General features: G+C 45.9%; 2 protein-coding genes across 2 annotated transcripts; both read right to left on the reverse strand.

Annotated features, from left to right (window-relative positions):
• Positions 1–3,531: 3,531 nt before the first annotated feature.
• LOC127000980 (protocadherin Fat 1-like) lies at positions 3,532–13,897 on the reverse strand. Its single transcript, XM_050865153.1, has 10 exons — positions 13,429–13,897; positions 12,007–12,698; positions 11,559–11,708; positions 11,169–11,380; positions 10,886–11,067; positions 6,022–6,107; positions 5,900–5,965; positions 5,461–5,674; positions 4,672–4,866; positions 3,532–3,801 (listed from the first exon to the last, which is right to left on the reverse strand). Exons 1-10 carry the CDS (start codon positions 13,895–13,897, stop codon positions 3,659–3,661), a joined length of 2,409 nt encoding a protein of 802 aa, XP_050721110.1. The 3' UTR covers positions 3,532–3,658.
• A 315-nt stretch (positions 13,898–14,212) lies between these two features.
• LOC127000742 (fat-like cadherin-related tumor suppressor homolog) lies at positions 14,213–48,078 on the reverse strand. The gene is made up of 7 exons (XM_050864776.1): positions 47,751–48,078; positions 36,349–36,559; positions 32,608–32,747; positions 25,845–26,098; positions 25,582–25,726; positions 22,008–22,107; positions 14,213–14,540 (listed from the first exon to the last, which is right to left on the reverse strand). Exons 1-7 carry the CDS (start codon positions 47,877–47,879, stop codon positions 14,227–14,229), a joined length of 1,293 nt encoding a protein of 430 aa, XP_050720733.1. The 5' UTR covers positions 47,880–48,078; the 3' UTR covers positions 14,213–14,226.
• Positions 48,079–72,089: the final 24,011 nt, after the last annotated feature.

Below are 72,089 nucleotides of genomic sequence, written 5' to 3' on the forward strand. Positions count from 1 at the left end.
TATTCACATTGTATGAAGCGTCTTAACTCCCTGAAGATAGCGGTGAAATCCAAATTGCGGTACGTTGTGTAATAGTCACGCTGGAGCACTTGCTGGGCTAGAGTGCAGCACAGATAATGAAATTACACCATCACTCTCTAGGTCACTCTCACTACTGCATGCTTTCACTATTTTTATTTATTTACATCTTATAGTGCAATTAAGTACAAGTATGTCGATGAGCGGGCAACGGCCTGCCTGTCACTACTCACAATGTTTTCGTCACTGTTATCCTTGTACTCAGAATGATCTTCACTCTCTATCCTGTCCTGTGTTTCCCAGTGTTTTCTTATCTTACGGTTCCAGGGCTGCTCAGTGAGGGCTAATGATCTTATTTCAAATATACGAGGGTCGATAATTATGCTGGCAGACACCTCGGCAAGTCACAGAACCCGCCAAATTTGATCTAAACATTCAAATTAGTGGCGCGAAAGAGTCTGATTAAATGAATGATGGCCGTCTGTGCGGACCGAGCCGGGTTTGATTAAGTAAACGATGGCCATTGTTGAAGGTTTAAGTCTAGTCATCTATACGCGTACATGAACCTTACCAGTCAGCTGATCCATTTTGAAGATGGCGTCTCGGTCTCCCGAGTGAATGGCATAACTGAGCGGCGTGACCTGACCAGCGTCTGGGTCAGTGGCAGAACACCGAGTGACCACATGGCCGGGCTGGGCCTCGGCCGACACGCGGCAGGAGAAGGTCCTGGCGCCACGCTGGAGGGTTGTCGTTGAAGTCCACAACTGTAGGCAAAGAAACATCTGGGCAGAGCTTAACAAAACACGACTATAGGATCGGTGTGGTCTGAGGCTTCCACCCTTCACATCAACTATTTCCAAAGGCCAAAATGGAGCTAAGTCGGTTTCCTAGGAGTGTTTTTCAGGTTCGAGGCACAGAAAAAGGGTCGACTATTATCAGGTCAATAAAACTACCCATGGAAATAACCACAACTCCTATGCAAGCCTAGTCAAACATGAGCGCTTGGGTGCTGCAATGTTTAAGAATATGACCCTAGATATACTGTAGTTACTTTTGTCCACTTGTTCTGCCCCCTCCTACATGCGTGTCCTGCCCAGAGTTGGCAGGATGTTAATCAAATATTTATAATCGAAAAAAGTGGTTTTATATATTCATATTTTTTCTATTACTTAATTTACTGTCTGGATGCATACCAAGGTTGAGAACCCACTCTAAAAACCAGCTGGTGTGGGAATATACCTTCTGTGTCAGCCATAACGTTCAGTACCTCAAGCATATGGAAACTTCATGCATACAACTTGCCTTTGGCCCAACTAGTCTGGCTATATAAGTGTTTACTGTCTACATGTAATTTACCGTCAATAACCACTGTGGCGGTGGAGGAGAGCTGGGGTATGCCTGAGTCCGTGGCCAGCACAGTCAGCACGTGTTGAGCCTCAGTCTCTGAGGAGAAGAGTTTTCCTCCAGGTAAGCTTCGTAGAGTGCGATTAAATCTGAGGAGTATAAACAGACAGTGAGGTTGTATGGCACTGCTTGGTAGGATGTGTGGTAGGTAGTGCAATGTAGTGTGTTCCAATGGTTGATGAGAAGGTTGAGGAGAAGAGTTTTCCTCCAGGTAAGCCTCGTAGAGTGCGATTAAATCTGAGGAGTATAAACAGACAGTGAGGTTGTATGGCACTGCTTGGTAGGATGTGTGGTAGCTAGTGCAATGTAGCGTGTTCCAATGGTTGATGAGAAGGTTGAGAAGAGTTTTCCGCCATGTAAGCTTTGTAGAGAGTGCAATTAAACCTGAGGAGGATAAAAATACAGTGAGGTTGTATGGCACTGTTTGGTAAGATATATGATAGGCATTGCGATGTTGTAATATGTTACAAGGATAGTGCTCATTTCCTGCTATAATGCCTAGGTAAGGTCTGGGTGTTTGTGGCTGACTGGGCTGCTTGAGGACTTTGCTGGTGTTGCTTATTATACTACATGCTGTCCACCTATCAGTGCCTTACAAGGTGAGATGGGAGAGAACAATATGAAAACTTGAATATAGCTGACTGTCTTGGGCCTCCATAAAATCTGCCACACTGAGAAGAAGGTATATCCCTTGCTATCTTTTATTACTGTTTTCATGTTGACTGCTCTTGTGAAAACTTAAAGGTAACTGACTGCCTTGACTCTTTAAAGGATGCCATATTGATATTTCTCTCGCTGTCTTTTATAATTATTTTCATGTTGACTGACTGGTGTGATAACCTTAACCCCTCTGCTGTGATTGGCACAGATTTGGCCTTCACTGGTAGCCTGGTAACATATACTCCCAAGTCTTTCTCTGCCTCTGTGGTGGATAGTGGAGTGTTCCCATGTGGTATTGGTATGCTGGATATCCACTCCCAAGGTGCATGACTTTACATTTTTCTTCATTGAATTGTAGCAGCCACTTTTTGTTCCATTCCTGTAGCTTGGTGATGTCTTCTGGTAGGAAATCCGCAGTCAAGGGGTTAAGATAATTGAGTGTTTTCAACCTCTTTGGACTCTGCCACAGTGATATTTTCCTTGCTGTCCTTTATCAAAGCTTTCATGCCAACTGACTGGTGTGAAAACCTTTCGGTTGACCTTTTTGACTGTCTCATATATCGTAAAAAAGATGACGTTAATGTTAGCGGCTTCATAAATTGCCATCACAGCCTTAAACACGGCCATCACAGCCTTAAACACGGCCATCACAGCCTTAAACACGGCCATCACAGCCTTAAACACGGCCATCACAGCCTTAAACACGGCCATCACAGCCTTAAACACGGCCATCACAGCCTAACACACGGCCCACACAGCCTTAAACACGGCCATTAAACACGGCCATCACAGCCTTAAACACGGCCATCACAGCCTTAAACACGCCATCACAGCCTTAAACACGGCCATCACAGCCTTAAACACGGCCATCACAGCCTTAAACACGGCCATCACAGCCTCAAACACGGCCATCACAGCCTTAAACACGGCCATCACAGCCTTAAACACGGCCATCACAGCCTTAAACACGGCCATCACAGCCTTAAACACGGCCATCACAGCCTTAAACACGGCCATCACAGCCTTAAACACGGCCATCACAGCCTTAAACACGGCCATCACAGCCTTAAACACGGCCATCACAGCCTTAAACACGGCCATCACAGCCTTAAACACGGCCATCACAGCCTTAAACACGGCCATCACAGCCTTAAACACGGCCATCACAGCCTTAAACACGGCCATCACAGCCTTAAACACGGCCATCACAGCCTTAAACACGGCCATCACAGCCTTAAACACGGCCATCACAGCCTTAAACACGGCCATCACAGCCTCAAACACGGCCATCACAGCCTTAAACACGGCCATCACAGCCTTAAACACGGCCATCACAGCCTCAAACACGGCCATCACAGCCTTAAACACGGCCATCACAGCCTTAAACACGGCCATCACAGCCTTAAACACGGCCATCACAGCCTTAAACACGGCCATCACAGCCTTAAACACGGCCATCACAGCCTTAAACACGGCCATCACAGCCTTAAACACGGCCATCACAGCCTTAAACACGGCCATCACAGCCTTAAACACGGCCATCACAGCATTTGTACCCAAAGACCATACTAAAAGGTTACCTCGGCGCGTGGTGGTTGGAGGCCAGCCCCGAGACGTGCAGGCCGGTGAAGGCCGCGTGCACCCCGTCACTCACAGACAGGTTCAGGGTGAGGGAGGCCACGTCCTTGAGCTTGTGTGGGGCCGTCACCGTCAACACACCTGGGGAAAAAGATCCACCTTTCAATAGTTAAAATTCACCATTCTCAAGCCAACACATTCCATCTCCTCTTCCTGCACCACTCTGGTCACTGCAGGAGCAAACAATCGTGCCTTCAACCCTTCATCAAAACAACGGCTTTTCTTTCCAACACGTATCCCTGAAAATGTCTAAAATTTTTCCTCCAAACTTCAAGCTTCCTTAACCCTTAAACGACAGGTATTGTTTTCACTAAATGGTCCCTGGATACGGGTAAAAACAGCTGCTATTTTGTTGTTGTTTATTCACATTGTATGAAGCGTCTTAACTCCCTGAAGATAGCGGTGAAATCCAAATTGCGGTACGTTGTGTAATAGTCACGCTGGAGCACTTGCTGGGCTAGAGTGCAGCACAGATAATGAAATTACACCATCACTCTCTAGGTCACTCTCACTACTGCATGCTTTCACTATTTTTTCTTTATTTACATCTTATAGTGCAATTAAGTACAAGTATGTCGATGAGCGGGCAACGGCCTGCCTGTCACTACTCACAATGTTTTCGTCACTGTTATCCTTGTACTCAGAATGATCTTCACTCTCTATCCTGTCCTGTGTTTCCCAGTGTTTTCTTATCTTACGGTTCCAGGGCTGCTCAGTGAGGGCTAATGATCTTATTTCAAATATACGAGGGTCAGATAATTATGCTGGCAGACACCTCGGCAAGTCACAGAACCCGCCAAATTTGATCTAAACATTCAAATTAGTGGCGCGAAAGAGTCTGATTAAATGAATGATGGCCGTCTGTGCGGACCGAGCCGGGTTTGATTAAGTAAACGATGGCCATTGTTGAAGGTTTAAGTCTAGTCATCTATACGCGTACATGAACCTTACCAGTCAGCTGATCCATTTTGAAGATGGCGTCTCGGTCTCCCGAGTGAATGGCATAACTGAGCGGCGTGACCTGACCAGCGTCTGGGTCAGTGGCAGACACCGAGGTGACCACATGGCCGGGCTGGGCCTCGGCCGACACGCGGCAGGAGTAGCTGTCCTGGCGCCACGCTGGAGGGTTGTCGTTGAAGTCCACAACTGTAGGCAAAGAAAACATCTGGGCAGGCTTAACAAAACACGACTATAGGATCGGTGTGGTCTGAGGCTTCCACCCTTCACATCAACTATTTCCAAAGGCCAAAATGGAGCTAAGTCGGTTTCCTAGGAGTGTTTTTTCAGGTTCGAGGCACAGAAAAAGGGTCGAACTATTATCGGGGTCATAAAACTACCCATGGAAATAACCACAACTCCTATGCAAGCCTAGTCAAACATGAGCGCTTGGGTGCTGCAATGTTTAAGAATATGACCCTAGATATACTGTAGTTACTTTTGTCCACTTGTTCTGCCCCCTCCTACATGCGTGTCCTGCCCAGAGTTGGCAGGATGTTAATCAAATATTTATAATCGAAAAAAGTGGTTTTCTATATTCATATTTTTTCTATTACTTAATTTACTGTCTGGATGCATACCAAGGTTGAGAACCCACTCTAAAAACCAGCTGGTGTGGGAATATACCTTCTTTGTCAGCCATAACGTTCAGTACCTCAAGCATATGGAAACTTCATGCATACAACTTGCCTTTGGCCCAACTAGTCTGGCTATATAAGTGTTTACTGTCTACATGTAATTTACCGTCAATAACCACTGTGGCGGTGGAGGAGAGCTGGGGTATGCCTGAGTCCGTGGCCAGCACAGTCAGCACGTGTTGAGCCTCAGTCTCTGCATCCAGCTCCTTGGTGAGTGTGACGGCACCGTCCAGGGCACGCACCTCAAAGCTGCCACACTCCATGACACACGAGTAGCGCACTGAACCGCCCGGCCCCGTGTCCACGTCACTTGCCGAGACCTGTACAAGGCAGAGGGTGAAGGTGTCTTGACAATGCAAAAAGAATTCAAACTTTTGATTTTTCGATCAGCTTATCAAACTTATGCATAAGATCCATTTTTGATTGATTAACAATGAAATGTTACTAGGCAGTGAATGGGAATCAATATTTATGAAAGAGTTTATGGTCAAATTTTCATATTAAAAAAAGTGGAAAAACCTGTAATATTTGCTGAAGTAATTTACCTGCAGCACCACGTGGCCCGGTGATGCAGCTTCCGACACGTCTCCCTTGAAGACGGAACGGCTGAACTCCGGGTTGTCATTGACGTCCGTGACTGCGACTGTGACGTGGGTGTCCGTGTGGCCCCGGTGAAGGGGTCCCGCGCCCGCACCGTCAGGTTGTGGCTGGCGGAGGCCTCGTAGTCCAGCAGGGCAGTGGTCTGGACGACGCCTGGACACAGGGCGACACCATTACCTTTGTGTGCTAAGACCAGTGAGGGAAGCAGTGCTGGACCAGTAAATGCCAACATACTCAGACTAAACACCTCACCAGTACCATATAAAAACTGTTTTATATAACAAGGTTCATGCAAGTGCATGGAGGGAAAAATGAAAAAAATGTGTTGGCAGGGATAATGAATAATGCAAACACACACACACACACACACACACACACACACACACACACACACACACACACACACACACACACACACACACATCTTATGAACATCATGAGAAATGTCTGTGTACATGTTTTCTAGTGATAAGTTGTCAAGGCAAGCGGGGAAACAGAAGGCAGCAACCACTTCATGTACTTATGATCAACAAAACTGGCAGACATTCATTAAGTGTCATGTCAAAGTGTTAATGGTTCAATAATGTATCCAGAGTGCATAAGAACATAAGAACATAAGAACGTAAGGAGTCTGCAAGAGGCCGGTTGGCCTACACAAGGCAGCTCCTGTACACTCAACCCCACCTTATCTCACCATCCATTGCTTTATCTAACCTCTTCTTGAATGTATCTATGGTATTGGCACCCACAACATGGCTCCCAAGCCTGTTCCATTCGTCCACCACTCTATTAGTGAACCAATTCTTGCCTATGTCTTTGTTGAATCTGAATTTGTCTAACTTAAAACCATTGCCACGCGTCCTACCTTGGCTCTTTTACTTTCAAAATCCTATTGACATCCCCTTTATTAAAGCCCTTCATCCATTTATAGACTTCGATCAAGTCTCCTCGCAACCTTCGCCTTTCTAGAGAGTGTAGATTTAAATGCTTCAGCCTGTCTTCATAAGGCAAGTTTCTCTTCCCCTGAATCATCTTTGTCATCCTCCTATGAACAGATTCTAACATCTTGATATCCATTCTATAGTAGGGGGACCAGAACTGAGCTGCATAATCGAGATGAGGTCTAACTAGTGCTAAGTAAAGTTTGAGGATGACTTCAGCTAGCGCTCCTATTGCTTACGCTCCTTGAGATGAAACCCAGTACTCTGTTGGCCCGATTTTTAGCCTGAATGCATTGAGCCCTAGGACGGAGGTCTGCGCTCTAGTCTAGGATAATTCCTGACCGCCAGATGACGGCTCTAGTCTCACTTCGCGTTGTAAACTCGTAGAAATAGCATCCGTGCGCTCGTGTCATGTTTTCAGCACTACAGTGTGTTTTCAGCACTACAGTGTGAGTTCTTTGTGCTTTAACAATGTCCCCCAGAAAGATGGTTAAAAGGCACGGTGCTGCAAAGAAAACAGGAACGGTGGCTACTATGCTCGCAACAGGAACGGAGGGCGAGCCTCGGCATATTGCATGCTCTCCTGGACGTGACAGACTCCGTTCACACTCCATCTCGGACGATACGTCGGGTTAGCTTCACGTTGGTGGTCGCAAAGTCACTTACAACAAGTCAAGTCACTCTGCCTTCAAAACTGCGACCAGTACGCGCAGGGGCGGTTTGGGGCGGAGCAGCGGGATGACGTCACTTGATTCCAAATACCCGCCAGTTCACGAGTGACTAAAATTGCGGCCGGGTATGCACTTTGGATGTGCATGTTTGCCTTCTTTCACCGCGCGTTCAGGCAAGTCACTGATGAAAATATATGCCTTTTTATTATGCTATGCGTGACTGTAAATCCAATGCCTACAAACGGTGGTGTGGGGTGTGAGGGGGCGGGGGATGTTGAAGTGTTTGATTTAAATTAGTCCGCCTTCCTTCGTTTTCTAAATCCTATATTCTACATTCTCTGGTTTGGCACCAAGCAGCGTCACGCATAAGCCACGCCTCTGCCGTGTCCCTCCCACAAAGCTGCGTATGACTTGACTTAATATAAGTGACTTTGGGTGGTCGAACGTAGTTCCGGTGCCTCGAGAATAGGGAGACTGCGGCTACTAAACCCCGGGCGAAGCCTACCCTCAGGCGTAGCTAGCGGTTGCAGGAGTCTCCGTAACAACCGTAACACATTGATTTGTGTTCCATATTATTAATCATCGCTATTTTTAGAAAAAATAGTTAATTCTGTTAAAAATAACATGTAAAATGATTATATAAATATTTTTTGAGATATGGGACGCATTAGGGGATTTACATTAATTCAATGGGGAAATTCGTTTTGATTTACGAGCGTTTCGGTGTGTGAACAATATTCCGGAACGAATTAAACTCGTAAACCGAGGTTTTATATATATATATATATATATATATATATATATATATATATATATATATATATATATATATATATATATATATATATATATATATATATATATATATGGTGCAAAGTCGTCAATAACACACTGTTCGGTGGCATCAAGGCACTTGGTGGCAGAAGGCATTACATGGAGGGCTTGGAAACTATAATTTCTGCATCTTGTTTTATATATATATATATATATATATAGATATATATATATATATATATATATATATATATATATATATATATATATATATATATATATATATATATATAAAGCAGGGTGGGTGGGAGCAAACGCTGTGTGCGGCAAACAAGCGTCTGGCTGCCCGAAACACAGGCGGGTAAGCTGAGGAGTTTCTGATTGCAAGGGTTTGCACTTCATGGCGGGAACACATCAACCAGGAACATGATCAGGCATGTTTAGGACACACACTGCATCTAAATTAATCATAATCACTGATATTACAAGGCAACGATGAAGCACAAATGTGTAGCATGAAAGGAATCTCTCTCTCTCTCTCTCTCTCTCTCTCTCTCTCTCTCTCTCTCTCTCTCTCTCTCTCTCTCTCTCTCTCTCTCTCTCTCTCTCTCTCTCTCTCTCTCTCTCTCTCTCTCTCTCTCACCTTTTATTTGGTTATTATCAAATTTTCCTCCTACTGATGACAATTTTTTTCTGTTCCTTAAATTATCCACATATTGGTGTTTAACTATTACTCCAGAAATATGCGGTCATGCTTTATAAGGCTTCTCGTGCAGTAATTTCTGAAAATTATGTACAAAGAAAAATTAAATCCATCCACCTCAACCATCCACCTCAGGCCCTTTAAACATAAGCCTGTGCTCCGCCCCTGGCCCGGCACACGACTCAGAGCTGTCACAGTGCCCGGGAGGAAGGCTTCATCATAAATATTTACACTGAACAAGTAGGACAAAACGGGAAGATAAAACAAATACTTACATTCAAGATCCGCTGCATTGCCACCTGGGAAAGCAGACAAACCTTTCATGAAGCAAAGTACGGAGGTTCAGGGATGACAAAGAGATACATTTTTTTTTCATGATGTATGAGTAAGGACAAGCAGGTGGGTGAAGGGAAGATGCAAGGGTAATGGACATGTTACAGGAGGGAGGTAGTTGGGTGGTTTGTGTGTACTTAGATCTGGACGAGGCATTAGACAAAATACTACCACAAGACTAATATGAAAGCTGGAGAATATATAAGGACTGACAGGGAGAATAGCAGAGTAGACAAAAGACTTTCTGAGAGACCGACAGATGAGGAAAGTAATCAAGGACAATATGTCAGGGTGGAGGGAAGGAATAAGTGGAGTTTCCCAGGGCACAGTGCTGGCATGTTAATGACATGGTGGAAGGGATGGGCAGATATACAAGCCTGTTTGCGATGATACAAAGATCACAAAATCAATGGAAGCTGAGGATTGTAAAAGTCCGCAGGGTGATCATGACAGGATTTATCAGAGGAACCAGGAGTAGACGGTGAAATTTAATGAAGTTATTGGAAATGGGTGACTGTACTGAAAGGCTGCCATGGGATTACTCAATGAGAACTGACAATAAAAAAAAGGAGGAGGAGAAAGGCATGGAATAATTTGTCACCTGAAAGAAAGTTCGGAAAGTTTGGTTTAGTCCGCGCAACATCTGCATGCGGTCATATGCCGGAGAGAGACGGAAGGGGAAGGAATTATAGGAGAAAGGAACAGATCCCAGGAGACGGGACACAACCCCCGATTAATACCTGGTACCCATTCACTGCTGGGTGGACAGGGGCGTAGGGTATCGGAAACGCCGCCCAAATTTTTCCATTCTGCCCGGGAATCGAACCCAAGCTCTCTCGGTTGTGAGCCGAGTGTGCTAACCACTGCACCACAAAGCCCCCTGTCACCTGAAAGACACATTAACGAGAGACAGCCTTGGGAGCAGCTGAAAACACTAGACTGGCATTTCACTACACAGACTAAGAGATGATGAAGAAACTAAGTTGATCAGGTTGGAACATGTGGCAGTAGTACGGTCCCCACATAAAAATAAACATATAAACAAAAACAACAACAACAACAAAAAAAAACCCAGCAATCAAGTTTGTCCCTTTCCCATGGAGGAGGAAGAAGGCTTCTGTCAGTGGCAGATAATTTTGCAAGGTCACAGTTATTAGCAGCTGGGAAACTCGTGTTACTGGTTGCACTACTCATTGACACTCATGTTAAGGCCAATCACAATGAAGTGCTCCAAGGTATGGTGGAACAACTATGATTTATAAGAGTTAGCAAGTGTCCAACAGTTCTCACTCTGGACGGCTGGCACGCCGGGTCTCCCTCTGCCTCTCACCTTACCTACACACCTCTCAAGGTCAACATCAGTGAGGCAGCTCATGTGTTAGTAAGATTTCAGTGGTGGTGTAACTCTAAGATCAACAAGGCATGTGTCATCACTAATACTGGTGTGCTCTGGGCAAGGTGAGCCACTGCCACTAAAGGCCTTGCTGCTGCCTGCCATGGTGCCCCCACCTGTGGAATAGTCGAGGCCGAACAGCTCCTCGGTGTTGCCGGCCACAATGGTGTACATGATGGGCTCCCCGGAAGGGCTAGCGGCCTCCACCCTTACAACGGGCGTGCCCTTGGCGGCGTTCTCTGGCACGGCTGCCTCGTACCGTGCGGCGGTGAACATTGGCCCTTCAGAAGACACCACCCTGGGGACCCGTGACGGGCAGGTTAACATCTTCAACACAAGAAGAACCCTGAGGCTAACAGGCCTGACCCAAGGCAAGGTGGTCCTGGCTGCGTGACTCACCTTATGAGGACATGGGCCTGTGAGCTGAGGGGAGGCTTTCCCCCGTCGTAGGCAACAACGGTGAGGCTGTAGGTCTTGTCGGCCGCCATCAGGGTCTGCTTCAGGGAAATTTCACCCGTCTTCTTATTCACGGCGAAGAGCTCACCGCTGCCTCGCACCAGCTCGTAGCGGACACTTCCGAACTCCCCAGAGTCAGCGTCTATTGCCTGCACCTACACAAGGGAAAGGGCTTGGTAATAGGACCATCTCATAATCAACAATTACATAACTTTGGGAGTCACTGCAAAGGTTCACTGCTTGATCATGGAGGAACCTACTACTTTATGGAGAGCATAAGTTATGCCCGGCATGTGTCTGACAAAAAAGATCTGCTTGGGCTCTTATGCTCACCTTAGTGACCACGTGGCTGCGCGGAGACACGGTGGACACCAGGGCGTGGAAGGGCTGGTTGAGGAACACCGGCTCGTTGTCATTCACGTCCATCACCGCCACGTGGACCAGCACATGGGCCACGTTTGCTGTGCCCTCAATGTCCTGTGCCTGAACCACAAGAGGATGAACAGCAGTAAGACAAAAGCAAATACAAGTAGATGCAACAGAGGTCTGAGGGCCAATGCATAAGATGAATGGGGAGAATGATCAATGTCCTCTGAGCCAAACAAGTTTCATGTTATTTAAGGTCCCATGCTGCAAGTCTTAAAATTTGCTGATTTCCAGGTAAGGGTTTATGATTAGTAAAAAACAAAAGATGATGATATTATAGTGCACTGAGTCTTGGTAATAACAGTCCAGTACAAGAACACTGAGGTCATAATAATTGCGCTGGCCCCGGACTCACTTCCACCACCAACGTGTAGTGGTCCTCTGCCTCCCGGTCTAAGGACTTGCCGGTGGTCTTGATGACGCCAGCGGTCGGGTGGATTTCAAATTCAACGTTTGGGTTGAGAATTGAGTAGCGGACGTGATGGTTGAGCGGCTGACACTTCACTCCCAGGGCAGCAACATTCATCTCCTTAGTGGAGTTCTCAATGACGTTGGCCCAGTACTGGTCCTGAGTGAAGACCAGAGTAGACAGCGGCGCTTCTTCAATTATAATCTCTGCTGTTGCCGTGGACGAGGCGGCCCCGTCGCTGGCCTGGAGGGTGAGGTTGTACTGAGGCTTGAGGCTGTACTGGTCCTGGACCTTGACACACTTGCTCACGTTGTCAAACACAAAGTTTTCTCTGTCGTCACCGGCAGCGCTGGAATATGAAATATCGGTGATATCATTCACATCCACGTGGTGGCGTGGCTGCTCCTCCCGGCCCAGGCAGAACACCCTCACAACAGGGTAGGTTGGCAGGTGGAGGACGGCTGAGTAGTGGGTCTTGGGGAAGGCCATTGGGGCAGCCTTCACCTCCCTCACCGTGATGAAGACTGGGGCGGGCGCCACACACTCCCGCCGGGGGCTGCCCCCGTCCGTGGCCCACACACTCAGCCTCACCGTGGTGCCGGCCACTGTGTCCAGGCTGCCAGACACCCACACAGCTCCTGAAGGGTGTGGAGGATGAGGTACAGTTAGTGTTACTTGTCTTCAGGAGTGGTGGACAGCTAACATGTCTAGAAAAAAAAATTATCCTCTCAAAGTGAGTCTAAAAATGTAGGAAAACACCAACAGGCTTGGATCTTTGTGTGTGTGTGTGTGTGTGTGTGTGTGTGTGTGTGTGTGTGTGTATATATATATATATATATATATATATATATATATATATATATATATATATATATATAGAATATATATATATATATATATATATATATATATATATATATATATATATATTGCCTGCTGCTGTTTTCCTACTTTCTTTTACTCACTTTTGACACACACACACACACACACACACACACACACACACACAGCTACAGAGATTTGCTATAAAGAGGATGAAAAACTGAAAATACTTTGTAATCTTAACAAAGGAGGAAAGAATAACGAAGAGTAAAGTCTGTGCAGCAGGACAACATAAAGGGCGAACCATTTATTCGGCAAATTTAGATGAACAGTAAAAACAAAGTATCACTTGGAGGCAGTGCGGGAAGAAACAGTGTGTGGCTGAACCCTTCCTGTGGCAGGCAGCATAAACCAGAATTGGGTGGTAATGTTCCTGGCTGCAGGAGGAACGTTGATTAGTGAGGGAATGGGACGTTTATCTCCCCGCGTGCCTGTATTCACTCAGCAGAGTGCCTTTAATTAAACAATCCCAAACGTTCACATCACCTGTGTGTCGGTTGATTGAAAACAACTTTGTGATGTCCTTCTCCACGATGGTGTAGGTCACTCTGCCGTTGTAGCCTTGGTCACGGTCCCGGGCGGTCACCGTGAGCTGCCTGGGGCTGGCCTGGGCGTGGGCGTGGCCGGCCAGCACGGGGGCGCCGCGGCCGGCGGTCTGCAGGACGCTGCCGTGGTAGAAAAGTCGCTCCCACTCCGGCCACCAGTCGTTCTCGTCGAGGACCGTCACGCCCAGCCACGTGCTGCGGGACACCCCGGCCTGGGGGAGGGTTAGGGGGCGCGTCACCATGGCAGAACACCAGTGCTGAAACCCACTTTTTTGTGTGCTGCCTGTAGCGCTCTTTACCGAAGTCGCTGAAGTGACGGTTGATTGAAGGTCAGGACAGCATGTGGGTAATATCTTATCTGAGGCTGTGTTTATAAGGAGTGGCGGAAATGCTTCAGATAATATCGACATTAGTGGTGAAAAGAGAAGTCAAGTTTCCCTAGACTAGATATTCTAGATTCACAGACTATGAATTGCCTTTTTTTGGTAATGGCTTGACGTCTAGGCCTATACACATTTCTCTGGGCCAAACTACTCTGTCTGGATCTAGATCGCTGAGTACCTGTGATTTCTCCCCCTGAAAAGAATATCCTCCTTGTAATGAACATTTGTTGAGTGTTTTCCTCGCGTACCAGGCGGGGCAGGGACTCACCAGGTTGTACCAGGAGGTGGTTTCGTAGTCCAGGGGCGTGGCCACGCTGACCACCCCCGAGGCGGGGCTGATGACGAAGGCGCTGTGTTCATTCCCGCCCGTCAGCGAGTAGTGGAGGGCCGACGGTGAGGACGCCGTGACGCGCGCCAGGGCCGTCCGTGCCCACCGCCACCCACTCCCCGACCTCCTCCACGTGCGGCTTATTGCCCTGCCAGGAGGGCGGCGAGCTCTGCGAGGCGGTCACCATGACCCGGACCGGCACCGAGGCGGCGCGGGCCTGCGCGGCGTGGTCCGTGGCCCGCACCAGCAGCAGATACTCCGGGGGCTGGGCCTCGGCCAGGGTTCGGGTGAGGCTGATCACGCCGAGGGCAGTGTCAATGTTGAAGATTCCTCCAGCATTACCTGAGGGACAGGGAAAAGCAACGAATAACCCCGAGTGCAGGGAAACAAACAAACACATAGGACCAATTACGGTTAGCAGTATCTACCTCATCATGTCTTCACTCATTTGGTAATCTGTCGCTCCCGAGGTGGGCAAAACTTTTGAGGACACTGAACAGCCAAGCTCCTGTTTCTGTCTTCAGAATCAGTACATCGCTCTTCCTCACCCGCTCACCCAAACCACCTGTCTACCTTGAGCAGCTCACCCAAACATGTCTCGGCAGCACTCATCCACACCTTCCACTATCACGCACTTACTGTTACCATAATACCTACTCCATCATCCTTCAACTGTTTCGCGCAGCTTCCTCGAATACAACCTTAAGTACATCATTCACACTTCGCCATTCTACATTCTCATTCGTACCTTCCAATATGAAGCACTCGTTCACCATTTAAGCAAGCCCTGTGCGGGACCCGCTGGAAGAGTGCGGGGTGAGGCTCGGCGTCCCACAGCCGTGGTGGGAAGCCCTGTGGAAGTACCTCATTATTCTCTCAACGTTTCCATGCAGGTTTCCCTAAAACAACTAAATTTTTCTCTCTTTCCTCGCATATCAACCATTCCATTTACACTCAAAACGGCACTCAATCATTCCTGTTCCCTGCTGGAGTAGGTAGGAAGACACCTACCGAACGGGCGCAAGCCACTCCCGGTGAGGTATATATGGGAGGTGAGAAGGGAGCTGAAGCCCTCCAAAGACCCTTCCCATGTCCTCACTAACCGTTTCCCTATTGTCTCACCAACACCGGAGAGTAGTTCAGCATGCTCTCTAAAGACAGATCCTCTCTTTATCCACACCACACTACATTCACATAACATATACACCTTTTTCCAAAATTCAAAATTCAAAATGGCTCAATTAAGCAATGCCTCGGAGTCCCCGCCTGGGGGGGGGACCACAAATTCCCCCAGGGAGGACTCCCCTTCTGGCTGCCGACCCGAGAGGTGTCTTGATAACTCCTCGAACCTCTTTCTTCTCAATTTCTGCAACATTCGCGGTCTTCGCTCTAATTTTCATTCTGTGGAACATCATCTCTCCTCCTCTAAACCTCACCTCTTCCTTACCGAAACACAGGTTTCTGAGGCTACTGACAGCAATCTCTACTCTGTTCCCTCCTACTATCTCTATCCTAAATTTCAATCCAAAGCTGGATGTTGCGCCTACGTGCGCAACGACATCACTTGCTCTCGTGCCCACGACCTTGACTCTTCTGAATTTTCCACCATCTGGTTAAGACTTCACTGTCATTCTATTACTAAATACATCTGTGCTGTTTATCTCTCACCTAACTCTACCAACTATGTAAAATTCTTTGACTATTTGAATTCTAAAGTGGAGCACATCTTGACCCACTCTCCCTTCGCTGAAATCTCCATCCTAGGAGATTTCAATGTTCACCACCAGCTTTGGCTTTCATCCTCTTTCACTGACCATCCTGGTGAACAAGCCTACAACTTTGCTATCCTCAACGACCTAGAGCAGTTGGTCCAGCACCCTACACGTATTCCTGACCGTCTTGGAGATCGGCCCAACATTCTAGACCTCTTCCTTACCTCAAACCCTTCTGCTTATTCTGTCAAACTGTTCTCTCCGTTGGGCTCCTCCGATCACAATCTTATTTCTGCATCCTGTCCTATCGCTCCTGTACATCCTCTGGACCCACCGAAGAGGCGATGCTTCTGGCATTTTGCTTCAGCTCGGTGGGACGACCTGAGGATGTCATTTCCGATTTCCCGTGGAATGATTATTGCTTCCAGGATAGAGACCCCTCTGTGTGTGCTCAGCGCATCACAGAGGTGATTGTCTCTGGAATGGAGGCATACATTCCTCGTTTTTTCTCTACTCCTCACGCTAAAAAGCCTTGGTTTAATCACGCTTGTTCTCGTGCTGTCAATGATAGAGAGGTAGCTCACAAAAGATACCAGAGCCTTCAAACTAATGCTAATTATGAACTTTACATTTCTGCCCGAAATCGTGCCAAATCTATTCTCCGACTAACCAAAATTCTTTCATTAATAGAAAATGTCAAAACCTTGCTTTCTAACTCTTCCTGTGACTTCTGGCATCTAGCCAAAACATCTCCTCCAACTTCACTTCTTCATCTTTCCCTCCACTCTCATTCCTGACGGCATCACTGCCGTATCATCTATCTCTAAGGCTGAACTATTCTCTCATACTTTTTCTAAAACATCCACTCTTGACGATTCTGGGCATATTCCTCCTACTCGTCCCCCATCTGACTACTTTATGCCTGTTATAAATATTCTTAAAAATGATGTTTTCTATGCCATCTCTGGACTAAATCATCAGAAGGATTATTTACCTGATGGAGTGCCTCCTATTGTCCTTAAAATCTTAGCCTCCGTGCTGTCACCCTGCCTGGTCAAACTCTTTCGCCTCTGCCTGTCAACATCTACCTTTCCTTCTTGCTGGAAGTATGCCTTCACACAGCCTGTACCTAAGAAGGGTGACCGCTCCAATCCCTCAAACTACCGTCCTATTGCTTTACTTTCTTGTCTATCTAAAGCTTTTGAATCAATCCTTAACCGTAAGATTCAAAAGCACCTTCCACTTCTGACCTTCTATCTGATCGTCAGTATGGGTTCCGCAAGGGCGTTCTACTGGTGATCTCCTAGCCTTCTTAACTGACTCTTGGTCATCCTCTATTAGCCGTTTCGGTGAAACTTTTGCTATTGCGCTGGACATATCAAAAGCTTTTGATAGGGTCTGGCACAAATCTTTGCTTTCTAAACTACCCTCCTACGGTTTCTATCCTTCTCTCTGTACCTTTATCTCCAGTTTCCTTTCTGACCGTTCTATTTCTGCCGTGGTAGACGGTCACTGTTCTTCCCTAAATCTATTAACAGTGGTGTCCCACAGGGTTCTGTCCTATCTCCCACTCTTTTCTGTTGTTCATTGATGATCTTCTTTCCAAAACGAACTGTCCTATCCATTCCTACGCCGATGATTCCACTCTGCATTATTCAACTTCTTTTAATAGAAGACCCACCCTTCAGGAACTTAACGACTCAAGGCTGGAGGCTGCAGAACGCTTAGCCTCAGACCTTACTATTATTTCCGATTGGGGCAAGAAGAACCTGGTGTCCTTCAACGCCTCAAAAACACAGTTTCTCCACCTATCCACTCGACACAATCTTCCAAACAACTATCCCCTATTCTTTGACAACACCCAGCTATCACCTTCCTCAACACTAAACATCCTCGGTCTATCCTTAACTCAAAATCTCAACTGGAAACTTCATATCTCATCTCTTACTAAATCAGCTTCCTCGAGGCTGGGCGTTCTGTACCGTCTCCGCCAGTTCTTCTCCCCTGCACAGTTGCTGTCCATATACAGGGGCCTTGTCCGCCCTCGTATGGAGTATGCATCTCATGTGTGGGGGGGCTCCACTCACACAGCTCTTCTGGACAGAGTGGAGGCAAAGGCTCTTCGTCTCATCAGCTCTCCTCCTCATACTGATAGTCTTCTACCTCTTAAATTCCGCCGCAATGTTGCCTCTCTTTCTATCTTCTATCGATATTTCCACGCTGACTGCTCTTCTGAACTTGCTAACTGCATGCCTCCCCCCCTCCCGCGGGCCCGCTGCACTTGACTTTCTACTCATGCTCATCCCTATACTGTCCAAACCCCTTATGCAAGAGTTAACCAGCATCTTCACTCTTTCATCCCTCACGCTGGTAAACTCTGGAACAATCTTCCTTCATCTGTATTTCCTCCTGCCTACGACTTGAACTCTTTCAAGAGGAGGGTATCAGGACACCTCACCTCCCGAAACTGACTTATCTTTCGGCCACCTCTTTGGATTCTTTTTAGGAGCAGCGAGTAGCGGGCTTTTTTTTTTATTAATGTTTACTTTTTTGTGCCCTTGAGCTGTCTCCTTTGCTGTAAAAAAAAAAAAAAAAAAAAAAAAAAAAAAATCAACACGATGGGCCGCAGACGCTTCCCTGCTCATTAGAATTAGACTGATCCCCCTTCTGGATAGTGTTGATGAGGCGAAAGTGTCGTAGAAGATCAACCTTTGACGCATGCTGGTTAGGGTAAATGCCCCTTCAGCACTCTTTATGCGCGGGAAGTTAATTTCTAATACAAAAACTCAGCATTTAGTCGTTAATCGCACTTCACCGCAGAGTGGGCAGGGCATTTAGCCGGAGACGCTGCCCCGCCGGGTTTGGGCTCCCTCCCGCAGCGGAGGCAAAGTGGCCACAAAAATAGAGCTCAGTGCAGGGTGAAGTATATAAGTGTACGCAGTGAAGTAACCAAGAGTGCGTCGGGAAGTATCTAAGGTTGGTGTTAGAAGACACTTTCGCTTCTCACATCAACTATTTCTGAAGGTCAAAGAGGGGATCAATTGGGTTCTATTGAGTGTTTTTTAAAGTTCACGGTACAGATGAAGGGTCAAACTACCACCAGGGCCATTAAACTACACCTGGAAATGTCCTAAACTCATACGAAAGCCTTGTCAAATATGTGTACTTGGGCGACGAAATGTTTTAAAATACAACCCCAAGTGTCAAGAAGTACCAAGGAGGACCTAAGCAGCGATACAAAGCGGAACAGCTCAAAAGAAGAAGGTAACAGGCAAGGTGGCTCGTTACTGCGGTGCTCATTCCCGGCGAAGCTTCAGTCTGCCCAAACCTACTCGTACGCGCTGAACACACTCCCTTGGCATAGTCTTCGCCGACATTGCAGACAGCCTATTACTGTAGTCTTATTCTTACTCTCACCCCCTACGAACTGAATCACATACGATTTAGATCAACGAGGGAAAAAACACTCTTGTTATACCAGAGACTTGAACATCACTTACCCGACACATCCTTGAGTCATCCAGTGAGTACCAATAACTTCTGCAGAGGTTACGCCACTATTACATCTATCTTCAAGCTCACAAGGGGATCCATATAAACTACTGTCCTTCCTGAAGTGATTGCTGCGCCCATCTACCACACACAAAGCCATATTAACCCCAAAAAATCGAGATACTACACGGGCACTCTCCCTCTCCACGGCCACAAGCAGACTCCTCTCAAGTTCTCAATAGGGGTGGGCAGGTACCGGTACCAGTACCGGTACTGACGGTACCAGCTATACGGTACGATACCGGTACCAGACTGCTCGGTACCGGTATCGATACAGACCAGTCGCTCATGATGCCCCTCATTTCTTCCTCGCACGAGTGAGAGGCTGAGACGGGGTGCCTGAGTGGATATCTCGGTGATATGGATATTCTCTCTCTCTCTCTCTCTCTCCCCCTGAATGAAGTAAATATTATTCTTTTCGATAAAGAAATAAGCATATATATATATAGTTATTATGGATGGAATCATAGTTTAATAACAATAACAGTATATATATTAGCAAACCTTTAAAAAAAGAATCGGATATGAAGAATTATCTAAGAGATAAGTTAATAAAATACTGGAGGCGGGCGGGAGGATGGAAACAAGGCAGGACAAAATGGCGGGAAGACGGACATGCAGCGACTCGCACAGCCAGGCCCACAACTCCACAGCCAAGCATGGCGGGCGAGCGTGTCACTATAAGCGCCGGCATTGGGAATTCAACCGGTACTATAGTCTGTTCACTTAAGCTAGATTCCTGGCGCCTAGGCAGGTTAGTAAGCTTGCAGCTGATTGGCTGCTCCGCTCTCCCGCTAACACTCATGTCGGACCACATCTTGCATGCTCGAGTGAGACATGTTTCTTTATTATATGCCATAGCTCAACTCATAGACGAGCTAGCCAGTTTTGCTTGACACCATCAGACTCAGCAGTGACTGTAGAATCAAGATGTATTTTAAAAACTCGACAAAACAAATACGAAAATGGTATTACGATGAGTTGAACCGTGAAGATGTTAAAAAAATGTTTATAACATGTTTTACTTATACTCACTGTTTTCAACAGTTGTTCATTGACTGCAGAAATATATTATTACATGACGTAGGAAAATTTCTCGTGAACACGATAGTGTGATCAGAATGCAGTTAAAGCTCTACGTATTGAAAACACAGAGTTATTTATAGCAACATTTCACTCGCCCCAACCATCACGGCGCTCGAGACACCCTGTATGATGATGTTAAAAAAATGAGTGTCGCGCGCGCCATGATGGTTGGGGCGAGTGACATGTTGCTATAAATAACTCTGTGTTTTCATTATGTGGAGCTTCATCTGCATTCTGATCACACTATCGTGTTCATGAGAGATTTTCCTACGTCATGTAATAATATATTTCTGCAGTCAATGAACAACTGTTGAAAACAGTGAGTATAAGTAAAACATGTTATAAACATTTTTTTAACATCTTAACGGTTCAACTCATCGTAATACCATTTTCTTATTTGTTTTGTCGAGTTTTTAAAATACATCTTGATTCTACAGTCACTGCTGAGTCTGATGGTGTCAAGCAAAACTGGCTAGCTCGTCTATGAGTTGAGCTATGGCATATACTCAGCCACCGCGTGTAGAGGGATAGGTGTGAAGGGGAAGGAAGGGAAGGAGGAACAGCAAGGAATGGTGGGAGGGAGATGTAGGGTCGATGGTGGTCACTGGTTGGTTGCAGTTACCCGGACCTTTCACACTGGGGTAACCAGTGGCGGTCACCGGTGACGGCCACCGGTGGCCTCGTGTGAAAGAGGCCTAATTCCATCAAACAGTGGCCCGCATTACAAGTCAAACCCGAGAAGTTTCGGGTCCCTACAAAGGTCGGTTTAGGGGCCGTACTACAAGTCCAATCCGAGAAGTTTCGGGTCCCTACAAAGCTCGGGATGAATAACTCTGTAGGGACCCGAAACCTCTCGGGTTTGACATGTAATATGGCCTAGTATCTCAAAAAATAGTGATGCGAAACTAATTCCTTGGGTTGGATATTCTCAGCACCTCTAAGGTAACGTATAAAGGTCATTTTCAACTCGCAGAACACTATGAAGACGTAAAGTGATAAATATCCTTTTGTTAGTCACCCTCGGAGATGGGGTACGATATCCTGCCGCTGTTCTGCACTTAAGGGTTAGAATGAACGCCCAGAGGAACGCTCAAAGGTACGATATCGTGTCATTTTTCTGTATTTATGGGTTAGAATGAACGCCTAGTGGAACGCCCAAAGGTACGATATCCTGCCGCTGTTCTGTATTATGGGTTAGAATGAACGCCTGTCAGTCCCTTGAAAAGCTCACCCTTAAGATGAAGTACGATATCCTGCCGTTTTGTTTTTTTTCACGGCAAGGGAGGCAGCTCAGGGCTAAAAATCAAAATCAGCAACAAAAACAAAATCATCAAGAAAAAGGCCGCTAAACGCTGCTCCGGCAAAAGAAAAAAAGAACGAGAGGCCAAAAGAGAGGTCAAGTCTGGGAGGAGAGGAGTCTTGATGGCCGCCTCACTCTCACTCACCCGCCCACACTCACCCTCGAAGATGGAGTAGGATATCCTGCCGTTGTCGCCCTTGTCGTGGTCCAGCGCCATCACCCGCACCACCGCCGTGCCCGCCGCGGCCCCCACGCTCACCTGGGGCAAGGAAGCGGCGACCAGTGAGGGGCAGAGGCTGAGGGACAGGCGAGGGGGTGGCGTGTAAGGTGAATAAGCTGCTACTACTACTACTACTGCTACTGCTGCTACTACTACTACTACTACTGCTACTACTACTACTGCTGCTGCTACTACTACTACAAGTACATAAATGATACCTCCACCCATGTTTATTTTCCCGTCACATAATCATGGAGGGCTCCATAGCTTGGAGGTCATTAGCCCCAACTCTGTCCGCTAATGACTGTGGCATCCAACCATATCACTAATACTACCTGACACTAAATCACCTATCATCTATTACGTCTAGATCCCCCTTTCCTTCCCTACTCAAGTCACTCCCGACCCACCCTAATGTCACTCTCCACCACTGTGGCTTCATAGTCCATATTGGAGATGGTGGTGGCTTTTGGGCCAGAGTGTCTGGTGCCCCTGAGACATAGGATGGCCGACCTGAGCAGGGAGAACGAGAGGCGACACCTCATCCAGGCGACAACGTGGCTCCTTGGCTGTTGCTTCTTTTCTGAGATTAGTTCCGCGAGGCGTGCGTAGAAGCATTGGGCCCTGGGACCCATCCCGCCGGATGTGGTGAAGACGAGGGGGGTGAAGCTGCCCTGATCAACATGTTGGATTCTTTCACCGTATGCCCTTGTCTTCTCCTGCTCGTTCCTGTGGTGGGCGGCTTGCAGGGGCAGCTCACGGTGACAGGCAGCCATCGGGTCGAATATGCGGATGTCCATGAACGCCCGCTGTCCGCGCACCCAGAATCCGCGGGCACTTACATCAACCCGTGCCTCCTGTGAGGTATTGGCTGTCCTGTACCGAAGGTGTTCGCCGTCCAGGGGAAGCAGTGCCGGCTCGGTAGTGACGTCTTGGCATACCTCCCCGAGCATGCTGGCTGTCAGATCCCTCACTTCATCGTGTCGAATACAGACGAAGCCTCCTTTTTTACATGTCATGGTGTGGGTGACATCATTTGCTGATCCACATGCACAGAGATCAGGCAGTCCCTCAATCGGCCAGCCATATCTCAGAGCAATGGCGTCGACAAATTCTTGTTTGTTGAGGCTGAAGCCCTTTGCTCTGATTGGTAATGACGTTAGCCAGTTAGAGGCGCCTGCCTCCTGTGCTGTGTGTATTTTTCTACCCATTTCTGTGGACAGGTGGTGTGTAAGACGGTCCAGCTCGTCTTTTTGGGCTTGTTGCCTTTCTTCTGAGATTTTTCTTTTAATATCTCTTATTTCTGTTTGGTCTATCTCGCCCTCTGCCTCCTGAGCGATGATCCTGTTGATGAGTGACCTGGTAAGGCTGATGGAGTTTTGGTTCTCCTTATCTGCCACTACTACTACTACTACTACTACTACAAGTACTACTACTACTACTACTACTACTACTACTACTACTACTACTACTACTACAAGTACTACTACTACTACTACTACTACTACTACTACTACTACTACTACTACAACTACTACTACTACTACTACTACTATCACTATAACCGCTTCAATATACCACCACCACTACTACTACTACTACTACTACTACTACTACTACTACTACTACTACTACTACAAGTACTACTACTACTACTACTACTACTACTACTACTACTACTACTGCTGCTGCTGCTTCTACTACTACTACAAGTACTACTACTACTACTAATACTACTACTACTACCTGCTACAACATAAATGATACCTCCACCCATGTTTATTTTCCCGACACATAATCATGGAGGGCTCCATAGCTTGGAGGTCATTAGCCCCAACTCTGTTCGCTAATGACTGTGGCATCCAACCATATCACTAATACTACCTGACACTAAATCACCTACTACTACTACTACTACTATTACTACTACTACTACTACTACTACTACTACTACTACTACAACCATCCCTACTATTACTAAAAGAAGAAGAAGAAGAAGAAGAAAAAGAACAACAACAACAACAACAACAACAATTGACTACTACTACAACTAGGCTACTACATCTATTTACTACTACTATTACTACTACAACATACTACTACTACCACTACTACTACTATTACTACTACTACTACTACTACTACTACTACTACAAGTAAAAACAACAGGAATAATAATAATAATAATAATAATAATAATAATAATAATAATAATAATAATAATAATAATAATAATAATAATAATAATAATAATAATAATAATAATAATAAAACTCTCCTTCCTTACCATTACAGGCCAATCACGCCCAAAGCACGTCATAACACATCGTTCTTTCTGACGTATTTTCATCACGGACTAAACAATTTATACGAAGTTAATCGCTCCGTAAACGTCCACTAATTTAACGTCACTAACTATCTCACGTGCCTCTTCCACCTCCTCCTTCTTCTCCTACTCTTTTCCTCTCCTCCTTCACCCCCCCAAAGAGCCTCGTTCACGCCTTTATGGAGCGTCCCCGTACGTGTAGGTTGTCGGGACTGCATCTCACACCCCCTTCAGCCTCGTAGGGTAAGAGGGTGTTCGTCTGAAGCGCCCACTTCAAGCTCCTGCCTTTGATCTCTCCTCCTCCCCGCCTTGCCGCTCCTCTGTCTTTCGCCGCTACTTTTATGGCTATTCTTACCGTGCTCCTAACTTTATGGCTACTCCTCTCAGGCCGCCCCGCTGTTTAAGGCCGCCTCTCGCCTCGTCCTTTTTCCCCGACAGCTCGTGAAGTTTACAAGGGAGTTAAGTGGCGTTGCAAATCCCCTTTCCCCGCCGCCGAACTTTGGGAGGTTAAACCCTTATTTGTTTCCCGCAGCTTCCCGTGATTTAAGCCGCCGGGATATTGACTCGTTGTTATGACTCAGAAAAGAAGATGGGTTACGTTTTTAAAGGTCTCGAAAGGAGCTGAGAGGTACTGATTTAGGGTCTCTCTCTCTCTCTCTCTCTCTCTCTCTAACACACACACACACACACACACACACACACTAGTCATCATTGTTCGGTTCTGGCCAGAGGAGCGTCGTAAGTTTGGAGGATTCGGTCCGATGGGAGAGCAACGATACATCCCCTGGCGCGGCCTCTGTTTGCTGGACTTGTGTTATTTGGGCGGGAGGTGAAACACGACTATTGACAACGGCTGTTTACGGACCCGCACCCCACGGCACGGTGAGGCACGCGCCGGGACGAGACTCGTCATACAATAACTATACATTTGACTTTAGTTCATCAGATTGTTCCATTATTCAAATATTATGTTGGAACGTTCGTCATATACAAACTTTTTTCTCTGGATTAGATATGAATCGCCTATTTATACGTTTTCTGTGTATAATAGTGATGTAGTTGCTTTAATTAACTTCCTATAATACTTAGGAAAAGTATTCTTCAACTCCGGCGATATTTCACAGGTCAGGTAACTGGTGTTGGTTGAGGCGGCGGTGCACGAGCCGCCGCAGGCACAGTGTACTCACCTTGGCGGTGATCATGGGCTCCAGGAAGACGGGCTCGTGGTCGTTGGCGTCCTCCACCGTCACGGACACGCGGGCAAAGTCTGCGTTCTCCTGTCGGCCGCGGTCCCTGCAGCTCACGGTCAGCTCGTGGACGCTGGACACCTCCCTACGTGGAGATGAGCCTCAAGGTTATCACATATTTAATAACTGCATTCAGTATACTCAGACAGCAAGACTATTCATCTTTGTTTCTTGCAGCTTGACACGCCAGCTGCTCGTCTGACCTGTCCATGGGCTCGGCCACGATGAGGTCACCAGTGAACGAGTCCACGGTGAAGAGGCCCTGGGACGCCAAGGCCTGGGCGTGGTGCAGCGTGAAGTACACCGCGGAGGACGCCGTGGGTGACTGGTCCCTGTCTCGGCACTGCAGGGTGACCACGGTGGACCCCGGCGCCACGTCCTCGCTCACGGCACCCTCGTAGGTCCTGGCGCTGAACACCGGGCGGTGATCATTGGCGTCCATCACCTCCACCACGAGCTGCGGCAAGGGAGGCACCAAGTGGTTACGTTAGCCAAGGGGGAAATGACGGACAGCTGACGGGAAGGGTGTGTTGTGTGGAAAGGAATGTTGGAGAGATAACTATAACTATAACTATAACGAGAGAGAGAGAGAGAGAGAGAGAGAGAGAGAGAGAGAGAGAGAGAGAGAGAGAGAGAGAGAGAGAGAGAGAGAGAGAGAGAGAGAGAGAGAGAGAGAGAGAGAGATATACATAGATATACATAGAAAATCAGACCACACAGACCCCATGGTCCAGACTAGGTGGTCTGTCCTTAAACCTAAGTGATTTTACATTAATCAGATGGCTCCAAAACGTTGCTTTTCTACTCTAGTTAATATTAAGTTCAAGGAAGTGACGGTCGAGCTTGTTTTTAAAGGAGTCAATCGTGTTACACTGGACCACTGATGGTGGGAGCTTATTCCATTCTCGCACTACAACGTTGGTGAAGAAAATTTTGGTGCAGTCTGAGTTTACTTGTCTACATTTGAGTTTTGTGCCATTGTTCCTCGTTCACAAAGTGTCATCGATCATAAACAATTTTGTTCTGTCTACATTCGTGAAACCATTAAGTATTTTAAAACATTCGATCAGTTTTCCTCGGAGGCGACGTTTCTCAAGAGAGAACATGTTAAGGGTGGAAAGCCTTTCTTCGTAGGATTTGTTGCGCAAGGAAGGGATCATTTTTGTTGCTCGACGCTGAACACCTTCTAGTTTAGCAATGTCCTTTGCATGGTGGGGAGACCAAAACTGTACCACATATTCCAAGTGGGGTCTGACTAAACTATTGTAGAGCGGAAGTATTACATCTTTATTCTTGAATAAAAAGTTTATTTTAATGAAGCCCAACATTCTGTTCGCTTTATTTGCTGCATCGATGCATTGATGTGAGAATTTGAGGTTTGACGCGATTTTAATCCCCAGGTCCTTAACGCATTGAACGCTTGTGAGTTTAACGCCGCGCATTTCGTAATCGAACTTTTTATTTTTTGTTCCAACTTGAAGGACCTGGCACTTGTCTACGTTAAAGGGCATCTCCCATTTATCCGACCAAGCTGAAATTTTGTGCAAATCCTCTTAGAGGCTTTGCCTGTCTTCGTCAGTGAGAACCGAGTTACCAATCTTTGTGTCGTCTGCAAATTTACTAATGCGATTATTGAGTCCAACATCCACGTCGTTGATGTAAATAATGAAGAGCACTGGGCCAAGAACCGAGCCCTGAGGGACGCCACTAGTGACCGGCGCCCACTCTGAGTTAAATCCGTCAATCACAACTCTTTGTTGTCTGTTGCTCAATCAATTCGCGATCCATTGGTTTACTTGACCGTCAATACCTATTTGCTTTAATTTATAAAGTAATTTATGATGTGGGACTTTATCAAACGCTTATGTGGGACTTTATCAAACGAAAGAGAGAGAGAGAGAGAGAGAGAGAGAGAGAGAGAGAGAGAGAGAGAGAGAGAGAGAGAGAGAGAGAGAGAGAGAGAGAGAGAGAGAGAGAGAGAGAGAGAGAGAGAGAGAGATCAAACAACACTTGAGGTGCACAATGCGAGCGTAACGAGGCGTACAAACTATAGCAGCCACAGTCTTGGTCATCCGCAGCTTATAATTATTTGGCTCATCTGACAGGCGGCTGATGAGTGTTTGATGCGATGAAACTCTTCCACACGTTTTGACCTCTCTTTTGGCCTCTTACTCAGCCTCGTCTTGTTGGAGCAGCGCCTAGCGGGCTTCTTTTGTTGCTTTTTTGTTTTGCCCTTGAGCTGTCTCCCTTGCTGTAAACAAACAAACGAACAAACAAAACACCACCGTTACCATCTAATACTGCATCCTCGGGAGAATATGAAGAAACCTACGGATCAATAAGCCACTTTTTCGATATCACTAAAAGTTGGCGACGCTTTCAGTCACGAACATCTCTGGGGCCTTACTCTTAAACATTCCGGCGACCCAGCACATGTATCAGGCAAGGCTTTCGGAGGAGCTGCGGGCATTTCCAGGGCTACTTTTATGAACCTGGTGGTAGTTTGAGCATTTGGAAGGATACTTTTATGAACCTGGTGGGAGTTTAACCCTTCCTCTGCACCATGAGCCTAAAAAAACACTCATTAGAACCATATAAATCTCCTTTTCGTCCTTTGGAAATGACTGATGTGAAGGCGGAAGCGTCTGAGGATAGGTTCACTATGCCCTATACTTAGAAATTTCGGCGTCCAAGCACACATTTGACAAGGCTTTCGGAGGAGCTGCGGGCATTTCCAGGGGTACTTTTACGAACCTGGTGGTAGTTTGACCCCTCCTCTGTATAATGAGCCTAAAAAAACACTCATTAGAACAATATAAATCTTCTTTTCGGCCATTGGAAATGACTGATGTGGAGGCGGAGGGGTCTGAGAATAGCGACCCTGGGCCCTATGCTTAAAAATTTCGGAGCCTAAGCACACACAATTGACAAGGCTTTCGTAGGAGTTGAGGGCATTTCCATCAGTAGTTTTATGTCCCTGGTGGTAGTTTGACCCTTCCTCTGCACCATGACCCTAAATAACACTCTTTACAACAATATAAATTTCCTTTTCGGCCTTTGGCAGTGACTGATGTGAGAGGTGGAAGCGTCTGAGAATACCGCCGCTAGTAGCGTGAGGCAGCAAACGGCCCGGTGATAACAACTTGCAGCGGTATTAGTCTGCTTTACGATGCAATGGCCCGGCCCGCGCTCCCCTCCGCTCATCGGTAAACACTAATTAGGTCGGTATTATAAGACATACTCGCTTCTCACATCTGTATTTCTAAAGGTCAAAGAGGGGATCAACTCAATTCTAATGAGCGTTTCTTTAAGTTCACGGTACAGAGGAAGGGTCACACTACCACCAGGGTCATAAAACTACTCCTGGAAATGCCCAAAACTCATACGAAAGCCTTGTCAAATATGTGTACTTGGGCGGCGAAATGTTCAGTAATACGGCCCTAAGTCTATATATACCAAGTCAAGTCACTCTGCTTCAAAACTGCGACCAGTACGCGCAGGAGGCGGTTTTGGGGCGGAGCAGCGGGATGACGTCACTTGAAGCTAACCAAAAAAAATCCCCGCCAGTTCAGGGTGACTAAAGTTGGGGCCGTATGTGCACTCTGGATATGCATTCTCGCCTCCTTTCACAGCGCGTTCAGGCAAGCCACTGACGAAAAAATATGTATTTTTATTGTGCTATTGCGTGACTGCAATTCCATTGCCTACAAACGGCGGTGTGGAATGTGAGGGAGGGCATGATGAAGTGATTGATTTAAATTAGTCCGCCTTTCTTCGTTTTCTCTAAATCCCTGTTTCTACATTCTCTACTAACGGTTTCAGGGGCGTGTTCCCTGTTTTCCAAATAAAACTTTAAAAAGCGTCGGACAAGGATGTTAATTGGGCAGTGGATGTTTGAGACCCCGACCAAATGGGCAAAAATATGATTTGGTGTCACATGTGGATAATGAATCATAATTCTGCCCATTAGGTCGGGGTCTCAAACATCCACTGCCAAAGTAACATCCTTGTCCGACGCTTTGTTAAAGTTTTATATGCAAAAAACAGGGGAACACGGCCCCTGAAACCTTTAGTAGTTTGGCTCTAAGCAGTGTCACGCGTAAACCACGCCTCGGCCGTGTCTCCTCCCACAAACCTGCGTATGACTTGACTTGGTGTATATAGACTTAGGGTAAACACACTACTCACCATCGAGACATATCGCTCCGCGGGGAGAACACCGCGCCCGCCCGTAACTTGGAGGACATATTCGCGAGTCATAAAGGTAAATATCACAAGACCTTCGAGCTAAAATACCGCCACAGGATCGAAGCGGAATGACCCTGGTGATAGTTTGGTCCTTCCTTTATATCATGAACCTAAAAACACTTATTAGAACACAACTGATCTCTTAAATATTATGGAACCAAAGCTCACATATTTGACAAGGGAGTTTTGAGCATATCCAGGGGTAGTTTTGTGACCCTGGTGGTAGTCTGACCCTTCCTCTGTAACATGAACCTAAAAGAACATTCATTAGAACCCGACCACTCTCCCTTTTGGCCTTTGGAAATGCTGATGTGAGAAGCGGAAGCGACTGAGAACACCAACCTTGGACGCACGGTGGCTGGTGGTAGTCTGACCCTTCCTCTGTACCTTAATTGAGCTTAAAAGAACACTCATTAGAACCCGACTAATCTCCCTTTCAGCCTTTGGAAATTGCTGATGTGAGAAGCGGAAGCGTCTGATAACGCCAACCTTGGAGGCATGCTGGTTAGGGTACAAGCCCCTATACATCAGCACTCAGTTTGGAGGGAGAGTTAGTTTATAAGGCAAAAACTCTACACTTCGTCGTTAGTCACAGTTCACCGCAGGCTGGGCAGTGCATTTTGCCTTTGTGTCGCTTTCGAAAAACAAAAGAGCAACTGTCGCCCCGAATTTGCATATGTCACAAAGTGCTTTAACAATTTACAAACAATATTAGCTGCCATGAAAAATATTGTACTTTAAATTCACTTTGTTACGGCGCCGGGTTAACATAGAGAGAGAGAGGGAGGGAGAGGCCGCACCGCATTCAGCTCGCCGGCCGATGACATCATGAGACTATAATTTTGACGGCGTAAAAATAAAAGTTTACGGGCGGGAGTGAGTCACGTTGTTTGTGTGCTCTGTGCTGTGTGCTCTGTGCTGGAGCAATGGAATACAACACGGTGGGGCAAGAGTTAACAGTTAGCGAGTATCTTATTGAGAGAGAGAGAGAGAGAGAGAGAGAGAGAGAGAGAGAGAGAGAGAGAGAGAGAAAACGATGCTCAGAATTATAAACACAGCCTCTCTCTCTCTCTCTCTCTCACACTCTCTCTCTCTCTCTCTCTCTCTCTCTCTCTCTCTCTCTCTCTCTCTCTCTCTCTCTCTGTTTTTCTCTATTTACGTGTCTTTCTATTCTATCTCTTATTACATATTTTCATCTCTCTCTCTCTCTCTCTCTCTCTCTCTCTCTCTCTCTCTTCTATCTCTTATTACATATTTTCATCTCTCTCTCTCTCTCTATTCTATCTCTTATTACATATTTTCGTCTCTCACTATTGGCTTGCGGACTGGCTGTCTGAGCGGAAACAGAGAGTAGTTCTAAACGGTGTTACATCTAACTGGCTCGATGTCAGAAGCGGCGTACCTCAAGGATCAGTGCTTGGCCCCATGCTCTTCTTAATTTATGTTAATGATATCGATGATGGGCTCACTTGCAAAGTATCAAAATTTGCTGATGACACAAAAATTGCTAGTAAAGTAACTGCGACACTCGACGAGGAAGTTTACAATCAGATCTAGATCGACTTGCACGTTGGGACAATCAATGGCAAATGAAATTTAACCTTGACAAATGTAAAGTGTTGAACATCGGAAAAAATAACAATCGCGTTCGGTACGTAATGAATGGCCAACAACTTTCTGCAGTAAGTAAAGAAAAGGATCTTGGAATCACTATATCAAGCGATTTAAAGCCCGGTCAGCATTGTTCAGAGGTAGTTAAAACTGCAAACAAATTGGTTGGCTTCATTGGACGAGTCTTTAATAATAAATCGGAAAAAGTAATATTAAAACTGTATAATTCGTTGGTTCGACCCGTCTAGAGTACTGTGTACAGTTTTGGTCTCCCTATTACAGAAAAGACATAGAAAAGTTGGAACGGGTTCAACGAAGAGTAACAAAGATGATTCCTAGGTTGAGAAATTTATCATATGAACAAAGGCTTAAAGAAGTAAATTTATTCAGCCTATCAAAACGAAGAATGCGAGGCGATCTAATAGAAGTGTTTAAAATGTTTAAAGGATTCAGTGATATTAATGCGGAAGATTACTTTACAATTGATCGATCAAATAGAACAAGAAGAAATCACAATTTGAAGATAAGTGGTAAAGATTCTCGTCGCACGAAGCTAAACACTTCTTCTTCAATCGAGTTGTTAATGTTTGGAGCTCTCTACCCTGTGATGTCGTTGATAGTACAACAGTTACGGCCTTCAAGAATAGATTAGACAAGTATTTTGAATCCAACCAGCAACTAAGATATTACTCATTGTCGTAATAACGTTAAGTTCTTTCGAATACTGGTGTCCTTGTCCGCTTTTATCGCCCGGTTAGTGGTAGCAGTAATGGTAGTTCTTTCCTCTTTCCTACATAAATTCCATGCAGTTTTTCCATGCTGCATGGTTCTTTTCCTTTCCTGCCAGCTTTGGCTGGAGGGATGGGGTGGGCAGGAGCCTTCGCCTTTGCTGTCCTTCATCTTCCGCCTTTGATTAGATAGTTAGTGTAGCTTGTCACAAACAGCCTCGTAAGGACCAGCAGGTCTGCTGTTGTTTGTTCTTCCTTTGTGTTTCTTTGTGTTCTCTCTCTCTCTCTCTCTCTCTCTCTCTCTCTCTCTCTCTCTCTCTCTCTCTCTCTCTCTCTCTCTCTCTCTCTCTCTCTCTCTCTCTCTCTCTCGCACACTGACCTTGGTGGCGGCGGTGTGGACGCCGTCTGTGGCCGTGACGGTGAGGGCGTAGTGGTGCTGCTCCTCGTGGTCCAGGCGGCGGGCCAGGCTCACCAGGCCAGAGTCCACGCCCATGCTGAACCGGCCGCTCTCGTCACCCTCTGCCCGCGAGAAAGACACATTAGCAAAGGGAAGGAAGCGAGCAAAACATATCGTAGAAGCAATTCCTTGGGTATGATTTCCCCCAAAAAGTATTTATGCAACCATAAAAACAAAACAAAACAAAAATGAGTTAGCCATTCTGTAGTGTACCAATAGAAAAACGTGTCAAAGGTAATGTAGAGAAAAAAACAGATCACCGCAGATTTTTTTTTTTTTTTACGTCTACGCCTATAGCGCCAGTAGGCCTGCTTGAGGGGCCTGGATGGAAGTCGGCCCCAGCCCGTATTGGCGCTGGCAGGTGTTTATAGTGGCGCCATCTTATCTTGGCTCATGCTGCCCCCCGGAACTCGTTCTTGATTCACTTGGACGGTTTCCTCTAGAGTCCGGGTTGATGGGTGGTCTTCAGGACAGCATATGGGTAGTTTTAAGCCACTCGGCGGTGACTGAAAAATCCGAGGTGGTAGCGTGGGGATTCGAACTCGCGTCGTCCATCACGCGATGAATGTGGGCCCAGCACGCTACCACTCAGCCGCCGCATACCCAATAAACGTTACTAACTCTTTATAGGTATTATTTTCACCCTATTTACTGATTCACCCCAAAACTTGACCGACTTAGCCATTCTGTACCGTAAAAACTGATATTCTGACCAGTGGAGAACACGTTAGCCAAGGAAATGAAGCGAGCGAAACATATTCTTGGTATTATTCTTCCCCCAAATTAGTGATTCAATCCAAAACTAGAGTTCGCCATTCTGTAGCGTAAAAAGAAAAGCTACTCTGACCGGTAGAAAGATACGTTAGCAAAGAAAACAGAGCGACCGAGACATGTCTTAGGTATTATTTTCCCCCCCAGTTCTGATATACCCAAAACTTAACTGAGTTCGCCATTCTGTAGCGTAAAAAGAAAAAAAGTTAATCTGCCTACGAGAAAGATACGTTAGCAAAGGTAATGAGGCGAGCAACACATATCCTAGGTATCATTTTTCCCCCCAGTTCTGATATACCAAAAAAATTAAATAGTTCGCCATTCTGAAGCGTAAAAAAAAAAAAAATGTAATCTGCCCACGAGAAAGATACGTTAGCAAAGGAAATGAAGCGAGCAACACATATCCTAGGTATCATTTTCCCCCCAGTTCTGATATTCCCAAAACTTGATTGAGTTCGCCATTCTGAATCGTAAAAAAAAGGTTAATCTGCCCACGAGAAAAATACGTTAGCAAAGGAAATGAGGCGAGCAAAATATATCCTGGGTATTGTTTTTCCCCAAATTACTGATTCTGTAGCGTAAAAAAAAAGTTACTCTACCCACGAGAAAAAGAAATGAAGCGAGCAAAACTTATCCCAAATTACTGATTCTGTAGCGTAAAAAAAAAGTTACTCTGCCCGCGAGAAAAAAAAATGAAGCGAGCAAAACTTATCCCAAATTACTGATTCGCCCCAAAACTTGACGTAGTTCGCCATTCTGTAAGGTAAAAAGTTATGCTGACCGGTAGAAAAACGTGTAATCGAAGGAAAAGTTGGAAAGTTTCGTTTAGTCGGCGCAACATCTGTGGTCATATGCCGGAGAGAGACAGAAGGGGAAGGAATTATAGGAGAAGGGAACAGATCCCAGGAGACGGGACACAACCGTAATCGAAGGAAACGAAGCGAACACAACAGATCACCATAGAGATATACGTTACTAACTCTAAGGCATTATTTTCCTCTCCCAATTTACTGATTCAACCCCCAAAGATGAGTTAGCCATTCTGTTGCGTATGAACGGATATTCTGACCAGTAGAAAACACGTTCGCAAAGGAAATGGAGCGAGCAAAACATATCCTTGGTATTATTCTTCCCCGAAATTAATGATTCAATCCAAAAATTGAGTTCGCCATTCTGTAGCGTGAAAAAACAGTTACTCTGACCGGTAGAAAATTACGTTAACAAAGGAAAGAAAGCGAGCGAAACACATTCTAGGTATAATTCTTCCCAAAAATTACGGATTCACCCCAAAGCTTGACTGAGTTCGCCATCCTGTAGCGTAAAAGAAAAGTTACTCTGACCGGTAGAAAACACGTTAAAAAAGAAAACAAAGCCAGAGAAACATATCCTACGTATTATTCTTCCCCAAAATTACTGATTCACCCCAAAACTTGACTGAGTTCGCCATTCTGTAGGGTAAAAAACGGTTACTCTGACTGATTGAAAAATACGTTAGCAAAGAAGCGAGCGAGACGTGTCCTAGGTATAATTTTTCCCCCAGTTACTGACACACCCCAAACTTCACTGAGGTAGCCATTCTGTAGCGTAAAAAAAAAAGTTACTCTGAACGATAGAAAACACGTTAACAAAGAAAACAAAGCCAGAGAAACATATCCTACGTATTATTCTTCCCAAAAATTACTGATTCACCCCAAAACTTGACTGAGTTCGCTATTCCGTAGCGTGAAAAACGGTTACTCTGACCGCTAGAAAAATACGTTAGCAAAGAAGTGAGCGAGACATGTCCTTGGTATTATTTCCCCCAGTTACTGACACACCCAAAACTTGACTGAGGTAGCCATTCCGTAGCGTGAAAAACGGTTACTCTGGCCTGTAGAAAAATACGTTAGCAAAGAAAACAAAGCGAGCGAGACATGTCCTAGGTAAAAATTTCCCCCCAGTCACCGATACACCCAAAACTTGACTGAGGTAGCCAGTCCGTAGCGTGAAAAGAAGTTACTCTGACCGGTAGAAAAACAGTTTAGCTGAGGAAATGAAGCGAGCAAATCACATCCTTGAAATAAACGTGACTAGGTAACTCTTACTTAGTAGGTATTGTTTTTCCCTCAAATCACTAATACAACCCAAAACTTACGGTCGCCATTCTGTAGCGAGAAAAAAAGAGGCGAAAAAAAAAGTTATTCTGGCCATTAGAGAAAACACGTTATCAAAGGAAACAAAGTGAGAAAATCATTACCTAGAACTAAACGTCACTCTTCTAAGGATTTCCCTTTAAAAAAAATACTGATCTAACAACAACAACAAAAAAAGAGTCAGCCATTCTGTGACCAGTGTAAACAGTTAGTCTGGTCACTGTTCCTGTACTCGTACCGGCTACCAAGACGAGGAGAAGCGGTGACTAAAGGTACAGTTGGGAGCACAGGCAATAGCTGCGCGTGGCGGCGGTGCACATCTCCGTATGAAAAGGAATGCAGCAAAATCAGCAAGGGCCTCCGACCGGTATTGCTTGACGCTTTCGGTTCTCACATCAACAATTTCCAAAGGCCAAAAAGGAGATCAGTCGGGTTCTAATGAGCGTTTTTTTTAGGATCAAGTTACAGAAGAAGGGTCAACGTAACACCAGGGTCATAACACTACTGGAAATGCCCACAACTCCTACGAAAGTCTTGTCAAATAGATATGCTTGGGCTCCGAAATGTTTGACCCGGTAGCAGCGGGGATCAAGTTTCTTAATGGTCCCTCCAAGCGAGAAAAATGATAAAAAATCACCCCTCACACAAACCATTTCATAATATATATCAATGCATTTGTGATCAGATTATGTATCATCATGGCACAAATTTGGCCCGTCGCTGCTACCGGGTTAAGAATGCAACCCTATATGTCCCTCACCTGTGATGTAGTACCACAAGGTGTCGTTATCCGGGTCCCGAGCGTTGATGAAGGACACCAGGTGGCCCGGCGCGTCCGTCTCCATCACGTGGGCGGGGGGCGGCGGCTGCAGGACCGGCGGGTTGGGAGACTCCTCGGGCACGTCCATCACACGCACGAGGACCCGCGTGGTGGCCGTCAGCTGCGGCGCCCCGTTGTCCTTCACCTGGATCTGAGGAGGAGGAGGAAGAGGAGGTGTTAGGGAGCCAAGGGAGTTCTCGTCCGTATACTCTCAGACGGTTTCAGCTCTCACACAAGTATTTCCAGGCTCTGACGGGGAAGAAATAAACAAATTCCATCCGTATATTCAGGTGATGCAATCTCTCACAAGTGTTTCCAGGCTCTAAGGGGAAGAGGAAGGGGAGGGGGAGGTGTTAGGGAGGCAAGGGAGTTCTCGTCCGCATTCTCACACGATTTCAGATCTCACAAGTATTTCCAGGCTCTGACGGGGAGGAAGAGGAGGAAGAGGAGGTGTGTGAGTGAGACAAACAGATTCACGTCAGATATTCCCGGGCGATTCTATCTCTCACAACAAGTATTTCCAGGCTCTGAAGGGGAGGAGGAGGAGGAAGGGGAGGTGTGTGAGTGAGACAAACAGATTCACGTCAGTATTCTCACACGATTTCAGTTCTCACAAGTATTTCCAAGAGCCGAAAGGGAGATTAATTGGGTTCTAATGAGTTGGCTTTGCGTTCATGGTGCAGATGTGGTAACCCTGCGGGTAACATAAACCCTGCAGGTAACCCAAACCCGTCTCTTGGTAACTTCGGTAACCAAGCGGGTAACCCAAATGACGACATACCACGCGGAGCAGTCCCTCGTCGCCAGACTTCATTTATCACCAATATTAGTGCCCCACTACAACAGCGACTTGGACGTTATCTCCCCGAGGACGAAGAGAATATGAAAACATTGTTGGACGATCAAGCAGCCAGCCCGGTCCCTTCGCGCTAAAACAATTAGCGGCCCCTTTACGGCCATGCGTTGGAAGAAGTCATTAGTCATCAGCGCCACTCTACGCCGAAACAAGGAAGATCAAGTGACACCACTCATAACATCATTAGTCAACAGCGACACCTGACACCCGACTCCGAGGCGAGGAAAAAAGAGAAAGGACAACGCCCATCTGACCTTTGCACCTACAGCGCCAGGCATACTAATTAGCCTCCAGCCTCGCGGAAGAAAAACCGGAGTGTGTCACAGCTACGTCACGCTACGGGAAGCCAATCACAAGGCTCCAAGGAACCTACGAAAGCTGAGCGTACAGTAGCAACAAATCACCGGGCCCCGTGGGAACTCACTAAAACAAAAGAGCCACCCACGAGACGCGAAAGTACCTGAGTCCCTCCTACGCTAGGACAAACGCCAAACCTAGGGAAAGCAGTAATCTAGGCCACACCTCGTAGGTCCTACGATCACCCTTCAAGCTCCTCCCTCATCCTCGTCGAAGACTACGTATAAAATAGGGAACAAAGAAGAGAACAGCAGAGAACAGCTCCAGAGCAGCTACAGAACAAGAAGAGAACAAGCTCCACTCACTCGCGACAAGCAGAAGCAGCAGGAAGCAGCAAGATACAAGAAACCAAGAAAGAAGGACTCCAGCAAGAAGTCACGAAAGCAGAATTCAAGAAAGAAGGACTCAAGCAAGAAGTCACGAAAGAAGAACTCTAGGAACAAGAGCTCAAGAAAGAAGAACACAAGAAAGAAGAAACAAGAAAGAAGAAACGTGTTCCCTGCTCTTCACCCAAGATGCTGACTTCTGTATTGTTCGTGAGTAGAAGTGTGAGCTGTGTAGATTAAGGTCCAGTGCGGCATACATATATATATATTAGGAATTATTAGGAATCATTAGGAATTATTAGGAAGTTGTTAGGATTTATTATTGTGTACTATTGTATGAACAGGAGCAGTGATTACTGTCTCCATTTCTTTACTATTGTGTTATCATTATTGTGGTTTTATTATGTCACTGTGAGCCAATATCGTGACAGTACTCACGCCGTTATACAAGGTGAAAGAAATACCATGCGTCTCTGAACGCTTCAGTTTATTGTTTTAATAAATAGATTAGTGTATACTTCTTTGAATATCCCAGAACTCACGTGCTTCGGCACACGTTACCTTGTAATCTCAAGTAAACCCTCTAACGAAGGGTTGGGTTACAACACTGGTGGCAGCTTAGAGGGATATTTAAAGAGTTACTAATCTAGTTAATGCAAAGAGATAAACGCTCAAGCGACTCCTCCAGTAGCCCGCCTTCGCGTTCTAGTCCTATTCCTTTGTGGTGGGATTATTCATACACCAACATGCCTGAAACTACAGTTTCATCGTCAATTGTTAGCTCTTCTGATTTGGCAGAGATCATCAACCGGAATGACGTTGATAACTTTTCACGTGTGGTAGGCTTACCGTACTTTGGAGGTGGTGACTCTCGTTACGAAGACTATCCTAACTTAACCTTTACTACTAGCTCTTCCCAATGGATCAAAGATATAGAAAGTAGAACAGTTAAAAACTGGACTGAAGCTGGAAAGATAGAATTAGCCAAACAATACTCTGTAGGCCCCGCCCGTAGATTGATAGTATGTACCACAGACGAAGCTGGTCCTGACTGGACAAGACTAAAAAAAATAATTGTGGATACCTTCAAGGAACTCAATACCTATGATAAGTGGCACATTAGACTATCGGAAGCCAAGCGCGAGCCAAGAGAGACCTTGAACACCTATTTTGTCCGCTTGTATGAGATGCTGTGCAAGTTGAAAAAAGAAATGCCTGAGCACACGTCTGCATCCACCCATCACATGACTTTGTCATTCATGCGAGCAATGCCTCCAACTTTTATGGCAGTCATCACGAAAGAAGATCGGTCACATCCACATACTGTGCTAGACAAAGCCTTAAATTATGCAGAAACCCATCCTCATTGCAAACTCAGAGACGAGGATATAGCCAAAGAATCTAGAAACACTGTCAATGTGGTGGCCAACCCCACCCAGGAACCTCCACAGGCTCACCAGTCCCATCAGTCCCATCAATCTCGTCAGTCTCACCAGGCTCACCAGTCTCATCAGTCCCAGACAGGTGCAACCCCTAGGCGTAACTTTAACCCTAGACAAACACGACCCCCGGTCAGGCCTCAGCCCATACAATGTTATCACTGTGGCAAAATGGGTCACATTGCCAGGAATTGTCGAGCGGGACGACAGCCAACCTGTCTCGCGTGTAACTCAAACACGCATTGGACTGCATCATGTTGGAAAAATAGACAGATGCAAGGTCAAAATACTAGCCAAAAAAAAAACGCCAATTACCGACCGAGGACGTAAACGCACCAGCTGAACAAAAAATGATTGGTACTAGTTGGACAGCTAGTAACATACTAGAACAAGAATTGTTAGCTATAAGATTAAAGGTTAAGCAAAAGAATGGACAATATAGAGAAGTGGTTGCTTTGGTTGATACCGGCGCATGTACTAGTTTAATAGAAGAAGATTTTGTAAAGAAATTTGATATTCATGGCAAGCTAGAAGACACTCCTGCTAACGTATGCTCAGTAAACGGAGACAGAATCCATAATAAAGGTCGCCTAGAACTCACATTAAGAGTAGGAAATAAGCTAAGTGAACAGAAGGTTGTCCTTACACAAGGCCTCCAGCTTCCCACCCCTATTATATTAGGAATGGATTTCTTCCTGGCACACAACATCACTCTCACCTTACGAAACACTCCAGGCAATGAGATTGCAGCTCTTGAAATAGAAGGGAGCGTGTACCCATTAGAACAGATAGGAAAGGGTAAAGTGCATGTAGTAGACCTAGAAAACAACGCCACTAATGAAGTTAATGAGGTTAACGAGGAGGATATGGTAAAATGCAAAGCGATAGAGACCGTGATTCTTCACCCTGCCGTAACGGGATATTTAATGCTCAGAACCCCTCTAACAGGAGTCCAAGACGCGCTATTCACTCCGTGTCCCGGTAACCCGGCCGCACGTGTGCTGTGCTCTGGCGTGGTACGATTAATTCCCTCTGTAGAAACACACACCTCAATTTTTATGGTACGATATATTAATATTGAACAAGAAACGGTACTAGTAAATGAGGACAGTACCTTAGGTTTTGTACAGCCGTTACAACAAGAAAACTATCAGAAGACGACCCCTTCAGCTTTCATTGGCGCCGTAGTAGAGGAACAACAAGGAGTACAGGAAATTATTGACAGTAAATTCCCAAAAACATCACGTGAGAACAAAGCTCTGTGCAAACTAATAAAGAAATATCCTGGAGTTCTCTCCACGGAAAAAGAGCCTTTGACAGTCGCTCCATATTTCATGCATACCATTCAACAAGTTACTAATGAAGTTGTCTACCGAAAACCTTACCCCATCCCCGTCAGTTATCATGAACAAGTAGACAAACAACTGGTTGCTCTTCAAGAACAGGGCATTATTCGGCCTTCCTATTCTCCCTATAATGCACCTCTAATCCCTGTCCCCAAGAAAGATGGAGGTTTGCGACTCTGTCTGGACTTCCGTGCCCTGAACACCACCTTGAGAGATGATAAATACCCCTTACCTAATATACAGCAGATATTGTATCAACTAGGAAAAAGTAAGATTTTTACGTGTCTGGATCTCAAACAAGGTTATCATCAGATACCTTTGGATGAAGACAGCATGGAAAAAACTGCATTTTCCTCACCTGCTGGACATTGGGAGTTCACTTCCCTACCTTTTGGACTAAAAACAGCCCCCTCATGTTTTCAACATGTTATAAATTCAGTATTAGTAGGACTTGTCGGAAAGACGACACAAGTATACCTAGATGACGTCATCGTCCTAGGAGAAACCTTTGATGAACACATCACTAACCTTGACAGAGTGTTAAGTAGACTAGCGGAAGCTAAACTTACCCTGAAGATGGAAAAGTGTCATTTTTTCCAGCCCAAGGTTGATTATTTAGGACATGTAATCAGTGCTGAAGGTTTGCAACCTCAACCAGCAAAAGTCCAAGCTATTAAAAACCTAAAACCCCCGAAAACACTGAATGACCTTCAGTCATTGCTGGGCATGCTCAATTATTATAGGAAATTTATAAAGGATTTCTCTCAGATCAGCAGACCATTAACCCTTTTATTAGGAGGCAAGGGAGATAAGGAAAAGAAACATAAGAAAAAGGACAAAACTCCTATCCCTTGGAGCGATGAAGCTCAAGTTGCTTTTGACACTCTCAAGGACGCATTAGCGACTCATGTTACGCTACAGTTCCCTGACTTCTCAAAGAATTTTGTTCTCACTACGGATGCCTCAGACACTTGTATAGGTGGAGTTCTTCAACAAGAAGACGATAGTGGTAGTTTACGCCCTATAACATTCTTTTCTAGAACTTTTAATTCAGCTGAACGGAACTATAGTACCATTGAGCGTGAAACACTTGCTGTAGTATACGGACTCCAAGTCAATCGACCCTTAATACTGGGTTATCATATAGAGATTCACACAGATCATCGCCCCCTAGTTTGGTTACTTAAGGTAGCAACCCCAAACGGGCGTATTGCTCGGTGGCAGTCACTACTAGTAGAATATGACTTCTCAATAAAGCACTTACCCGGAAAAGAGAACGTAGTAGCAGATTTCCTATCACGTTGCAGAGTAGAAGAAGATGGTATCTCACTAGTAGATCCTAGAGATAAAGTAATGACTATTGTCCCAGGAGCTAACGACACTAACGTTACATGGGATATACCTGAAATTATTGAGCTACAAGACTGCCATGAAGCCTATGGCCTCATGAAGAGAATGCTTAGAGACGGAAAGTCAGTTGAAGAGATAGAGATGGCAATGAAGCAAGCAAGGGTAAAACTCCGAGTACCTATAGATAGATGTCAATTAAAAGAGAATATACTCTATCGAGTAATGAGAAACCCCTACGGGGAAGACACATGTGTAGTTCTTCTGCCCCCTCAGTATATCTCCAAAGCGATAACTTTAGCGCATTCCGTGCCAACAGCTGGGCATGGTGGTGCTAAGGTTACCTTGCAACGTTGCCAGAAGTTCGCTTACTGGCCAGGGATGAAAAGGGATATAGAAGATTTTTGTAGGAGATGTACCACGTGTGTTCGTTTTAAGAGGACTGGGAACTCTTACCCTGCTCCCCTGCGACACTACCCAGATGTTACCTCACCTTTTGAGAGAGTACATATGGACGTGGTAGGACCTGTCGGTCGCTCAGATAATGGCTACAGATACCTGTTGACCATAGTAGATGTTTTCACTAAATATTTAGTAGTGGTGCCTCTCAAAACTAAGGAAGCAACAGAAGTTGCTCGTGCATTCTATGATAAGGTAATCTGTGCACACGGAATACCTCAATCAATTGTTACTGACCAAGGTGGTGAATTTGTAAACCACGTTTTAAGAGATGTAACAGAACGGTTACAATTAAAGCATGCAAAGATAACAGCGTTCCACCCAGCAGCAAATGGAGTGGTAAAAAGGGCTAATGCCACGATAGTCAGTATTCTAAGGACTTTAGTTGAGGGAAATATAAGTATTTGGGATACAATGCTACCCGCCGCAACTCATGCCTACAACACCGCATATCACAGAATCATAAGGGACACACCATTTTTCCTCCTGTATCTTCGAGACCCCAGGTTGCCTTACAATATGTTAGAAGAGACTACCAAGCCTTGGTATAATGTAGACAGCTATAAGGAAGAAATGACCCTAGTAGCTCAGAAAGTCTATGCCAGATGTGAAGAATACCTGGAAATAGGTCGACAAGAGATGGAAAGATACCATAAACCGTCGAGGATAAAACCCTTAAAAATAGGCGATAGAGTGTACCTGAAAAACACACCTAGCAGAAAAGAGCATAAAAAATTGCAGGCGCTCTTCAAAGGTCCATATAGAGTTATAAAAGTAGTGAGCGACGTGGTAGTTCAGCTCAAAGATATTAGGACCAGTAAAATGGCTACTATCCATACAGACCGTGTGAAAGTGATCCCCGAAGATAGCATCACTTACAAACAACATCCCCATATACGGAGAGCCTATCCACTCCTGGATTCATCGGAGGCAGACCTCCCCGATTCTTTTGACGACTTTGTCGACACCTCACTTGCACCAACGGTCGTCCACCGTTCTGATGCGAAAGAAACCGAGCAAAACACTGATAATGAAACTGCCACATCAGAAGTCGCTATCGAAATTGACCCTAGTACAACACCCCGCTACCAATTACGATCATCTACGGATCCTCCAAATCTTCCACATGTTATGTCCAAACCTATAGAATATAAGCGTTAACTCATTCTAGATATCAGGAGCTGCTCTAAGACTAAGTTTCTCTGCAGATGGCTCTTATCGTCGGCGTCGTTCCTGATGCCCCGTCGAGAGAATCCCCTGTGCGCGCTGGCCTTAACTTTTCGCCAGCGTACCGGGCCCTTCTCACAGGACGATATTACATCGTCCCTTTCGAAGTCAAAGCTGATGACATCTTGCAACCCCTCATTCAGGCGAAAAACTTAACTGCCGACATCGCCTGGAACATCCAACATATGAATGACTCGTATCTGGTTGTCAACTCTCTTAAAAAGACCCTACGTTCATTTGACAACGAGTTTGACAAACTGTTCCTTGACATGAATAATTTTTTAACGTACATAATGGGTGCCATGCCCAGAGATCGTTCCAAGCGGGGAGCCCTAAATTTCCTTGGCTCCTTATCTAATATTTTGTTTGGCACGGCTACCCAGGCTCAAATTGATGCCGTTCATCACCAGATACATACCCTTGAGTCCCTTACGGAAAAAGAACGGGTTATGTTAAACGTTCATTCCCATGCTTTAAACATGACAGCCCGCGATATGAGGGCTATACATTCAGCAATTAGACGACTAGAATCTGCAGCCAACATTTCCAACCAAATAATTCGCGAGTTTTCCCTTAAGACACTCCAACTAGAAGCAGGACAGAGACTCACGGAAGCCTTCTTTAACCTTGAACTGGCTCTAACTGATGTTGTTTCGTCCAACTTGAATGTAAAATTAGGTCTTCAATCCTTATTACAAACTCGTGTTACACCAATGTTACTTCCCGATAAAACATTACTCGATGTTCTTCAAGAGGCTGCAGTAAAGCCTCCAGGGTTACTTTTCCCAGCAGCACCTGAATATTTAGCATTATATAGGGATACTATTCGTGTTGCCGCACGACCTTCAATCTCCTCGGGCTCGAAACACTTTTACCTCACTCTCCCCATGCGAGGAAGTCCTGCAGACATCTTTGATGTCTTCAGGATCGACTCACTCCCCTATCCTGTACCTGATTCTACATATTTAGCTCAATACTCCCGTAATCATAAGTTTATTGCCTTCAGCGAAGATAGGACTTCTTATTTTTTATTAGATTCCCTGGACCACTGTGTGCAATATGACCATTTGTATATCTGTCCTCCCATTGGCCCTGTTTATGACGCTTCAGTGGACACTTGCGAGTCCGCAGCGTTCCTCAATAAGTACATAGCTACTAATCTATGTCAAACCTTTTTACTAAAGTCCTTCCCCCCAATGTTCCTTAAAGGACAAGGCGTGTGGACGTTCTCCACTAGTCAGCCTGTCACGCTCACCCTCAGTTGCCCTACCAACCCTGTCAGTAAGCTTCGGCAACTTGTCAATGGCTCAGGAGTTCTTACTCTAGGTCAAGGTTGTAGTGCACATAGCCCATTGCTCACACTTCCTGCTCACGATACCATCGCTGATCTGCCCCCGCTTACTCTCAAACCTGTTCCCCTCGATGTGGTGCTCCCAGCCCTGGCTCCCAACGCCACCTGGCTTCGTCACTTGCCTAATCTCACTTTACTTAACAGTGAGCAACCTGTGGCTCTCCAGGCTATCCTGGCAGCCCTTCAGCCCATTCACGCCCCGCAACCATCTTCGGCGTCGCATCCCTCCTTGTGGATGCTCCTCACCTTGGCTGGCGTGCTCTTCCTAGTCCTCCTCCTGGCCTGCGGTACACATGCATGGATTTACAAATACGTCCGTCGCCATGTCCGCCGGGACCTGTGGCAGCTGGTGACGGCCCGCCCAGCCCGCCCCACCATCGTCCTTGGTAGGCCTCCGGGGCGAGGCCTTCCGAGGGGGGAGGTATGTGGTAACCCTGCGGGTAACATAAACCCTGCGGGTAACCCAAACCCGTCTCTTGGTAACTTCGGTAACCAATCGGGTAACCCAAATGACGACATACCACGCGGAGCAGTCCCTCGTCGCCAGACTTCATTTATCACCAATATTAGTGCCCCACTACCACAGCGACTTGGACGTTATCTCCCCGAGGACGAAGAGAATATGAAAACATTGTTGGACGATCAAGCAGCCAGCCCGGTCCCTTCGCGCTAAAACAATTAGCGGCCCCTTTACGGCCATGCGTTGGAAGAAGTCATTAGTCATCAGCGCCACTCTACGCCGAAACAAGGAAGATCAAGTGACACCACTCATAACATCATTAGTCAACAGCGACACCTGACACCCGACTCCGAGGCGAGGAAAAAAGAGAAAGGACAACGCCCATCTGACCTTTGCACCTACAGCGCCAGGCATACTAATTAGCCTCCAGCCTCGCGGAAGAAAAACCGGAGTGTGTCACAGCTACGTCACGCTACGGGAAGCCAATCACAAGGCTCCAAGGAACCTACGAAAGCTGAGCGTACAGTAGCAACAAATCACCGGGCCCCGTGGGAACTCACTAAAACAAAAGAGCCACCCACGAGACGCGAAAGTACCTGAGTCCCTCCTACGCCAGGACAAACGCCAAACCTAGGGAAAGCAGTAATCTAGGCCACACCTCGTAGGTCCTACGATCACCCTTCAAGCTCCTCCCTCATCCTCGTCGAAGACTACGTATAAAATAGGGAACAAAGAAGAGAACAGCAGAGAACAGCTCCAGAGCAGCTACAGAACAAGAAGAGAACAAGCTCCACTCACTCGCGACAAGCAGAAGCAGCAGGAAGCAGCAAGATACAAGAAACCAAGAAAGAAGGACTCCAGCAAGAAGTCACGAAAGCAGAATTCAAGAAAGAAGGACTCAAGCACGAAGTCACGAAAGAAGAACTCTAGGAACAAGAGCTCAAGAAAGAAGAACACAAGAAAGAAGAAACAAGAAAGAAGAAACGTGTTCCCTGCTCTTCACCCAAGATGCTGACTTCTGTATTGTTCGTGAGTAGAAGTGTGAGCTGTGTAAATTAAGGTCCAGTGCGGCATACATATATATATATATAAGGAATTATTAGGAATCATTAGGAATTATTAGGAAGTTGTTAGGATTTATTATTGTGTACTATTGTATGAACAGGAGCAGTGATTACTGTCTCCATTTCTTTACTATTGTGTTATCATTATTGTGGTTTTATTATGTCACTGTGAGCCAGTATCGTGACAGTACTCACGCCGTTATACAAGGTGAAAGAAGTACCGTGCGTCTCTGAACGCTTCAGTTTATTGTTTTAATAAATAGATTAGTGTATACTTCTTTGAATATCCCAGAACTCACGTGCTTCGGCACACGTTACCTTGTAATCTCAAGTAAACCCTCTTACGAAGGGTTGGGTTACAACACAGAAGCCTTGTCAAACTATCACTAGGCTCATAAAACTACCCATGGGAATACCAACAGCAACCTCTACAAAATCCTTATCAAATGTGGGTGTGTAACTCAGGGAGGGCCATATTCTTACATATTCCGGCGACCTGACACATGTATTTGACAAGGCTTTCGCAGGAGTTTTGGTCATTTCCAGGGGTAGTTTTATGACCCTGGTGGTAGTCTGACCCATCATCTGTACTATGGAACTAAAAACACTCATTAGAACCCGATGAACCTTCTCTTCGGCCTTTGGAAATGGTTGGTGTGAGCGGCGGAAACTTCTCAAGATACCGACCTGAGCCCCGAAATGTTCGGGAATATGGGGAACAGTTTGGGGTATACTGTTTTCTAGGGGGATTTATCTTGTCTCAGCCAATTACTGTTATCATAGCTAAGGTAAGGGGAAGCAACCTTATCATGGGATCAATTTTTACACGAATATTCTACTGCCCAAATCCCTTATGCAAGAGTTAACCAGCATCTTCATTCTTTCATTCCTTACACAGCCTTCCTTCGTCTATATTTCCTCCTGCCTCTGACTTGAATTCTTTCAAGAGGAGCGTATCAAGACACCTCTCCTCCTGAAATTGACCTCTCTTTTGGCCGCTCATCACTTTTGTCTCTGTAGGAGCAGCGATTAGCGGGCTTTTTTTTATACCTTTTTTTGTTGCCCTTGAGCTGTTTCTTTAGCTGTAAAAAAAGGCATGTCAGCACTCACCATCAAATCGAAGGTCTTGCTCGGGGAAAAGGCTTTGTTGCTGAACACTTGGCCAGTCTTCGGGTGGATCTTGAAGCGGCCCTTCTTGCCCTTGCCGGTCCTGATGCTGTAGTCCAGGTCACCGTTCATGCCCACGTCCGCATCTCTGGCGAACACCTTCAGGGGAATAGGGGAAGGTACTGAGAGGCGGCACCGAGCAGGGAGGTCCACGTGGCTACAAGGCCCGTGAAGGCAATGCTCCGTCTGCTTGCACTACCTTGGGACAACCGATGTGTTATAGGGGAACGTTGCTCGAGTGTTGGTGATCATTTAAGTCAACCTCCCTTAAAGGAATGTATCTCACGGCTTTGTATGGACGTCAAAAACATGCAGGTATAGGATCAAACCCCAAGTATGTTTAAGAAGTAAATAGGTTTTACATGTGATCATACATTTTAAGTCTCCTTTCCCAGAGAGAGGTTTAGTGAGTGGAGTTTGAAACGACTTACAGATAAACATGTTAGTGGTGTTATTGAGTTAATGCTAAGAAACACATTCCAGAAAACGAAGTCATTACGTCTATTGCAGTACGAACAACAAGATACTGTCACCATGCTCCCCAAGACTACACGGAACAGAAGGATGAACGGAACACTGTGCCACGACAACGCTGCGCACATGCCCAGACGGCCTCAGGGGGCGTGTGTGTGTCCTGCCCCGTGGCTCGTGTTCCCGGGCTAACACAGAACAGAACATAAATATTATAACACAATGCGTGCAGTATAAGTTTAGCAGGTTTGGAGTTAAAGTCCTTGCTTAACTTGTCTTTTTACTGGTTTTGTGTCTTACACGGAGCGGTGATGTGAACTCTATCTAGACGAAATGATGACTGCCCTCGGCAGCCGCACAAGCTATGTGCGTCATCTTTCGTTCATGAGGTTGCCTAGTCACAAAAGGATTTATACAGATAGAGGGAGAAGAAGTGGAAACGGATAGATATTTAGGATTAATATTTACATGTTTACAATGCTCGGTCAGGCTAGCGTGGCGCCCACGCCACGATGAAAGTAAAACTCTATGTACAAGGATGGCCGGGCAAAATGAGGTATAGAAAGTATGAAGACGAGAAAGGAAGTACACAGTATAAGGGAATGGGAAAAAAAAATAATGAATGGGATACAGGATGATAAGCCCATGAGGGACAAATAGCAGTTAAATGCAGTTAAACAATTGGCACATGGTTACATTACCTAGAGTAATGGTGTATAAACAAATAAAGACAAGTGCACAAAAAAAAAATATTTGTTTTCTAATATCTAAACTCCCGGGAGAATGATTTATTAACTAAATATAATATGAGAAATAATATATAGTAGAAAATATGATCATGATCATGGAATAAATGGTATGGGAATACATACATGGTTAAGTTAAAATATGGAAACAAAAAATTGGTTGTATATGGATATATAGGTGTATATACAAATGGTAAATAGATACATATCACAGAGGACTTGCATGTTAGTTAGTTATTGTAAGAAATTATCCTGTCCTCTGGTTATAGATAAATGGCATATGAATACAATTATGCTCAATGAAAAAAAAAATATTATTGGACAACGGGAATATGGCCTATGCCGTTGCTGGCTGTAAGGGGCGCTGGAGGACGGCTCGACGCAGGAAGGCGTAGCGGCGGTGGAAGACACAGATGAGGAGGGTAGCTAGGATCACAGTGAGCGTCAGTACCGTAGTCAGTGACGCGAGGATGGGGTATACAGTGTCGGGGCGAAGTTCTGGCCAGATGGTGAGAGAGGAAATGGGTTGTAGGGTGATGTTCGGTGCAGTGAGTTTGGGTAAGGTGTCTCCTAAAGAGTGTAAGGGTTCGAGTTGTAGGGGAGTTGTTGGTGTCGGCAAGTGAAAGGGTTTGAGGTTGTAGGTATGAAAGGTTTGGTTAAGCAATAGATGGTTAGATTGTTTAGTGGTTAGGTTGTGGGATGTGAGACTGCAGGCCTCCAAGATGACAAAGGAGCCGTGGACAGCGGTGTTGCTAGGTCGGGATCCAGGGCAAGTAACTGTAAGAGCAATTGAATGATGGAAAGAGAAGTAACGCCAGGGTTTCACTCTAAGGTGGAAGATGGTGGTATCCTCGACTGGGGTGAAAAGACACAGAGATTCAATTGGGGAGTTTCTAACTAGACCCAGCTCACAAGGATAATGACTGGTAGGCAAAAAGACGTACTGATAAGCAGGGCAAAGGTACATCTGGAATCGGGTGATATGGCAATCATGAAAGTCAGCTGGAAAAGCAATGTGCATGAAATCTGATGAAACCAAGAGAGTGGCATGAGATGTAGATAGTTGGTAGATGGAAGAATTGACAACTGTAGGGAATGGATGAATGTGATAGATAGTGAACATATCTGGCGACCTAAAGGGTATATGCACCAAGATACCATCTGTAGTCAATGTTGCCTCCATGTAGGGATAATAATATTGAACCTGGGTCTCACTGAAAACAGGAGTTAAGCCTTTTTCTGTTCTGGCCCAATCAATGACATGCATAAGTTCCTGAGGGGTGAGAAGGGAAGGGGTTACAACACCATCTAACACGTCTCTGAGTAGTGTAAATGTGTCCTGCAGTGCTAATTTAAAATTTGTGATTGCAAGGTAGACAGCTCTGAGGTTTGCTGCCATTAAAGCCAAATGGTGAGCCACTAAGTACTGGTGTTGGACCTGCTGAAGCTGGGTTATGAGGGATGTGAAGTTGTTGAGGCGGTCTATGATAACTTTTTGAGTCTTAACAACCGTCTCAATAGCTTTGTTTTGGGAACTGAGAACAATGGCCTGGTTATTCAAAATAGTACCCCATTTGTCTAACTGATCGTGAACTTCAGCAACATCGGCTTCTGTAGCTGTACCAATGAGGCCTTTTAACAATCTCCCACCAATGTCGATGAGACCACGCTTGGACCTGGCGTGGGCTACTGGTGTTTTAAGGTAAGTTGAAAAGGGGTCCATTCTAGCAGACTATCAAAGGATTGTTGGATATTTAGGAAAGATAGCATGAGAGTAGAGAAATATGTCAGCGTGAGTGGATGGTTTAGTTTATGAACTGTGTCCGAGGTCTGCTGGAGAACCGCTTCCGCTTGCTGGATCTGGCGCCGGAACTGGGGTATATGGAGTCGCTCCAGCTCACGAAAATCGCATAGGGTAATGCGGACATCGACCACGTCCTCCACCACCATCACGGGGCCGTCTGGCTCCACGATTGCCCCCACACGTAGGTGTTGTTCATAGGAGGGCTGCTTCGTGGCATTTGTGGGGAGGACCAGGAGAACACCTCCCAAGATACATAGGCAAGGGAGTAGCATCGCAACTGGGTGAGATAATAGAAAGTGGTTAGTGGATGGATAAGGTAAAAAAAAAATTGTGGGAGAAGAGAAGGGACACTAAGGGATGAAGATGGTTCTCCGTACAAATGCATCAGTGTGCAGATGTGTATGATCTTAGTTTCTTCCTGTAGTCGTTGGTAGGGTCCACCTCAGCTGGGCCTGGAGTATTTGTCGGTGTCGTTAGAGGGTCGTCAGGCGCAGGGGTCGACTCCTCACAGGTTGAGGAAGAAGGTCGGTTAGTGCGTTTTAGGTGGTCTAGGTGTGCAAGCTTTGTTTCCAAGGTAGTCAGGTGGCGGATCTTGACCTTATTCCCTTTGTCGTAGGACAGTACTCGGTAGGGTCCCTCAAAGCGAGGTGCTAGTTTGTTTTTGGGGTCCTGAATTTTTAAATAGACAATGTCCCCTGGGACCAATAATTTGTCGGTTGCTGATTTCCATTGTGACGCATTCATGGCAGCCTTGCTATCCTCGATGTTGGAGGTAACCCGTTTATAGATCTTCTGGAAGTCTGTCCCTCTGACTCGAACGTAGTCATCAAAATTATAGATGGGTGTGTCCTCTTTGAGGAGGAATGAGTATGGCAATCGATGGTCCTGGCCAAAAATGACAAAATGAGGTGTGTCACCTATTGATTTATGGAGAGATGAGTTAAGAGAAGCCATTACCTGAGGCATCCATTCGTGCCAAGTTACTGAGACATCACCGACCAGAGAGCGAAGTGTCTGAATGATTTTTCGATTTTGTCGCTCGACCATGCCATTGGAAGCTGGATGATAAGCCATGGTATTTACCTTATCAACTTGGTATTCCTTGCAGATTGCCTCCAAGATTTTATTGTTAAATTCTGAGCCATTATCTGAGATGAGGACTTTAGGGTGTTATATTTACAAAGACTTCATCAATGAGAGCTTTAGCCACAGTAGTTGCTTGCTTGTCCACTATGGGAACGAGAACCGAGAAACGACTGAAATGATCAATGGCAACCAATAGGTATTTGTGGCCTTCAGTAGTTTGGGGTAATTTCAATAGGTCAATAGCAATGGTATCCCATGGCTCTAAAGGTATGGGATAGCTTTTGATGGGGACTTGCTGAGTAATGGATCCATAATTTTCTGCACAAGTGTGGCAGTTGTTGATGTAATCAATGATGTCGAGCCGCATACGTGGCCAATAATATAACAAACGGGCTTGCATCAAAGCTCTACTTTTTCCAGGATGGCCGGCATGAGGGGAAGAATGTATGTTATGCAAGATCATAGAGACTAGGCTTTCTGGTACGACGATTTGTGTAACTTCCCTATGCGGACCGTATTTAGTTGTGATGTATGTATTCCTGACGAGGATGCCGTCGTTGAGATCAAAGTCAGTTAAGGGTACAGGTAGTGTTGGCAAGGAATTGGGGTCGCCACTCTGCAGATAGTATAGGATGGGTTGACAGAAGTTATCAGATTGTTGCGCTGCGCGTATGGAATCATTCAAAGTTGGGTCATGAGTTCGACTTGGGTCATCAAAATGATCTACATCCATGTCCATTATCGCGCCGATATTTCTGGATAGGGCGTCCGCTACCTGATTTACTGCTCCAGGGACATGAGCAAATGAGGGATTAAAGTCTTGGACAATGAGGCTCCATCGGGCCAATTTCCCCGTGAGGGTTTTAGTATTGAATAATTCCACCACGGCTGCGTGGTCGGTTCTGACATGGATATTGTAGCCATAAATGATGTCACGAAAATGACGTAATGCCCACACGACCGCAAGGGCCTCAAGGTGGGTAGTACTGTAGTTTGATTCTGCTTTGTTGAGCGTGCGACTTGCATATGCTAGAGGTTGTAATTTATTTCTAACATCATATTGCATGAGAGCGGCGCCTAGGCCCTTGCCACAAGCATCTGTGTACAGGAAAAAGTCTTTTGTGTGGTCTGGGTAGGCCAGGACAGGCGGGGATGTTAGTGTTGTTCTAAGGTAATCAAAAGCTTCCTGATGTTCCGCCCCCCATGTAAATGTGGAGTCTTTGCGCAAAAGTTGAGTGAGGGGTCTTGCAATGCGTGAATAGTCCTTGATAAAGGATCGATAGTACCCGGACAGTCCTAGGAAGGAGCGGACAGATTTCACGTCTGTTGGCACAGGATAGTTAAAAATAGCCTGGACTTTGTCAGGAGTCGTATGTACACCATTCTGATCGAGGACATGGCCTAAGTATGTGATGCTTGGACGCAAAAAATGACATTTTGGGAATCGCAGAGTTAGACCTGCCTGGTAAAGGCGATTAAATACTTCTTGTAGTAAGGTAATGTGTGAGTCGACATCCTGTGACACTATGATGATGTCATCTATAAAGGCGAAAACCTGTTTGCCAAGGAGGCCATGCAAGACTTTGTTGACTAGCCTTTGGAACGTTAGTGGCGCACCACTAACTCCAAAGGGGAGTTTATGAAACTGCCAGTGACCCGAAGGGGTACAGAAGGCTGTAAGCGGTTTACTATGCTCATCGAGGTCTACCTGCCAATAGCCACTTGCTAAATCTAAGGTCGTGAAAACCTTGTTGTTGGTGCCCATGCTGCTTAAAATATCCTGCAAGTGAGGTAAGGGGTATCTTTGAGGGTGCGAAACAGCATTTAGTTTCCTGTAGTCTACAACTGGCCGAAATTGGCCGTTTTTCTTCTTCACAAGGAAAATGGGAAAGTTCCAGGGAGAAGTAGTGTGTTCTATAATACCTGATGCTAACATGTCTTTGACTGCAGTATCTAGGATAGCTCTTTGAGAGTGTGGTGTTCTGTATGCAGGCACATAGATGGGGTTGGTATTGGGATCAACCGGTATTGAATGTGTTAAAACATTTGTGGATCCAATAGGATCATCCGGCAGACTGACAATGGAGTGGTATGTCTCTAGTAGGTTGTGCAATTTCTCCCTTGCTTCTGGAAAAGCTAGATCTTCGAGATGAGTAGCTAGGTAATCATTTACTTTTTGTTTATGATGATCACTCCGCAAGATCTCAGAGGGGGAGATGATCTCTGATTCCTGTACGCTACCTATGCGTTCAGGTAGAATTTCAAAGTCAACGACGCATGTCCCTTGACGGAACTTGCGTACGTATGGGGATGAGTTGTGCATTATTAGGAAGGTTTGACCATTTTTATCTACTTTGCAAAGTGCATCCTCCATAGTCATGGCATTCATCTTCAAGCTCTCACTCATACAGATAGCCTCACATTCATCACTTATACCAGCAAGACGCATTTGAAGCATAGCTGATCCACGCCCTTCTAACGTGACGTCATTCGCCAGAACGCCGTGGACCCTCAAATGCTCTTGCGAAGAGGAAGAAGAGGGAGAGGGAGGTAATGTATTGGAGGATGATGCACTTTGTTCCTTAATAACATGCACTGCTGGAGATGAATTATCAACCAGTGACCGCTGGGCCACGCTAGAAAGATGAGTATATCCTCCATCGGCGGAGGGAGAAGTGCACAACAATGGCTTTGGGGCCGTGAGTGTTCTAATTGGTGTTTCATGTTGGTAAACACAATCTTCTGCTGGAGCTAGGGACAAGCAGTGTTCCCGCATAGATTGAAGACCCAAAAGAATATCACCTGGGATATTCAAACCATGACACACATGAAAGGTGGCTGTAATCGGGGACCGGGAGTTAGCCAACTGGATAGACAAGGGGGTGTGTCCAACTACTTTAAATGATGTGTCATCTAGTCCACTTAATTTTAGGCAGGGAGGTTCCAATACCAAGGTTGTCTTTGCGTCATGTAAGGAACGCAATGTACCGATGTTTATGATATTGGGACATGCCCCTGTGTCCATGAAAACACTAATTTGGCGACCATTACACTTAGCAGGGACAGTCATGGCAAGGGAGGATTGGGGATAAAGAGCAATGCGGTGGTGTTTCATGGTAGTGGTTTCAACATCCGTAGGTTGGGTTTCAATGTCAAAATGAGCTGTGGATGTACTTGGTTTGTTTAAAGGTGTGCGGGTTAGGGGTGTTGTATGAATACCACACACCTGGTGTGATTTTGTACCTGAGCCTATGTTATTGCGGGAGACATGGCGCGCGAGGCTTCCCCCGACGAGATACCTCCCCGGGGCCTCGCGCGGCAATCCTAATGTTATGGCCTGATGTCTTATGGTAGGAACAATATTGATTTGACTGTTGGGTGTTGCTGCCGTACCAGCAATTACGTGTATGGTGTCCTGTGATTCTGCAGTTGTAACAATATTGAGTGTTATAGCCACGCCCGCGACCCCTGCCTCTAGTGTAAGGGCGGCGGCCGCGGGGTGTGGCAGAGCGGTTCCTAGGGGTCTGAGCTCCGGTCGGGGAGCGACTTTGGGGACGCCCCCTCTGAATTCTGACACCCCTCACCGCTGAGGATGGGGGTTCTGTTGGTGGCTCTCGTCCCGACAGGGGACTGATGTGGTTGAAAAGGGTTCTACCTTTTGGTAGGGGTTCTTCCTTTTGTAACTCTTTGAAGAGTGTCTCCGTGCAATTGAGGAGAAAGACAAAGTATGAGAAAAGGCGGCACACATCCTCAAGGTTCATTTTCTCATCGGTAGTCCAAGGGAGTGACGGAATTGGGTTTCAAACTCTGTGAAGGCTCCACCCGCGACGCCTAAACAATCATCTACTGCAATATTAGCCTTTATATTGGGACGGTAGGTAGCCGCTAGGCGGAACAAGACTGACAGGGCACCCTGTTTGCATGTGGAGCCGAAATGGCTGATGAGATTTGCTTTCGCTTCATCATATGTTTTGGCTTTCTTGAATGCGTCACTTTTTAAAATGGATTGAGCCCGACAAGGGCCCGTGTGGATGCTGTCGTAAAGGTGGGCCAATTTCTCCTTTTCATTTGTATATTGGAATTTGGTAAGCATCCTCTACCCTCTGCAGGTGAGTTAGGAGGTCGGGGCCGGTCTCCTCTGAGCCCGTATATTTTGGATTTTTATCCTCGCCCCTTAAAATGACGTTTTGAGGTTTGTCACTCATGGACCTCATGACAAACTGTCAGGGGCACATCTTCTAGGACATCAGGAGGCGTCCGTCCCAGAGAACACCTGCTCCGTGTCCTGCTATGAAACAAAACAGTCACAAGGGGGTTCAACATGCCCTCTGAACACCGCCAGTGACGGAGACGCGGAACCAAATCATAAAAGTAAAACAAAACAGTCACAAGGGGGTTCAACATGCCCTCTGAACACAGCCAGTGACGGAGACGCGGAACCAAATCATAAAAGTAAAACAAAACAGTCACAAGGGGGTTCAACATGCCCTCTGAACACAGCCAGTGATGGAGACGCGGAACCAAATCATAAAAGTAAAACAAAACAGTCACAAGGGGGTTCAACATGCCCTCTGGACACAGCCAGTGACGGAGACGCGGAACCAAATCATAAAAGTAAAACAAAAGTACATCTAGACACACTTGCAATTTACACCGCCTGCATGCGCCGACGTGACACCACAGGGAGCCGAGCCATGATGACGATGACACTGACACGGGTCCTCTGCCGCCGCCGGTGTGGTGCGCCCCGCGGGGTGAACAGCGCCGCTGTGGTGTCATGAGACATCCCAAGATCGTGAGACATCCCATCCTGAATACATCCATGAATTTCGACACGGTACCGTGTCTTTTGTCGACTGCTTGTCGGGATCTGTCCCACCCAAGTTTATTTATATTATTATGAAAGCAAATGATGACGTATGTGTGTATATAACTAGGACATCAACAATCACTCTTCTTCTTCTTCTTGTAACCTATTCCGCTTTGCATCGCTTTTTAGGTCCTCCTTGGTACTTTTTACACTTGATGCTTCACTTAGTTACTTTGTGATAGCAAAGATTGGGTTCCGCGATGCGAAGTTAAGGATGGGATGTCTTACGATACCGGATAACAGATGACACCACACCGCCACTCGTCTGCGTAACCATTATTAGTAAACAGCGCCGCCACTCGTCTGCGTAACCATTATTAGTAAACAGCGCCGCCACTCGTCTCCGTAACCATTATTAGTAAACAGCGCCGCCACTCGTCTGCGTAACCATTATTAGTAAACAGCGCCGCCACTCGTCTACGTAGCCATTATTAGTAAACAGCGCCGCCACTCGTCTACGTAACCATTATTAGTAAACAGCGCCGCCACTCGTCTACGTAACCATTATTAGTAAACAGCGCCGCCACTCGTCTACGTAACCATTATTAGTAAACAGCGCCGCCACTCGTCTACGTAACCATTATTAGTAAACAGCGCCGCCACTCGTCTACGTAACCATTATTAGTAAACAGCGCCGCCACTCGTCTATACAACCATTATTAGTAAACAGCGCCGCCACTCGTCTATACAACCATTATTAGTAAACAGCGCCGCCACTCGTCTACGTAACCATTATTAGTAAACAGCGCCGCCACTCGTCTACGTAACCATTATTAGTAAACAGCGCCGCCACTCGTCTACGTAACCATTATTAGTAAACAGCGCCGCCACTCGTCTGCGTAACCATTATTAGTAAACAGCGCCGCCACTCGTCTACGTAACCATTATTAGTAAACAGCGTCGCCACTCGTCTACGTAACCATTATTAGTAAACAGCCCGCCACCCGCCTACGTAACCATTATTAGTAAACAGCGCCGCCACTCGTCTACGTAACCATTATTAGTAAACAGCGCCGCCACTCGTCTACGTAACCATTATTAGTAAACAGCCCCGCCACTCGTCTACGTAACCATTATTAGTAAACAGCGTCGCCACTCGTCTACGTAACCATTATTAGTAAACAGCGCCGCCACTCGTCTACGTAACCATTACTAGTAAACAGCGCCGCCACTCGTCTGCGTAACCATTATTAGTAAACAGCGCCGCCACTCGTCTACGTAACCATTATTAGTAAACAGCCCCGCCACTCGTCTACGTAACCATTACTAGTAAACAGCGCCGCCACTCGTCTACGTAACCATTATTAGTAAACAGCGCCGCCACTCGTCTACGTAACCATTATTAGTAAACAGCGCCGCCACTCGTCTATACAACCATTATTAGTAAACAGCGCCGCCACTCGTCTACGTAACCATTATTAGTAAACAGCGCCGCCACTCGTCTACGTAACCATTATTAGTAAACAGCGCCGCCACTCGTCTACGTAACCATTATTAGTAAACAGCGCCGCCACTCGTCTGCGTAACCATTATTAGTAAACAGCGCCGCCACTCGTCTGCGTAACCATTATTAGTAAACAGCGCCGCCACTCGTCTACGTAACCATTATTAGTAAACAGCGCCGCCACTCGTCTACGTAACCATTATTAGTAAACAGCGCCGCCACTCGTCTACGTAACCATTATTAGTAAACAGCGCCGCCACCCGTCTATACAACCATTATTAGTAAACAGCGCCGCCACTCGTCTATACAACTATTATTAGTAAACAGCCCCGCCACTCGTCTATACAACCATTATTAGTAAACAGCCCCGCCACTCGTCTATACAACTATTATTAGTAAACAGCGCCGCCACTCGTCTACGTAACCATTATTAGTAAACAGCGCCGCCACTCGTCTACGTAACCATTATTAGTAAACAGCGCCGCCACTCGTCTACGTAACCATTATTAGTAAACAGCGCCGCCACTCGTCTACGTAACCATTATTAGTAAACAGCGCCGCCACTCGTCTGCGTAACCATTATTAGTAAACAGCGCTGCCACTCGTCTACGTAACCATTATTAGTAAACAGCGCCGCCATTCGTCTATACAACCATTATTAGTAAACAGCCCCGCCACTCGTCTATACAACCATTATTAGTAAACAGCCCCGCCACTCGTCTACGTAACCATTATTAGTAAACAGCGCCGCCACTCGTCTATGTAACCATTATTAGTAAACAGCGCCGCCACTCGTCTACGTAACCATTATTAGTAAACAGCGCCGCCACTAGTCTACGTAAAAATTATTAGTATACAGCGCCGCCACTCGTCTACGTAACCATTATTAGTAAACAGCGCCGCCACTCGTCTACGTAACCATTATTAGTAAACAGCGCCGCCACTCGTCTACGTAACCATTATTAGTAAACAGCGCCGCCACTCGTCTACGTAACCATTATTAGTAAACAGCGCCGCCACTCGTCTATACAACCATTATTAGTAAACAGCGCCGCCACTCGTCTACGTAACCATTATTAGTAAACAGCGCCGCCACTCGTCTATACAACCATTATTAGTAAACAGCGCCGCCACTCGTCTACGTAAGCATTATTAGTATACAGCGCCGCCACTCGTCTATACAACCATTATTAGTAAACAGCGCCGCCACTCGTCTACGTAACCATTATTAGTAAACAGCGCCGCCACTCGTCTATACAACCATTATTAGTAAACAGCGCCGCCACTCGTCTACGTAACCATTATTAGTAAACAGCGCCGCCACTCGTCTACGTAACCATTATTAGTAAACAGCGCCGCCACTCGTCTACGTAACCATTATTAGTAAACAGCGCCGCCACTCGTCTACGTAACCATTATTAGTCAACAGCGCCGCCACTCGTCTACGTAACCATTATTAGTAAACAGCGCCGCCACTCGTCTACGTAACCATTATTAGTAAACAGCGCCGCCACTCGTCTATACAACCATTATTAGTAAACAGCGCCGCCACTCGTCTACGTAACCATTATTAGTAAACAGCGCCGCCACTCGTCTACGTAACCATTATTAGTAAACAGCGCCGCCACTCGTCTACGTAACCATTATTCAACTTTTTAATAGAAGACCCACCCTTCAGGAACTTAACGACTCAAGGCTGGAGGCTGCAGAACGCTTAGCCTCAGACATTACTATTATTTCCGATTGGGGCAAGAAGAACCTGGTGTCCTTCAACGCCTCAAAAACACAGTTTCTCCACCTATCCACTCGACACAATCTTCCAAACAACTATCCCCTATTCTTTGACAACACCCAGTTATCACCTTCCTCAACACTAAACATCCTCGGTCTATCCTTAACTCAAAATCTCAACTGGAAACTTCATATCATCTCTTACTAAATCAGCTTCCTCGAGGCTGGGCGTTCTGTACCGTCTCCGCCAGTTCTTCTCTCCTGCACAGTTGCTGTCCATATACAGGGCCTTGTCCGCCCTCGTATGGAGTATGCATCTCATGTGTGGGGGCTCCACTCACACAGCTCTTCTGGACAGAGTGGGCAAAGGCTCTTCGTCTCATCAGCTATCCTCCTCATACTGATAGTCTTCTACCTCTTAAATTCCGCCGCAATGTTGCCTCTCTTTCTATCTTCTATCGATATTTCCACGCTGACTGCTCTTCTGAACTTGCTAACTGCATGCCCCCTCTCCACAGCCCCGCTGCACTCGACTTTCTACTCATGCTCATCCCTACTGTCCAAACCCCTTATGCAAGAGTTAACCAGCATCTTCACTCTTTCATCCCTCACGCTGGTAAACTCTGGAACAATCTTCCTTCATCTGTATTTCCTCCTGCCTACGACTTGAACTCTTTCAAGAGGAGGGTATCAGGACACCTCTCCTCCGAAACTGACTTATCTTTAGGCCACCTCTGTGGATTCTTTTAGGAGCGGCGAGTAGCGGGCTTTTTTTTATTAATGTTTACTTTTGTGCCTTGAGCTGTCTCCTTTGCTGTAAAAAAAAAAAAAAAAAAACAGCGCCGCCACTCGTCTATACAACCATTATCAGTACTAAAGGTGGCTGTGATAGGTTCGTTAGACGGTATACACGTTGATGAACACCCGCAGACCTTTTTTTTCATCTTCTTCTTCTTCTTCTTCTTCTTCTTCTTCTTCTTCTTCTTCTTTGTCAGATTTATCAGCCCGTCGTTATACATGGTCGTTGAACAACCGCAGACTAACCGTTTACGATTGAGAACGATTATTCAGCCTTTACCGCTTCCATTAACGAGAAAAGCTTGGCTGCAGTGGCGTTGGTGAGCTAATTATTAGGATTGTATCACCTTTCACATATATATCTAATAACAAACGTTGCAGTTACAGAAAGTCCAGCAGAAAACAGGGCACTCACTGGCCACAACAAAGTCGATATTTGGTAACAATAAACTTCGCTGGACAACGAAGACTCGGAACACGACAAAGAGGCGACCGTCAGGACAAGTTGACTTCCAGCTCGCGAGTCCTGCACTGATATAGATAGGAACGCAGATATATTACGTGTCCCTCTTTACTATGTGCACTAGGGAAGCATGAACGTGTCTCAGCATTGCGAGTTTCCTCGGAGGCTAAGAATACCACGCCACAGTCTTCGGGGCCGACAATGCGGTAAAGGGACGCGTGGAGCCTTGTGTGCTAGCTGTTCATGCCTGGCCACGAGACACTCAGATGTCCGATGTGGCGCGAGGAAGCTGTGTGGTGGTCCTTGTGCGGCGCGGGCTTGAACACTCTTGAGGCTCCTATGAATGGGTTTCTACACCCCTGGGTTATGTTGACAGCTGGGCGGTACTTTGTTTTAGGTCACTGGCCGGGGGAAACACGCGCGTTGTGATGCTCTGAGACGCTCCGCCACCACGACAGATCAAAACCCGCCTCGTCGCTTTGCGGCTGTTGTCAGTTCGGTCGCTGGGCCAGGCTAGTCAGACATGGCAACTGAAAATACTGACGAAACGTAAAATGAACCAATCGGTGAAGTACTCAAGCTAATGGTGAAATACGAAGCCACTAAAAACTGTGTACCTGTGCCAATCACGTCACTGCAGACTTTACACTTGCAATGCGGTGCGTGCAGCGTGGAGGAGCGTGGCTGGGAGACACCCCACCTCGCCACGCAGCGGCGAGGTATAACGGACTTGCAAATACGTCAATCAATGTCTATGTACAGTCAAGTACGTGAGTAGCACAAAGGTAGCGATGCCTCCCATGCTGAGCGTGCACACGGAAACCATCTCACAGGTTCCCGTGTCGCGCGTGCCCTCCTTACCCTGAACAAGGCGTCGTCGTGGGCGGTGATCTGTGAGGGCGAGAAACTGACCCAGTCCCCCCACGCGTCCTCTGGCTCAGGCTGCACCACGGCACCGCCACCCACACCACCACCACCACATTCACAGCGCCGAGGACAGGAAAGCAAGGTGTATTTAGAGAGGGCGGACAAGCTGACGGAGGTGGTCTGACCATGGTGTGGTGTGGTAGAAGCAGTGCGGCATAGCACCAGGCGCAGAGGTTAAAGACATGTCATCAGGAACAGTTACACACCTCAGCCAGTTACGGACATGGACAGTGTGGCCAACAATGCCCTCATCACTTACACCCGAGCAATGCCCCACCACACAGCACTTGGAAAAGGCAACTCTACTCACTGTTTTGAAAGGTTCCACTCTATCTAGTTCGTTTCAAATAGCTCAAGACTTACACCCCGAGCAATGCCCTCATCACTTACCCCGAGCAATGCCCCACCACACAGCACTTGGAAAGGCAACTCTACTCACTGTTTGAAAGGTTCCACTCTATCTAGTTCGTTTCAAATAGCTTTCTGATACCAAAGCTGACGTTCTACACTCCCCACAGTATTGAAGCTAGTGTGTGTATGTACTTAAATGTAATCATAGTTCTCTCGTCAAGTCGTAGCTTATAGTTTACTTAGTCTAGAGGTAAGGATGAATGAACCTTTCCTTAAGCCTAAAAATGAAGAGCCTTTGTGTGTTACCTTAGTTCTCTGCTTCTCTCGTCAAGTCATGGCTTATAGTTTACTTAGTCTAGGGGTAAGGATGAATGAACCTTTCCTTAAGCCTAAAAATGAAGGGCCTTTGTGTGTTACCTTAGTTCTCTGCTTCTCTCGTCAAGTCATAGCTTATAGTTTACTTAGTCTAGGGGTGAGGATGAATGAACCTTTCCTTAAGCCTAAAAATGAAGAGCCTTTGTGTGTTACCTTAGTTCTCTGCTTCTCTCGTCAAGTCGTGGCTTATAGTTTACTTAGTCTAGGGGTGAGGATGAATGAACCTTTCCTTAAGCCTAAAAATGAAGAGCCTTTGTGTGTTACCTTAGTTCTCTGCTTCTCTCGTCAAGTCATAGCTTATAGTTTACTTAGTCTAGGGGTAAGGATGAATGAACCTTTCCTTAAGCCTAAAAATGAAGAGCCTTTGTGTGTCAGCGGCAGACAACGACACTTCATTAAGACAAGACTTTGATGTGAACAGCGGCGGCCATTACCGTGACCGTGTCTGGAAGAAACACACACACACACACACACACACACACACACACACACACACACACACACACACACACACACACATACACACACTTATCTTAAAATAGTCATCATCATCATCCTCATCATTATTATTATTATTATTATTATTATTATTATTATTATTATTATTATTATTATTATTATTATTATTATGTTATTTATTGTTAGTGTTATGCATGGCGAGAGGAAGGCTTACTAGATAGAGTTCAGCAATTTGTGTTAAGAAAGGAATGTGATCATAACACAGCACTGACTTAAGGTTGTAACAGAACACTCATGGTGAAAAAATAAATAAATAATTAAATAGAATAAAAAAAAAAAAACATGATTATCGCCGTGACGTCAGAACAGCCTCGGCACAACCCTCCCTATTGATCCACTTGACGACATAACTAACTTTTTTTTCCATTTATTTTCTTATTATTTCCATTTATCATATTTCCGCTTCGCTCCCTCTCACGTCCTCTCACCTCACCTCACTTCATCTCATCCCACTTCACCTCCCTTCCCTTCCTCTCCCCTCCCCTCCAGTCCCTTCCCTTCCCTTCCCTTCCCCTCCCCTCCCCTCCCTTCCCTTCCCTTCCCTTCCCCTCCCTTCCCTTCCTTTTCCTTCACCTTACTTCATCTCCCCTCCCTTCCCTCCCCCTCCCTTCCCCTCCCTTTCCCTCCCTACCCTTCCTTTTCCTTCACCTTACTTCCTCTCCCTCCTTCCTCCCTCCTTCCCTTCCTTTTCCTTCACCTTACTTCATCTCCCTCCTCCCTCCCTTCCCTTCCTTTTCCTTCACCTTACTTCATCTCCCCTCCCTTCCCTCCCCCTCCCTTCCCCTCCCTTCCCCTCCCTTCCCTTCCTTTTCCTTCACCTTACTTCATCTCCCCTCCCTTCCCTCCCCCTCCCTTCCCTTCCTTTTCCTTCACCTTCCTCTCTCCCTCCCCTCACCGCACGCCACTCTCTCCCGTAATTTAGTCTCATCTCGTGCCACTTCGCGAGCAATTAGTTCACGCCTTGGCGGTGCAAGTGTCCCCCGCCGCCGTTCTTTGAGTACCGAGATGGCGTGGATGAATTCTAGCCAAATGCCCCACAAGGTGACTCTCCAATGGACTCACTCTGCCTGTGCTTTGGTTGGGAGTTCTTGTTTCCTTTTCCTCCTGGTGTGAAAGATAATTAACACTCTTGGATTTTGTAGCCACACGCCAACTTGGATTTATTAATATACTCAAATGCCCCCAGATGACTGACTCTCCGATGCATCTCTCTCTCTCTCTCTCTCTCTCTCTCTCTCTCTCTCTCTCTCTCTCTCTCTCTCTCTCTCTCTCTCTCTCTCACTCTCTCTCTCTCTCTCTCTCTCTCTCTCTCTCTCTCTCTCTCTCTCTCTCAGTCAGTCAGTCAGTCGATACGTCAGTCAATCAGTTAGTCAGTGAGTCAGTACGTACTCTGTCTGGGGTTTGGTCAGGTTAGACGTTTCTGTTTATTTTTTTTGGTTTTTATCTTTTTTTTTTTATTTCTTCTTTATTCATGGATTATGTAGCCACACGAACCTATATTTTTTTCTCGTGTTATCGTTCCTTATATGACTAAACCGATGGTGTGGCGGAGGAAAATAGGAAACAGTAAGGCAGTATTTGCTTATCTTTCTTCTTGCACGACAGTTTCTTCCTCGTATCAAAAACAGCCGACACACTCATGGATTCTGTAGCCACAAGAACCTACATATTTTCCCGTGTTATCGTTTCTTATATAATTAAACCGATCATGTAGCGAAGGAAAATAAGAAACAGTAAGGTATTATTTGTCTTTCACCTTGCCCGACAGCTTCTTCCTCGTATCAAAAATAGACAACACACTCATGTAGCCACACGAACCTATATTTTCCCGTGTCATCGTTGCTTATATGGCAAACACGATGATGTAGTGATTGAAAATAAGAAACAGTAATATTATTTTTTAGTTCTGCTCTTTTTTCTTCCGTATTTCTTCTGTACACCATAGACAAATATTTACACGTGTCTTTCTACTGTAAAACTATAATACTTCCGTATCAGCTTAATATATATAAATAAATGCAGCATTTCTAACGAGTTTTTTTCATATTTTCCAGCTATTTTCTTTATACTCTGAGGGATTTCTTTATTTTGGAGGCATTACTGTATCCCATAGACAAGTATTTACACGTATCTTTCTACTGTAAAAAATATATTACTTCCGTTCCAGCTTACAATATAACAAACTGCAGTATTTCTAACCAATCACCAACAGTTTTTTTTCCATATTCTCCGGCCGTTTTCTTTATACTCTGAGAAATTTCTTTATATTCTACGAGCATGATTCTATTTCACACATAAAAGCTATTATTTCTATTATTTTACCGTAGAAAATATATTACTTCCATTTAAGGTTAATTCATATCAGTTATTTGTTTCCTTCATGGACAGTAAAACAGAACAACGGATGCCAGACTCAGGCCCCGTTCACACTGTGCCGACCCTGGGCCACGACAACCCAGCGACTTTTAGGCCCCGTTCACACTGTGCCGACCCTGGGCCACGACAACCCAGCGACTTTTAGGCCCCGTTCACACTGTGCCGACCCTGGGCCACGACAACCCAGCGACTTTTAGGCCCCCTTCACACTGTGCCGACCCTGGGCCACGACAACCCAGCGACTTTTAGGCCCCCTTCACACTGTGCCGACCCTGGGCCACGACAACCCAGCGACTTTTAGGCTCCCTTCACTGTGCCGACCCTGGGCCATGACAACCCAGCGACTTTAGGCCCCCTTCACTGTGCCGACCCTGGGCCACGACAACCCAGCGACTTTTAGGCCCCGTTCACACTGTGCCGACCTGACCCTGGCCACGACAACCCAGCGACTTTTAGGCCCCGTTCACACTGTGCCGACCCTGGGCCACGACAACCCAGCGACTTTTAGGCCCCGTTCACACTGTGCCGACCCTGGGCCACGACAACCCAGCGACTTTTAGGCCCCCTTCACACTGTGCCTACTCGGGGCCACGACAACCCAGCGACTTTTAGGCCCCCTTCACACTGTGCCACGACAACACGACAACCCAGCGACTTTTAGGCCCCCTTCACACTGTGCCGACTCAGGGCCACGACAACCCAGCGACTTTTAGGCCCCCTTCACACTGTGCCGACTCTGGGCCACGACAACCCAGCGACTTTTAGGCCCCCTTCACACTGTGCCGACTCTGGGCCACGACAACCCAGCGACTTTTAGGCCCCCTTCACACTGTGCCGACTCTGGCCCACGACAACCCAGCGACTTTAAGGCCCCTTCACACCGTGCCGACTCTGGGCCACGACAACCCGGCGACTGTTAGGCCCCCTTCACACTGTACCGACTCTGGTCCACGACAACCCAGCGACTTTTATAGGCCCCCTTCACACCGTGCCGACTCAGGGCCACGACAACCCAGCGACTTTTAGGCCCCGTTCACACTGTGCCGACCCTGGGCCACGACAACCCAGCGACTTTTAGGCCCCCTTCACACTGTGCCGACTCAGGGCCACGACAACCCAGCGAGTTTTATGCCCCCTGCACACTGTGCCGACTCACCATACGGCGAACGTGTCAAGACCTCTTTCCGACCCTTTCACATCAACATTTCTTCACACCAGACCTCGTGTACCCTGAGTCGCTGAGTTGTCGTGGCCAAGAGTCGGCACAGTCAACAAGTATATTTCGACGTGAAGAAATCAACATATATTCTTCTATTATTCATAACTCAATCCCACTATCACCTCCTGCTATTCTTTATTGTGATGACACTTCTCGGTACACGACAACGACATGGATATTACAGTTGAATGATTTGTACGAGGATCAATGCTGGAGACTCGTGTTGTTATCTTTGCAATGTCTCAGTAGTGGATAGCGTCAGGTTCTCACTGTCTCCACTGCAAACATTTCTTCTCCCGCGCCGAACTGACACTGATAAGCTGTTCAATGGACGTGCGGTGTTCTTACTTCAATAATTTCTTTACATATATATTATTCTATTTCCTATTTTTTATATTCCTTTTTTTTTTCTCTTTTGCTTTTTTTCTTATTTTGTTGAGATCATAATTTTAAGTTAGTTGCCTGAAAACTTCGGCTTAAAAAGAGGCTGATCATGTTTTAAAATACTTGTATATGTTAACTTTTGCAATATAATCATGATCATAAATAAATGTTTCAAATGTTTTTATCTCATTCGACAAAAAAAATACATTGGCAATACTTGTACTGGCGAAAGGTACACCTCAACCACGTATACCTTTTTATATTACCACAAATAATACGTGTTCGTGACTATAGAGACTCCAGCAAATAAGTTTTAGCAGTCCAACAATAAATTTTCTTCGTGTCATGAATATATCAAACTTCGAACAGATCAAACATTCTCCGCGAGTCTCAGGGAAACAGTCGCTGCCACTGTCTGAATTTATGAACGCTTGCGAGAGTATCAAGACACCTCTCCTCCCGAAATTGACCTCTCTTTTGGCCACTCACCGATGCACTCTTTCATAAGGGCGGTGATTAGCGGGCTTTTTTTCACCAATTACTTATTTTTTGCCTTTGAGTTGCTTCCTTAACTGAAAAAAGGGGTCCAGACATCTCTCCCTATCCTCTCCCAGACAGGTGCCAGGCTTATCTTCTCTGTGGTCTTGGGAAAGAGTTGCAATGGGAGCCCGATAGGTAGGAAGACACCTACCGAACGGGCGCAAGCCACTCCCGGTGAGGTATATATGGGAGGTGAGAAGGGAGCTGAAGCCCTCCAAAGACCCTTCCCATGTCCTCACTAACCGTTTCCCTATTGTCTCACCAACACCGGAGAGTAGTTCAGCATGCTCTCTAAAGACTGATCCTCTCTTTATCCACACCACACTACATTCTCACAACATATACACCTTTTCCCAAAATTAAGATTTCAAAATGGCGCACATACACAAGCCTCAGGTCCCCGCCTGGGGGACCACAAATTCCCCAGGAGGACTCCCCTTCTGGCTGGCGACCCGAGAGGTGTCTTGATAACTCCTCGAACCTCTTTCTTCTCAATTTCTGCAACATTCGCGGTCTTCGCTCTAATTTTCATTCTGTGGAACATCATCTCTCCTCCTCTAAACCTCACCTTCTCTTCCTTACCGAAACACAGGTTTCTGAGGCTACTGACAGCAATCTCTACTCTGTTCCCTCCTACTATCTCTATCTTAAATTTCAATCCAAAGCTGGATGTTGCGCATACGTGCGCAACGACCTTGACTCTTCTGAATTTTCCACCATCTGGTTAAGACTTCACTGTCATTCTATTACTAAATACATCTGTGCTGTTTATCTCTCACCTAACTCTACCAACTATGTAAAATTCTTTGACTATTTGAATCCTAAAGTGGAGCACATCTTGACCCACTCTCCCTTCGCTGAAATCTCCATCCTAGGAGATTTCAATGTTCACCACCAGCTTTGGCTTTCATCCTCTTTCACTGACCATCCTGGTGAACAAGCCTACAACTTTGCTATCCTCAACGACCTAGAGCCGTTGGTCAAGCACCCTACGTATTCCTGACCGTCTTGGAGATCGGCCCAACATTCTAGACCTCTTCCTTACCTCAAACCCTTCTGCTTATTCTGTCAAACTGTTCTCTCCGTTGGGCTCCTCCGATCACAATCTTATTTCTGCATCCTGTCCTATCGCTCCTGTACACCCTCTGGACCCACCGAAGAGGCGATGCTTCTGGCATTTGCTTCAGCTCGGTGGGACGACCTGAGGATGTACTTTTCCGATTTCCCGTGGAATGATTATTGTTTCCAGGATAGAGACCCCTCTGTGTGTGCTCAGCGCATCACAGAGGTGATTGTCTCTGGAATGGAGGCATACATTCCTCGTTCTTTCTCTACTCCTCACGCTAAAAAGCCGTGGTTTAATCACGCTTGTTCTCGTGCTGTCAATGATAGAGAGGTAGCTCACAAAAGATACCAGAGCCTTCAAACTAATGCTAATTATGAACTTTACATTTCTGCCCGAAATCGTGCCAAATCTATTCTCCGACTAACCAAAAATTCTTTCATTAATAGAAAATGTCAAAACCTTGCTTTCTCTAACTCTTCCCGTGACTTCTGGCATCTAGCCAAAATCATCTCCTCCAACTTCACTTCTTCATCTTTCCCTCCACTCCTCAGTCCTGACGGCAACACTGCCGTCTTTATCTATCTCTAAGGCTGAACTCTTCTCTCAAACTTTTTCTAAAAACTCCACTCTGGACGATTCTGGGCATATTCCTCCTACTCATCCCCCTCTGACTCCTTTATGCCTGTTATAAAGATTCTTCAAAATGATGTTTTCTATGCCTCTCTGGCCTCAATCCTCAGAAGGCTTATGGACCTGATGGAGTGCCTCCTATTGTCCTTAAAAACTGTGCCTCCGTGCTGTCACCCTGCCTGGTCAAACTCTTTCGCCTCTGCCTGTCAACATCTACCTTTCCTTCTTGCTGGAAGTATGCCTTCATACAGCCTGTACCTAAGAAGGGTGACCGCTCCAATCCCTCAAACTACCGTCCTATTGCTTTACTTTCTTGTCTATCTAAAGCTTTTGAATCAATCCTTAACCGGAAGATTCAAAAGCACCTTTCCACTTCTGACCTTCTATCTGATCGCCAGTATGGGTTCCGCAAGGGGCGTTCTACTGGTGATCTCCTAACCTTCTTAACTGACTCTTGGTCATCCTCTCTTAGCCGTTTCGGTGAAACTTTTGCTATTGCGCTGGACATATCAAAAGCTTTTGATAGGGTCTGGCACAAATCTTTGCTTTCTAAACTACCCTCCTACGGTTTCTATCCTTCTCTCTGTACCTTTATCTCCAGTTTCCTTTCTGACCGTTCTATTTCTGCCGTGGTAGACGGTCACTGTTCTTCCCCTAAATCTATTAACAGTGGTGTCCCACAGGGTTCTGTCCTATCTCCACTCTTTTCTGTTGTTCATTGATGATCTTCTTTCCAAAACGAACTGTCCTATCCATTCCTACGCCGATGATTCCACTCTGCATTATTCAACTTCTTTTAATAGAAGACCCACCCTTCAGGAACTTAACGACTCAAGGCTGGAGGCTGTAGAACGCTTAGCCTCAGACCTTACTATTATTTCCGATTGGGGCAAGAAGAACCTGGTGTCCTTCAACGCCTCAAAAACACAGTTTCTCCACCTATCCACTCGACACAATCTTCCAAACAACTATCCCCTATTCTTTGACAACACCCAGCTATCACCTTCCTCAACACTAAACATCCTCGGTCTATCCTTAACTCAAAATCTCAACTGGAAACTTCATATCTCATCTCTTACTAAATCAGCTTCCTCGAGGCTGGGCGTTCTGTACCGTCTCCGCCAGTTCTTCTCCCCTGCACAGTTGCTGTCCATATACAGGGGCCTTGTCCGCCCTCGTATGGAGTATGCATCTCATGTGTGGGGGGGCTCCACTCACACAGCTCTTCTGGACAGAGTGGAGGCAAAGGCTCTTCGTCTCATCAGCTCTCCTCCTCATACTGATAGTCTTCTACCTCTTAAATTCCGCCGCAATGTTGCCTCTCTTTCTATCTTCTATCGATATTTCCACGCTGACTGCTCTTCTGAACTTGCTAACTGCATGCCTCCCCCCCCTCGCAGCCCGCTGCACTCGACTTTCTACTCATGCTCATCCCTATACTGTCCAAACCCCTTATGCAAGAGTTAACCAGCATCTTCACTCTTTCATCCCTCACGCTGGTAAACTCTGGAACAATCTTCCTTCATCTGTATTTCCTCCTGCCTACGACTTGAACTCTTTCAAGAGGAGGGTATCAGGACACCTCTCCTCCCGAAACTGACCTATCTTTCGGCCACCTCTTTGGATTCTTTTTAGGAGCAGCGAGTAGCGGGCTTTTTTTTATTAATGTTTACTTTTTTGTGCCCTTGAGCTGTCTCCTTTGCTGTAAAAAAAAAAAAAGAAAAAAAAAAAAGGATATGAACCTTTAACTCCCGGACACCTCGACAAACACTCATGATTCAGATATTGGAAAAAAAAGACATGTACTAAAACAAAAGCAAGCATGTAACATAACCTCCATTTTAACCTCTCTTTTGACCTCTCTTTTGACCATTCTTTACTTTTATAAACGCAGTGCTTGGAGGGATTTTTTTATTTTCATATATTTTTCGCCCTTGAGCTGCTTCCTTTACTATATATAAAAAATCCTATATGCGAAATCCCAAACCAACATTTAAAAGGATATTCTCATTCAGTGGCAGTGCTTAGCGGGATTTGTCCTTATATATATTTTTCGCCCTTGAGCTGCTTCCTTCACTATAAAAAATCCTATATGCGAAATGCCAAACCAACATTTAAACCGATATTCTCATTCAGTGGCAGTGCTTAATGATTTGTTATTATACGTATATTTTTTTCGCCCTTGAGCTGCTTCCTTCACTATAAAAAAAAAATCCTAAATGCGAAATCCCAAACCAACATTTAAACCGATACTCTAATTCAGTGGCAGTGCCTAGCGGGATTTGTTGTTATATATTTTTTTCGCCTTTGAGCTGCTTCCTTCACTATAAAAAATCCTAAATGCGAAATCCCAAACCAACATTTAAACCGATAGTCTTATTTCATTCAGTGGCAGTGCTTAGCGGTATTTGTTATTATATATTTTTTTCGCCCTTGAGCTGCTTCCTTCACTATAAAAAAAAATCCTATATGCGAAATCCCA

Source organism: Eriocheir sinensis, chromosome 19 (assembly GCF_024679095.1).
Source record: "Eriocheir sinensis breed Jianghai 21 chromosome 19, ASM2467909v1, whole genome shotgun sequence".
Classification (NCBI taxonomy): Eukaryota; Metazoa; Arthropoda; class Malacostraca; order Decapoda; family Varunidae; genus Eriocheir; species Eriocheir sinensis.

Coding starts and splice junctions, on each gene's coding strand:
- LOC127000980 (XM_050865153.1), bottom strand. CDS start 13,897: ATGTCGATATTATCTGAAGCATTTCCGCCACTCCTTATAAACACAGCC. Junction 6,108..10,885: donor CGGCCTCGACTATTCCACAG/GTGGGGGCACCA, acceptor CCCTGTGTCCAG/GCGTCGTCCAGACCACTGCC. Junction 5,966..6,021: donor CGCGGGACCCCTTCACCGGG/GCCACACGGACA, acceptor GACAACCCGGAG/TTCAGCCGTTCCGTCTTCAA.
- LOC127000742 (XM_050864776.1), bottom strand. CDS start 47,879: ATGAACGGTGACCTGGACTACAGCATCAGGACCGGCAAGGGCAAGAAG. Junction 36,560..47,750: donor GCAAGACCTTCGATTTGATG/GTGAGTGCTGAC, acceptor CCTCCTCCTCAG/ATCCAGGTGAAGGACAACGG. Junction 22,108..25,581: donor AGCCCATGATCACCGCCAAG/GTGAGTACACTG, acceptor TCCTTGCCCCAG/GTGAGCGTGGGGGCCGCGGC.